This window comes from Molothrus ater, chromosome 1 (assembly GCF_012460135.2).
Source record: "Molothrus ater isolate BHLD 08-10-18 breed brown headed cowbird chromosome 1, BPBGC_Mater_1.1, whole genome shotgun sequence".
Taxonomy (NCBI): domain Eukaryota; kingdom Metazoa; phylum Chordata; class Aves; order Passeriformes; family Icteridae; genus Molothrus; species Molothrus ater.
The window spans coordinates 136,598,119-136,670,207 of record NC_050478.2 but is presented as its reverse complement, the minus strand read 5'-3'; the positions used below and the strand labels follow the sequence as shown (position 1 = coordinate 136,670,207).

At 40.1% G+C, this 72,089-nt stretch overlaps 1 protein-coding gene across 1 annotated transcript; it reads left to right on the top strand.

The window, feature by feature from the left end:
- Positions 1–49,037: 49,037 nt before the first annotated feature.
- On the top strand, positions 49,038–67,330 carry MED30 (mediator complex subunit 30). Its single transcript, XM_036406249.2, has 5 exons — positions 49,038–49,157; positions 49,514–49,719; positions 50,561–50,719; positions 53,769–53,879; positions 64,950–67,330. The coding sequence occupies exons 2-5, from the start codon at positions 49,546–49,548 to the stop codon at positions 65,043–65,045; spliced, it is 540 nt and encodes a 179-aa protein (XP_036262142.1). The 5' UTR covers positions 49,038–49,157; positions 49,514–49,545; the 3' UTR covers positions 65,046–67,330.
- Positions 67,331–72,089: the final 4,759 nt, after the last annotated feature.

Below are 72,089 nucleotides of genomic sequence, written 5' to 3'. Positions count from 1 at the left end.
TAAAATTATTTTCAGCCACTGCACTCTCATCAGTTACAGCATAGGTAGCTTCATTTGCAAACTTCCTGAATGCACCATTCAGAAAGTAATCAAAAATGTCCTGAGCAATGCTGCATGCTGTCACACAGGCCAGACCAAAAATAGAGAGCTGATTTCACAGTTTGAAAATAATTCACTTCAATAAGCAGTTTACACAACCATTTGACAAAGACTAACAAACCTGCTTCCCACAAGCAGGTGGGGCTACTGGTGGCAAGCAGCTGATTACTAGACAATAAACAACCCAGTAACAAACTATAACTTATAGCAACAACCAGCCCTTTACTAGATGTTAGGGACATGAGGAAAAAGCTTAACATCCAGTTGCTGGCTTGTTCTGGGAAAAAACTACAAGTTAAAGAATGTCTTTCAACATCCATATGATGACAGAAGTTAAATTTAATTATCACTCCTCTTCCCCAGAAATATTAGCATCTCTCTCACAAGGACAGGTTGAGAGAGTTGAGCCTGCTCATCCTCAAAAAGAGGAAACTGAGAGGGACCTCATCAATGTATATAAGTATTTGAACAAAGGGTGTGAAGAAGACCTCATCAATGTATATAAGTATTTGAACAAAGGGTGTGAAGAAGATGAAGATATTCAAGAAGTGTCTGGACACAATCCTGTGCAATGTGCCCTAGGATGATCCTTCCTAAACAGGGAGGTTGGACCTGATGACCCACTGTGGTCCCTTTCAACCATCCTGTGATTCTGTGTCTCTGATGTGGCTGAAGGAATACTCTGTACATTGCTTTTATTCTCCAGAGAGATGGTAAGATTTAAAGATGTGCCTGCAGTGTACTGAGGCAGTGCATATTGAGATTACGAGCACAGATTTAAGAAACTGCAGATCTAAAAGTAACAGAACTTTTACCATGTGAGACGTGGCATGAAGCACGTAATGCAAGGAACAGCACTCACAGAGCTCCAGGCAGTAGGTACAAACCAGCTATTCCCCAGCACGACTGAGCACCACACTTGGCTGGAGCACGAGTGTGCAAACAGTGTTAAACAAAACTATGGGCTGTGGGATATTCCCCCTTGAGGAGGGGAATAAGAAAAGTGCCTACCAGCTTTATAGTTTTCTGTGTGGTACTTCCTTCAAATTAGAATTCACCAATTTATTTTCTGTCCATAATCCAATGATACAAAAATCTCATATATTATGTTTTTTTGGCTTCTTACTTATTTTATTTCTTGAACAAGCAAGCAATGGTTAGCCAATTCTTGACCAAATAGGATACCTGCAACTATATTCAAGTCCCATGATTTTTGGTCCTGTTGCTTTTTCTAGAGGTAAAGGAATATTGTCTATGCATGAATGAGTGAGCCAGTCAGAGTTTTAAAATGGAAGCCTTTCACCCAGGCTTCCATACAGTGCTAATTGCTCTTGATGGAAAGCATGAAAACGTGAGACAATTTTCTATTAAGAAATTACTGCAAAAACTACAGTTTTGTCACTCTGAAATTTACTTTAAAAGACTAAAGTGATTGAGAAATATTCATTCTTTTTATCCCACCCTTCAAAACTCTCTATGCTGTACAGCCCAATTTATGTCAAGAGCTATCTTAGAAATTACCCAGGCAGAGCTGTAAGGACCTCCAGAATATGCTACCATGGTATAGTGGACTTTGAAACCACCCTTGGCAGGAACTGGTAAAAGTGATTAAAAACTGGGCTTTGTGATTTCATTTCTCTCTTTTTCTCTTCTATCTCACCATAAGAACACTGAATTAGAGATACATTTGTGCTGCTAATGAGAATGTCTACAGCTATATTTAAAGGGATAATTATTTTTGACAGGAGATAAATGAGCCCCTCTTTGGGGGTGGGGTTGGGGCTAACCTAACCACACTCTGGTTTCCTTATGTGTTGATTCACATGGCATGGTTGAATTCTTTTGACCTGAAGCTCTGCAGTGCAAGCCTGATGAAATTTTACTACTTTGCTTTAATGCATGCAGTTGCAAGTGAGTTTTCTTCTCCTTACAAATTAAAAAAGAGAAAGATTGAATAGCAGTAAGTGAAAATGGTATTGGTGGATATCCATTCCTTGCAGACATGTCTCACTAAGTTATTTTGTATCATGCAGTTATTTGTCTCCTTTATACTATCTGCCAAGTGATGGACAGATGGAAATCCACCTGTGACTTCATTCCTCTGGATTTCAAAATGGAAAATCAAGGAAAAATAATGGAATTATTCCTAAAAAGAAAAGAGATTATTTCAAGTAAAAATATTCCCTATTTCTCATAGTAGAATCAACCATTTCAACTGCACAAAAAATACAAATACGTGATAGACAAGCAACATTTGATTAGCTCTAGACAGGCCCTGCTTCAGCTGTCACTGAATTTAAGGGCAGTATTTTTGCTAGGTGACTTCAAATCAGGCATTGAAGACCTCTCCCCTCACTGAGCCACCTCAGCATACACCTGACCTACAGCAGGAATCTGCAGCTGTACTGAGCACGTTTGTCAACAGGAAAACATTGTCCATGCAGTGAAAAACATGCCAATTCTTTAGAATACAATAAGACAGAATATTTCAATTGAAAAGGACTTAGAAGTACTCTCTAGTACAACTGCCTGACCAATTCAGGGCTCACCAAATTAAAGCCTGTTATTAAGGGCCATGGCCAAATGTCTCTTAAATATTGACAGCTTTGGGGCATCAACCACCTCTCTGCTGAAGTGTTTGACCTCTGAAACACTTCCTCTGAAGTGTTTGACCACACTTTTGGTACAGAAATTATTCCTAAGAGTATTATTATGTGGGTTACCTTAAAATACTAAATAAATAATTAAAATAATTAAATTACTTGACTTTTCCCTGTTTCAATTTTCTTTTCCTGTCCTTCTAAAAAAGTGTGTAGAGTACAGACTAAATGTTAACCAGTCCTGAAGCTTCTTGTGACTGGGCTAATTCAGGATAATCTAGCAAAAAAATTCCATTCTCTAGCCCCACTCTTGCATGTGCAAAGCATTCCCCATCACTTTAAAACCCAGAATTAACATAGGCACTCTGACTGAAGGAAATCAGAGTCATCAATTTTACCAGATCAGCCATCAGGTATCTTGAATCCAATTTTGAACTATTTTCCATTCCCCTGCTCTACATCCAATAATTACACACGCTAACAAATAGCATGACCTTTAAATAACCAAACTTAAAAATGACTCAGCTTGAGCCTTTCTTTTCTTGCTCCCAAAGCAAGCAGCTCATTGATTTTTAAAGCATTTAAAATAGATGAAATTTTGTGAGGTTAATGCAGGATGCAAAAGGAATTGGCTCAGTTGCAGGAGCACTCACAGCCTCCTCTTCATGCTGTCAGTCAAGGCAATTTGATTCCAGTGCACAGGATTTGATTCCAGTTCTCACCTCCTGGATCCCCACAGGTCCCCTCTGTTCTGGCCACCAATGGTGCACCTGCTGTTTCCACAGCTGGAGAGATTTTTGGTGATGTGGACAATCTAGTGGCTTCCCCACACCCCAGCTATTCCTTCAGCCAGATTATCAAACTAGGAGTTTTCTCCCAACTGGGCACGATCCTGTCACCATGTGTATGGGATAGGAGTGTCTGAAATGACCAGCAAAAGGTTCTGTGTGTCCCACCTGGACCTGCCTGTGGCTGGAGCCCTCATTTGAGATGTAGGAAATGAGGGTAGAAGTCCTTATTCTAGTGCCCACACCACAGACTAATGTGAGCCAGAGTTTCAACATGAATCTTCTTTCTCACCCAGTGAACATTTAATTAATTTACAGATTCGCACATTTGCAAGAATAAAGGTTGTTAGTGAGGGCATTTCTCTGAGACATGGGATCAATCAACCAGAACAGAGATTTTAACCTGAATTTCCTGTGTGATTTAAAAACTAGGATGCTGATTGATCTCAGCAGCATTCTCCATCCTTTAACAAACCCCTCTCAGACATGTCTCAGAATTGATTCTTCAGTTCCTAAATAGCCTGGGAATTAGCCATTACAAAACTGCAATTAGGTTTTGACAAGGCCATTTAAAACTAACCTCCGCTGAGAGCAGAGAGCAGGTAAAATGAGAAGAAAACAATGATGCCCCAGTGCTTCAATCAGGTTTAGTTTTAGCTCTAAAAGCTAAATGAATTTGCAGCATGAGGAGTTTTGCTCAAACTGTTGCCCCTAAATTTCTGAGGCTTTTAAGCAATCCCTGTTTCCTACTTCTTTGTCTCTAAATTGTCTCCCATATTTCGCTCCCTTGTGTATATTTCCTCAGGTGAGGGTTTGTTATCCTAGAATATAGTTGAAAACTGAATGCCATAACCAAATATTAATACAGGGAATGTCTGAAAATTGTTGTCACAAGAGCTTTTGTTGACAAACCATAAACAACAGTTTTTCCCTTCTCTGTCATTACAGTTCTGACTCCATGTTGGAATCAGGTGCCACTTATATCACTTCCCATGAGTATTTCAACTATGGTTCAAAACTTCTTTGGCACCCATGTCAGGAATTTTCAAGCAAATTCCATGTAACCCTGCATAAATAACATTCTGTTCCACTTTACTGCAGTTTCTCAAGACTTTTCAGTCTCTAAGAACTAGGACTATTAATAGGTAATAGAATGTGCTACTTTAGTTTGCATAATTTTCCTTTGTTCATTTTTAGCAAAGTCTCAAAGTTTTGTCTGACAAAAGAAGTTTTCTTTTGCCTTTAGTCCACTTGAAATCAGAATGAACAGATGTTCACTCCTGACACATTTTGCTGTTTTATTGAGATTTCTTTTTTTCTTACTGAAAAACATATTCCTTATTTTACAGCCCCAAATTGGGCAGATGAGTCTGTAATTTGTCTGCATTAATCCTTTCCTGCAGTCCCAGTGGGGTGCTGCAGAATCATTCACTACTGTAAACGTGGGGCTGTTCTGCAATCAGTTATTAATAGAGCTCATTAGCCCTGTTTGTGATAGGGCTGCAGAGCACTGGTACAACAGAGGGAAGTTTGGGATGCTGTGTGAAGGAAAGGCATGTGGAGCTACCTAACAAAGTGCTGTGATCAGAGGCAGCAGCTTTTGCAGAAGGGAGCCAGGAGCTCTGCTGAGGGCAGCCTGCATGGGCTGAGGGGTGGTGGTGGTGCCTCACAAGGGATGGTCCCAGCAGTTGCCCGAGCATCTGAGCAGGGTCTTGGCACAGATGAAGCTCCCCAAGGAAGACACAGCCCTACAGGGGTGCCTGGGGATTCTTCCTAGGGCTGGATGGAAGGTGGGCTCATTGCCTGCAGCTGTGTTCTGGTGGAGGGCCTTTCTTCTCACCAAGAGAAGAGCTGTGGGAACAGATCTGTAGACTGTGGAGTGGCAGAGATGATAGAAAGAAATTGTTCAGATCTTCTCCAAAACTTTGCAGGTACAAGAGTCTGAACATTCAGCTGTACTGAAGGAGACACAGGAACAGTCTGAGCTGGAAAATGGAGACAGACACAGGGTTGTCTGGTTGGGAAATGGAGACTCTCACAATGACCGATGCTGGAAGCTTCTGTTTTGAGCCCCATGATTTGAGACTCAAACAGACTGAAGAAATGGGCTGTCAGAGCATTGGCAGACACTCAGGGGAGGTAATCTCTCTCTCAGCAGTGGTGACACACATCTGTATGCTCTGTCTCTCACTGGACTCCCCGGTACAACAGAGACATGACAAACTGGAGTGGGTTCCACACAGACCCATGATGCTCATTAAGGGAGAGTGGGGCATCTGCCACGGGCTGTGAGACTGGGAGGCAGAACTGGTCAGCCTGGAGAAGGGAATGTGCATGGGAGAAGTCTTACCCAAATACCTGATGGGGGAGTAGAGGAGACAAAGTCAAGTTAATCTTGGTGGTGCTCAGTGAGAGGAAAAGAGGCAAAGGGCAAAAAAACTGAAATACAGAAAATTCTGCTTAGAAGTAAGGAAAAGTATTCTACTGTGAGAATGACTGAGCATGAGAGCAAGTGGCCCAGAGATGTTGGGGAGTCTCCATCCTTGGAGACTCAACTGGACATGACCCTGAGAAACCCATTGTAGCTGGCGCTGCTTTGAGCAGGCAATTGGACTAATGATCTCCAGAGCTGCCATCCAGCCTCAGCTGTCTTGAGGAAAACTGTCTCTTGCCAAACATCTCAGAGCTGTTGAGAATGCTGATACACTAGCTTACTCTCCTGCTGAGCATTCCAGACTGGTCAGAGCCCAGGAAAACAGAACAACACACTTAAGCAGCATATTAGAAAAGGACCTCTAATTCGTGGCTTTTATTTATGACTCACCTCAGGGTACTGTAGGGTTGCAAGCACAGTGGAAACTGTTAAAGTTTTCTAGTTTAAAAACTATTTTCTTTTAATAAATTCTGCTTATGTGGCACTCTGAGTACTAGTTTGTTTTTCAGGAGGCTGTTTGCATGCTGTGTACGACTGCCTGCAGCATCCCCAGGTGAAGAACCTCTGAAATTCAGAGACATGCAAATAACTCTGAGGATACAGTAGCCTGCCTAAGAATACAGGAATCACAGATTGCTACCCAGGGTAGGTAATAATGAATTTTGACACATGAGAGAAGGTTATCAGGCAGAATAAGAAGTACTAGGTTGAGAGACCATCCCATCCTATAACAATGAAAAATTTATTGTTGTCGTCAACCACCAGGAGATAATAGGGAACTGAAGTTGTGTCAGACTTACAGATTATGCCAGTTACAGAACTTTTCTTTCCCATTTTTGTGATGAAAAACATCTAAAGAACTTTAAGATACATTCATATCTTTGACTTTATCACAGTCACTCTAATTAGTTTTCAGGGCAATCTTTTCCTGCATAACCTTTAGAAGCAGCACCATAAGATCTTTATTCCACTTCTAATTGATATCTTGAGTCTTTATAGCATCCTGAGTTATGCTCAGGCACGTATATAAATATGGACTGAATTTTGGCTCATGCAGAAGAGAAAAATGTTTTTTCAATCTATCACATTTCTAGCGTGCAATAGAACCATGCTTAATTTATTATAGTTTGGCCAACTTATAGAAAAAGCCGCTATATCACTATATTATTAAAGAAATTTTACAGTAAGCACAGACATGAAAGGTTTTTCATCCTGAACAAAGTTTCTTACCATAACCTCTATAGACACTTGACTAGGTGCCTGGCTAAGGGATACTAGAATGTAAAGATTAACTCAAATTTTGTAACAATGCAGCTTTTCATCAGAAGATGCATATTTACAGAGTAGGAAGGATTAATTGAAACATTTCTGGGTTTACAGACTTTCAGCAAATTAATTCCTACTGGTCCATCCTCAAGTTAGATATCTTAGAAGCTGTAGCATCACTGGTATGAAAATCCTCAATAAAACTAACAATCTTGACATTTTAATTGGAATTCTTGTCTGCCAAATTCAAGCAGAACACCAGCTTCACTAGACAGAGACCTACAAGGTCTGGGAAGGCACCTTTCACAGACATCTTGAGGATTTTATGTTTCTTTTCAAATGCAGCCTTTCAAAAACCAAGATTATTTATAATGCAGAAACACTGTTTTCTGGCAAGCACTAATACTTGACCGTACAGTGCACTGAACAGAGATCCTGTCCAGAAATCATTACCAGAAAACTGCATTTAGTTCCCATTGGTGCTGGGATTTTTGCCTCAGTATAAAACTCAGCATTAAGCTAGGAAAAATATAACATGAATAAATCCAAATTAACACATCTTTCTGAGAACTATATTAACAATATATCTTGCATCCACAGATGTTTTAGGGGAAAAGTGTCTCTGAGCTACAGCTTATCAGGTATTTCCCAGCCCTGGGATCCAAAACACCAAGGCCTAATTTCTAGTTGCAGCTATTGCTACTTTGTGCCTCTGTTTTCCTGCCAGTAAGACAGGATAATGAGCTCTTCTTCCTTTATAAAACATTTTAAGATCTGCTGGGGTTACACTGATTAAGAAACAAAGATATTTGTGTTTGCTATTATTTAAAATAATGAAAATTAACAAGACATTGAATTAATGGGAATTTTCTCAACCTCCCCACATGGATTTCCTGTTTATTACATCCGGCCTCTATAGAATTACTTAATAATGCCATACATAAGCAATATACTTCTATCATGATTTTTTATTTTGGTCAATCCACAATAAATACAAGCCACATCAAAAAAACCCACACTGATGTGCTTAAACTGGACAAGATATAATACTCCTGAAAATACAGAATTGATCACCATGAGTTACAAATATGCCAAAAACTACTCTGACCTACTCAGCAAGTCCATCTCAAAGCATTTCTGCCCACAGACTCCTAGGAATTATATTGCCTATTGCTAATTACAATTTGCTGAGGTATAATTCTGCTTGGAGCTGCTCTAAATTTGGTATGGCCAGCATCCCTGCTAGGATCAAGCCCAGAAGCTTCTCCCTGGTTGTTCCTCCCATTTTTACCATTCATATCCACCTTTTGACCCATAAATTCACATCCTCAAGAAGCTGGCAGGAGGGAAAACAATTTTTTATGAGTTGGCTCACATTTATTTGTTCTAGGCAAGAGGGCATGGAGCATTTTGGCCCACCTGAATTCAGTGTCAGTTTTTCAATTGCAGCCCATCCTTGTATAATTTTCTTTATCACAACTCCAGCCCCTTCTTTATCTTTAAACTATTGCTGTGCACCTCTGCACCATGACAACTTTTATGTCTCTCTCCTCAGAAAGACCTTGAAAATTCTGGGTCCATCAGTGTATCAGAGGCTTAGCCTATTTTTACTAATGTGCATTACCTGAAGGTGCCCAATTATGCTTTAATAGTCCCTTATGAGGGCTCTTATCAAAAAGTCTTTTGAAAATCCAAGTATGCTGTTTCCAGCAGGTCCCCTGCATTAACACTGAAAAGAGCTCAAACAAGGTAGAGAAGCACATTTTTCTCAGAGAACCAGTGCTGCTTTGATCCTGAGGAGCTATACTTATCCAAGCATTGTGCACTGCCACCCCTAATTGAACCCTCAGTCGGGTTCCCTGCTATCATAATAAAGTTTACTGATCTGTAAAGCCTCAGATGCCCAGAGCTTCATTTTGAAGATAAGCATCATGCTAATGGGGTTTATGTTTTCAGGCTCCCTTGCTGTAAAGACTATAATATATCCTTGTCAGTGTTGCTCCTCTTTAATGCTTTGTTTGTTTTCAAATCCTTGGATGAGTATCAGTCAGTCCTTGTGATTTACTGTTCCTGGGTTTCACAAGTTGTACCAGACATTCAGTCTATTAAAGCCTATGATGTGATTTTAAATAAAAGTGCCCTTTAAATAGGATTTTCCCCATGTTCCACCATGAAGATTGATGCACAAATGTGCTTTAATTCCTCTGCTTATTTCTATTATAGCTGATAGAATGAAAAAAAAATCATAGGAGTGAAACTTTACTAAAAAATACTTTTTCAATGTACCACTGTCCTAGCATATTACAAAACTCACTGTGAGAATTTGCTTAGCAGGACTGAAGCCAAAAACATAAAACCATCCAGGTAATTTTCGACACTTTGTTCTACAAAGGATAAAATGCACAGTCTGCCTGAATCCCCTCAGCAAGTGGCTCCACTCTTCTGAGTGTAAGAAAAGCCCAAGGTGACTCCTGATTTTTTTCCTGGTGACAGGTTTCTGTAGAGGGCACCAAACCCACCATTCTGTGTGGCAGCACTCAAGCCCCAGGACACCAATGAGAAATTGCAGAGCCTGAATTCCTTAAAAAAGAGGAGTATGAGAAATGTTAAAAACCCTCCAGAGCTTGAATCAGAGTTTCTCAGTCCACATCTGCTCCAAAGAGCATCTTTGTCTTCTGTAAGAGCCCACAGCTTTCCACCAGCTGTGGACCTGCCCAATGCACCTGTTAGATCAGCTCCCTAAAATACATATTCCTGAATATATGGGAAAATAGTGCTATGTCCCAGTATTCTCCCCAGTTTGTTTTTTTTTTTTCCTGGAAGACTCTTATAATGTTGTTCAATTGTCATTATTTTTGAGCACACCTCAGTTTGTAACACTGTAAATATGAGCTGAACCAGTGACAATGCTTTTGAACACTGAGTGGAAGGAAGACATATTCAATTGTACATAAATAAAAAAAAATAAATTGTTAACTTTCTCTTTGAAAGTCTCTGGACATTCATACCTAGGAGGGAGGATGATGGAAAAACAAGGAGAGGGAGAGAACTGACTGGAGATGGGGAGAGAACTGACTGGAGATGGTAATCCAGGCTGGTGCTTTTTCCTGTCTTAGGAAATATTTACTCAAAAAGGAGGATAAGCCTTTGAGAAGTTATAATTTTTGCATGGTCAGGAAGGAGGTTGCTTGATTTTTTTTTTATATATAATTGCCAAGAAGGCTTGGATGCAGTCTTCAACCTAAGGACACAGACTGCTGAGCCCAGACTCTGAGTACACTGGCTGGATGTGTTCTGGCCATGGATCAAAGTTGTGCAGTGGTAGAAACTGTGATTTGTCATGCCAATACCTCCCAACATCTGCAAATGAAGTGCACTGAACACAAGGGGACAGACTCACAGTCCCAGCACTGTCACCCTCAGAAACCAGATCAGCAGGTGGCACAGCCCAGGTCTCCAGTTGACCACTAAGCAAAAACTGCCCAGACCAGACATTTCAGAGCCAGTAATGGTCTATTCTTCATTTTCTGGCTGGGTTAGCTTGCAGCACTGGGGCACTGATCTGTGTACTTGCTGTGTCAGCTGAAATCAGCCACAGCTCTGATCAGAGCAAATTAACTCCAGAATGTTTTGGCATGATGACACTTTACCCAAGTTAAAATAATGCATAGGTGGCTTTAATGATCTTTACTCTGAGGTAAAACAGAAACTGTAGGTAAAGGCACAAGCACAGCACAGCAGCAGGAGGGTCAAGGCCCCACTCTGCCAGGCTCAGGGCAGTCACACACACATGAGAAGCTTTGCTTTGAAGCAGGAGGCTGGGCAGGGCCACCTGCCTGAGGCTCTGCTACACTGGCACAGGCTGAATCTGTAAAGAAGAACAGCTAGAACTGAGACCAAGGCCCAAATTAAAGGTTTTTCCAGGGTTAATGCCAATCTGGTTTGCTGGCTGAATGTCTATCAGCAGGTTGGAAAGCACCCACTTGTGTCTTCCAAAGCACATCCTTTAGCCAAGTTTCACCCAAAACAAATTTGTTCAATGAGGATGATGAAGTGCCACTTCAATTTATCTCTGACCAAAACTGAAGCATTCACGTGGATATACCCAGAGTCTCCAACATACCAAGTTGTGGTCTGACCAATAAGTATTTTTATTGCTCCAATTTTGCCATAAAATTCAGAGTTTCCAATTCAGTGTAGATCAGAAATGAATTAAAAAGATCAAAAGGCTCTCTGTGACAGAGTTATTGGCAAGGGAGTAGCTCTGCTCAGAACACCATGCTGTTGCACACCATGGAGAAAGAATACTGTGCTGCCTCTCAAGTTGGCATGGAGAGTCATTGACATGTTTGTTGCTGACATTGCTCCTGAGGTTTGCTTATCTGTTAATTAATAAAGGGTTGAAATTTAAGACAGTAGAAAATATTAATCCCTGCACATGTAAATAAGTGGTTTAATTTATGCACCCATTTGTGGGAGCTGATGAGATGCCTCTAACTCTGCATGTCCATGCACTTTAGGGCTCAGCATGTCAGCCCTGCTCTCACTCCAGGAAAGCTCTTGTCCTGCTGCTGCCATGGCCCGCAGCAGCTCTGCGGGTCGTGTTCTCAGAAACAGCCTGTCAATTCCCAGAGCTAATTCCTCAGCAGGATGTCAGTGAGAAAATAGAAAACTCAAACTGGTCTCTGGACTCGGAAAAGAAATTCTGAAAGTACAATACAGCTTTATTCAGGCTGATTTTTTTCCTGGTGACAGGTTTCTGTAGAGGGCATCAAACCTACCATTCTGTGTGGCAGCACTCAAGCCCCAGGACACCAATCAGAAAATGCAGAGCCTGAGTGCAGTTTACAAAGCCTTTTGTGGCTATCTCCAGCCCCAGACTCCCTCCCTCCAACCCCTAACACGCTGCAATGAGCCGATTCAGGAGGAATTTCTGTGGAAATTACCATAATGGTTGTTTGTTCAAACCAGAAAATGAAATCTTGGGAGGCTCAGCCAGGGAAGAGTTGCTTAAGTTAGCAAACAAAGTGTAAGAACAAGGCAATGAACATATTTAAGTGTGAAATTAGGAATCTGTAATCTGAACAGGACTAATCTTGAGGAGTCACAGAAGCTAAATACCAAGCAGAACCCTCAGACCCTAACAACCTTCTGCAGGGCAGCAGCTGCAGGGTGCCCACAAGCAGAGCAGCAGATCAAAGGGGCCATCCTGTCTGTTTGCCAGCCTGGCTCTCACTGTGAGCACCAGGGCTCCCTTCCACAGCCATTGCTGATAGGTAACATGCCCTCCAGCCCTGCTAGGGGTTTGCTCACTCAGCATGTTATGTGCTTTGACAGTTTCTCAGAGGGAAGAGTGTTCTAAAACTATCAAATGCTTCCAAAAAATACAGTATGTGCTTCTTTTCACAAACTCTCAGACTAATTCATGCCTCAAGTAGCAGCTATTCAAGTGTCCTCTAAATGTGAATGGGATTGAGGATTTTACTTTTATCACTACAGAGCACTAGGCATTTTATTAAACATTGGCCAAGCTGTCTGCAATGCAAAAGTTTCCCCAGCAGAAATACAATACAAAGTGCAAACTCCTTGGTCTACCTGTAGCATTATGAGAATCTGAATAAAATATGGAGAATCTACTAAATAAACTAAAATATTTGTGCACCCCACATACTACCCAAAAAAACCCCAAAAAACCCACTCACTTTTCCCTGAAATACAAGGCTGGAAAAAATATCATGGATGCACAACCATGAAGATAAGTCTGTCTGAAACTGGGTAGATACCTTGTGATTACCCAATTTCTAGTCTAATTGGGTCTAAAGTCTGGATCAGTTAAAAAACATGCAAGGACCTTTGGTTTTGATAAAAATACAGCCAAGTTATTGACTCTATTTCTCACTTGAAGAATTGGCTAGCAGCCCTCAAACCTTGTGATGATGCATTGATTTAGTGCTTAGTGTGGTTGAAAAAATGTGAGATGCAATAGATAAACAATTCTGTCCCCTGTCATTAGCACTGGTATCTTGAGTACAAGGACGAGTGCTGTAAAAGCTGCAGAAGCAGGCAAAAAAAGTGACAGAAGCATCCTTCTAGACAGTAATGCTAATAACAGCTCCTTGAGGCACTAGGCTACTTTAAAAATTGTGCTGCCACATCTTCAGTGCTGCCTAGCCAGCTTTATTGGGTATATCTGTCTTTACTGTAGTCACACATCTTATTGCAATACTTTCAGGAGTCTCCAAGTCACGTATTGAGGTCTTTTGCTTGAAATGTGAAATCTGCTGCTTGAAGTACAAATGAGAAATTTAGAGGATTAGAAAGAGATTAGAAAGAGAAGGCCAAGCAAGCAATCAGTCAGCATTCCTTTAAGAAGTAGGGACAAATCCCTGACAGGTTACCAGCATGGCTATGACAGGAGGCCCCAGTGGCTTCAGTCCCACTGAGTGCATGAGAGTGCCCAAGAGCCACCTGTGCCAGAGCTGGCACGCCTCTGAAATCACTCACTCGGTTTTGCTACAAAAGAAAAGGAATCTCTGGAATTTCCTGGGACAACTTATGCTGCTTTTTACACAGCTAAACAGCTCCAGGTAGCTCACTACAGGATTTCCACTGAGACACCACCAAGGCTGGGATCTACAATCAATATTATTGACTGTTGCCTGGTTTCTGGCATATGCCTGGGGTCCATGGAAGGAAGAAAGACCTGGTGGGAAAACACTATAATAAAAAGCCTATCCTTTGTAATTATTGCCAAAAGCAATTGATCTGGAAGAAGCAAAGATTTTTGTATACTTGTTTTCTTGCCACCCCATTGCAGATACCCAAAGCCCAGATGATTCATGCCCATCACAAATGTCTGGAGGCACATGTGGGGCTCCTGCAGTCTTGGGGACTTAATTCAGGGTTCAAGTCCTTGGTTTATGTACCTAATACTAAGCAGAATCTCAAGAAAGACTGTGTTTTATCCCTGCAGCTGCCTCAAGGTTAGCACACGCCTGCCATATGGCGGACTGAAGACCCATCCAAGTATTTTGAGTACTATTTAATTGCTTTTAATCAGCAACCAGAAGCCAACATCAAAAGGCCTTCCTTTGAAACTGAATACTCTGAAATCTCAAATAAATTTCTAACCAGACTGAGGAATAGGACTGCAGAGCTAGAAATTGGACCTTTATCTAAATGTACTTATCTGGCACCATGCAAGCCTAAGCAGTTGGGTTTTCTCTCAAGGTGACTGTGCAGAGAGATCCTGATGAAGCTGTAACAGTATTCACTGGCACAGAAGTTAGCTATGTGTCAGGCATTAATACTGCTTAAACCTCAGATTTACAGAATGATTTTCTTCCATGTGCTTCAATGCCAGAATTTGCTGGGTTCTTGTGTAACTGATTACAATAGGAGCTGCTGACAGTTCTATCAGACAGATAAGGACACTTGAAACTTTTCTGCACTATTTCTAAGTCAAAAATACCTTAAGATGGGTACTGCCCACCTACACAGAAGGTGAGAATTTATTTTTTAAAGGACTGTAGACTGACAATCACCTCCCAAGGGATAGTCACACAGCCTCATAAAGGATGCAGCTCCCTGTGAAGTTTCAGGGGTGGCATTAAATGCTAACAAAAATCATCCCAAACTCCATATATTGCCAGCTGCCAGAGCCTTTCACTTCACCTTTAAAAAAATAGCCGCAGTGTCATTTTGCAGAAAGATAAAAGCTACATCCATGAGGAAACTTGTGCAGACACAGTTTGCCAGCATGTCTGTGTGGCTGTAAAGCACAGATCATCTGGAGCAGCAATTAAAATTGGAGGAGGACGAAGAGGTCAGTGGACCAGTCAATAATCAGAGCACCTTCTCCCCACAGCTGGCACACAACCCCTCTGCAGCTTGTTGCTTAATTAAGGTTTGGAGTTTTCTGCAGTGCACTTCTGCCATCTAGAGGTTTTCCTGCCCTGCTGGAACTCTCTTCCAGGAGGGATTTTTTCCCCTTCTGTATCCCAAACATTTCTAATCGGATATCAAATCTCTGATTAAAGGATGGCAAGGCTAAGACTAATGTCATATATGACTAAAATAGAATTAAGCATAGGTTGGAAATATGAAAGAGGTTTCTTTTGAATCACAGCTTTGGTGGACTGCAGATTTTATCACATAGTTATATTTCATAATAATCCCTCTGAAATAAACCATTTTGAAGCAGAAGGGATAATACAGAAGACCTAAATCAAAATCTAAGATAACATTCCAAATACTCCAGTGCAGGACACCGATATTTTTTACAGTGTCTGAGTCTGGAAAAGCTTTATGTTTATCACCCACAAAATAATTCGACTTATAATGAAGGTTGATCCATGATTAATATAAATCTTTTACAAACTGCATTGCTGAGATACTGAAGTTAAACATCCCTAAGCACATTAAAGTAAGGGGATTTACATAATGAATCCCTCCACTCACCCCATCACACAACAACCCTCCCCAAATGGTTAAATCAGACCCCCAAGGCATACACAGAACATCTTTTAAAATCCCCAGCTATTGATGCAAGCAGGAAGACAGTGCCACTAGCTCAGCTACCTACTATCCTCTAAGCTCTGAGCACCTCTGTTATACACAGCTCTCCTATTTAAAAGCAGGAGTCTTTTCTACCTCTCTCCTTAAGGAACTACCCATAGCTCCATTAGGAGAGAGAATGCACAGGAGAAAATAGAATGGGAGAGGCAAGTGTGGCAGGGTGAAAGCCCCGAGGCAGGGTGCAAATCTGGACTTAGGATCCGTGTTTGCACTGCAACGAGAGGCTCTGCCTCAAGGCTGCCTTTAACACCACTCCCAGTGCTTAATGGCAAATGGGACAGCTGAGCTCCAGGGGCAGCTGAGGGCTCTCCTGGACAGGGTCTGCATTTGGGCCAGGTACATCAGGCAGCATGTTTTCAAGTGTGCAGAGAGCTTGTGTTCAGGCTATGCACCAGGTAGTCTGAAGGCAAGTGGAGCACGAGCCAGAATGATCCTAACTGCTCTTGTGCATCCCTCAAATTCATCTCCCCATCAACTGCAATGTAGTGTACTCACTCAAATGTCAGCGGCCTCAGCCTAAAATAAAACCCCAAAATTCATGTTCAAGACCTGCCTGAAAGTTCACCAGGAAGATATGGATCTGCCTGCAGTGTCTGTAAACTCATGCTTCTCCTGAAGCCCTGCTTGAATATCAAAGCTGCTGTGGAGCAGGGTTCAGGTGCCCTCAGCAACCACAGTTGATGGCCACGTTTGGAAGTACCTAACACACAACAACAGGATCAGCCTGCAAACAATGCATGGCTGCAGATTTTTTTGTTTGGTTGTTTGGTTTTTTATAAAAGGGGTGGAGAAGATTGATTGAACTTTCAATGTAGTGTTGGTTTAATGTAAACTGCATGGTGCAAAGTGAAGGCTTGGGACATTGTCAACCCATTGCATACCTTCCTGAGAGCTTGCTCTGAGTGCTGAAGAACAAAGCCTCTCAGCACCTGCACTTTGAAAGTCATCTCTGTTCTGCTTTTAAAAGAAGAAAAACCCATGTTTGCTCTTAGGAGCATGGTCTGGGTCCTGGACACCAGTGTGCCTCTTCACATGCGTCTGAGAGGGCAGATTTCAGTGACATCCCTGTTACAGATTCCTGCTAGCTTGTTCTGTTTCCTTCCTGCTCTGCAGACACCTCTTTCAATAAATTTTCAATAACTGTACAGGATTTATATACCTTAAACTGAACATTGGCTTCAACTCTGAAAGGTCCCAAATAATCACTTATTATTCAGGACATGTTGACATAAATGAAGTCTTTGGTGACCAGCAGGAGTACTCTGAGCCTTTTGCCTATTTCTGCTGCCCAACAAACCACATACAGTCATCAGGCATAAGCAGTGCCCTAATGCTGGAAAGAACTCAAAAGAAAATATGGGAGGGAGAAAAGGAGCACAAGGCTGTCAGGATCTGAATTACTGGGGTGCTCTTATGCCTCTGTTTACATCGTGTGCCAGTGCCAAGCCAGCTCACATTCGTGAAGAAGCACAAGTGCCTGAGAAAGGCCTCGCTGGTTTTTGTGTGATAGTGGAGGCCAGAAAAGGCTCACCAGCATGAAGTGCATCTGTTCCAGCAGGCACGAGGAATGGAGTCCCTCAGATTTGTCTCTTTTGAAGACAGCAGGGACTACTCCAGTGAGTGGTTAAGCTCATCTACTTCATCAGCTTTTAAAGGATTTGCTGTGGCATGGGGCTGCCTCCCAGTGATCAGGTGTGACCCTACAGAGTGCTTTAAAGTTTTAGGAAAAATTGACTTGCATCTCAACCAGCTAAGCACTTCAGTTCTTCTGCCAAGCAAGAACATACTGGTGTCCCGGGAATAAAGGCCATAAACAAGCAGTAGAAACATCCTGCAGAGTAACCTTTTTGCTCAGTGCTCACAGAGGGGCTTACACAGTGGGATAGCAGCAACACAAATCATCATCATTATCATCCTGAAAGATGGAGGGAAAAATACCTAAAGGAACAAAATTGAAAAGAGAAGCACACTTTCCAGGTCAGCTTTTAAACTAGAGGCTGTGCTCAAGTGAGTTGTGATTTAACTGTGGGAAGTTTTTATCCTCTGTGTGTTATAAAATACAGAGCAAGATGTGACTAAATTGATATAACTCCAATACAAACTCCTCCAGGGAAGCAGGAGAAAGGCACTGTACTAGAAACAGCAGCTGAAGACAATGCATTAAATTTCAAGACCTGTATTCTGGGGTTTTAAGCACTGATTTATGGAATTCCACTATTATCACCAGTATTGATTTGAAACTACTAATTTCCTAAAAGTGATTGATTGGTGACAATGAAATAATTCAAAATTACAATATTAAAAATATTATATATTTAAAAATAGTGAAATCTAAGTCTATGGACTCTTTAGTTATATATATAAACTCAGTGCCTGTCATCTGTGCAAGCAGCACTGACAAAACCCTGCTGGAAGGTCCCTTCTTGTCTGAGTTCAGTCAAGTTTTAGCTGCTTTCCCTGTGTGCTGGCTTCAGGTGCAGTAGAGTTAATTTTCTTAACATTGGCTAGTATGGGGCTATGTTTTGGATTTGTGGACAGGTGACCCAAAGTGACCAGAGAGAAGACATCAGGCTCAGGATATAAACTGGGGGGAAAAAGGAGGAAGAAGGGGACATTTGGGGTGATGGTGTTCATCTTCCCAAGTCACCATCACATGTAATGGGGCCCTGCTCTCTTGGAGATGGCTGACACCTGTCTGCCCCTGGGAAGCAGTGAATGAACTCCTTTTGCTTTCCCTATTAAACTCCTTTTATCTCAACTCATGAGTTTTCTGGCTTTTACCCTTCTGATTCTCTTCCTGATCCCACTGGTGGGGGAGTGAGTGAGTGGCTGCCTGGAGCTAGGCTACTGGCTGGGGTTAAACAGCACAACCTTGTGACTTTCAGTCCAGTTGAAACACCATTTTTCTAGTCAGCCCCTTAGAATGGGTTGCCCTTCATGGCGTCTTCCTCTGTTTTCCTCCATACTGCACCATTTTTAGCTGTGTGAAGCAAAAGTTCTGCCACGTGGGGCCATTTCTCATTCACTGTCATGACGGTAGCTTCAGTCAGGCAGCGTGAGATGTCTATACCTACATCCTACAACCTTTCTTAGCATCTACTGATGTCCCATCTGAGGTCTCATCTAAGGTAAAGTAGATGCCAGGTGCCCACCAGAGCCACTCTATCACTCAGCCTCCTCAGCTGGGCAGGGGACAGACAACATAACTAAAGGCTTTTGGGTACACATAAGGACAGGGTTCTCCAAAGGGTCACAAGTCCCACCAGGAACCTGCTCCAGCGTGGACTTCCCATGGACTCACAGCCTCTTTCAGTACCCCTCTGCCCCAGTGTGGGGTCTGCAGGGGCTGCGAGTGGATCTCTGCTCCACTGGGGACCTCCATGGACTCAGGGGCACAGCTGCCTACACATGGTCTTTACGTGGGCTGCAGGGGAATCTCTTTCCAGCACCTGGAACACCTCCTGGCCCTCCTTCCTCACTGACACTGGACACATCTGCAGGGTTCTTGTTCTCGCATATTCACTCCTCTCTCTGCTGGTGTTTTTCCCTTTCCTGAATACATTATTCCAGAGGCACTATCACTGTTCCTGATGGCTCAGCCTTGGCTAGAGGCAGTTCTGCCTCAGACCCAGCTGGCATTGGCTCTGTTGGATGCGGGGAAGCTTCCAGCAGCTCCTCACAGAAGCCATCCCAGCAGTACTCACCTTCTACCAAAATTTTGTCACACAAGCCCATTCCAGTGTCTTTGTGCTTCATGCCAGGGCCTCCCTAGAACAGTGTTGGAGCTGTAGAGAGGACTTGAACATCCAGGGGCTCTTGGTCTCTGGGGGAAAGCACTGCCAGCAGAGGAGGCAGAACAAAGTTCACATCAAGTGGAGTGGTGCAAAGAATGGTGAGTTTTGTTCAGCACCACTGCTGGTTTTTCACATCCCTCACCTCAGACCCAGTTCTTAGCCCCATGACTGAAACTGGAGGTCCAGGGAAAAGGCCAAGACCATCACTCTCCACGTGGCTGGTGCCATTGGTTGATGCAAATTCAACAGCCAAAGCAGATATTATGATTTAAATGAACCTTGTGATGAGGAACAAATTACACTAGAAAATATACTACGGGTCTTGCTCTTACACTTGATGAACTGTATGTCTATTGATTAAAAAATATATTTTTCTTTCTTATTGTCACTTAAATGTATGGGATAGTAACTGATTCATGAAGCAGTAGGTATTGTTTCTTTTAACTCTGACGATAATTACTTTTATTTAATGAATAAGGTCCAGGTTCAATAAAAGACCCATCTGGCTTCATAAAATAAATTGATTTTATGGGGCTGCTGTGAAGTGGAAGCCAGAGAGAGTTTTTATTGAATCTAGGCCCAAACACAATATATCACAACTCTCATTTTCAGCTTACTTCATCTATTAATAAAACTCCATTTAATATCCTTGGATATTTTTCAAAAGGTTTGTCCTTTATCCTCTTTGTCATAATTAGCACGGAGGGTAATTAGTTTTTACATAGGCGTTTTCCTTCATCTAGATAAAAGTCATCTAAATTGTTTTCATTTGCTTATGGAAATGAGAACACCACATTTTATTTCTCCTTCAATTGCTCCCTGGCGATTACCTTAATTGGAATTGCTATTTCTATAGTCTGTGGTGGAGTTTAACCCTTCAGGAACTGTTGTGGTGGACAAGGAGCCCAGAGCCTTTGGTAAATGAGAAATGAACTGGTTCTGCGTGCACCTGAAGCCTTCAGCTGCCATGTCGATTTCCCACAACAAGATTCTGAAGGTCATGGGACCCCTGTGACCATGGGGTAGTCTCTGGGGAGGGAGCACAGCCCTGTGCATTGCCTCGGGCGAGGCCACTGGGGTAACTTCCACTCTGTGGTGCCAACACTGGCGTCCCAGGATTGCTCTCCTGAATCCAACATGGGAAATCACAAGCCCAGAACAACAGCCACTGCTCTGCCTGCCTCAAATCCACTGCCCCAGAAGCTGCAGACTTTGGGATGCCCCAACTCACAGCACTACACCTGTACACAGAGCTAGAGGGGAAGGTGAGGGGAGGCAGCTGAGGCTTCACCAAGAGAAGGCTCAGCTACACCACGGGGCTCCATTTGCATTCAAGGGACTTTCAAGGAACCTGTCTGAATTGCTGCTGAAATATTCTGTTTGTTTGTTTGTTTGTTTGCTCAGGAAGATTGTTGTAAAAATGAAAAAAAAACCATATACATATATACCTGCAATAAAATTCATAGATTTTGATATAGTCTCACATGTACTACAGTGTCACATAGAACTCTACTTGCATTTAATAAATATCTCTATTGTCTTTAAATATCGCTATAATGTCTTTTATTTGAGACAAAATTTGCATGAAAATATAAGGTAAAGTAAATTAAAATTGAATTATAAATGGCAATAAAAATTATGATAAGATATGATTATTTATTTAGTAACAAGAATATTTAAATTTGCATTCCAGTTTCTGAGTCGAATGGGCTAAAAGGAATTCAGGACACAAATTTATTCCTATCTCTTTCTTTAAATATGAAATGAAAATTTCTATTTTATCAAAAATAATTAAAGAATTTTCAGATTTCAAAAATATTTTTCTTTTATTATGACAATTTTTAATTCAATACTAGTATTTCAGGGACACCAAGTCCTTAGATTGTTGTTAGTAAAATTTTTTGCTCTTTTGTGTTAATCTTCACAGTATTCTGCAAACTGCGATATCAGAGGATCCAAGAGAGCAGAAAGGCATGTGGAAAACAGGAAAGATAAAATTGAAAATATTGAATAAATATTTTTCCCTCTTTAAAATAATAACTTGTTTTAAACAACACAAAATATTATGTGTGTGGGATAAATATAATCTGTCATTTCAGAAAATATATTATTTAATCTTAAATGTTTCCAGAACTTCTTACTCTCACTCTTAATTTTGAGTGCATTGCCTATGATTTATCACAATTATATTTTTCGCTTTTTTAAGTTTTGAACTCACAAGGGATTGGTCAGGGCTTTTTAAAGACTGGTTGCTTATTCAAGTATTTTGTTTAATTACTAAGCAGCAAGTAATTTTCTGTTCTTGTTCAATGAGGCAGACAACAAAACGTTACTTATTATGACTAGATATAACACCTATTTGACATCTTTATGTCATAGACTCAGTGGTATCTTCTTTAAAATTAAGGTCATAAGAAATTCATATTAACCCTTCTCTCATCAGGAAAAACACTTTCAAAGTTAAAGCAGTAAAACCAGGAGTGCAAGAAAAAAACACCCATAAAAATTAGGCGCAGAATTAAAAACTTGGGCAAGAACATTTGCTCAGAAATCAGCCTTGGTGTGTACTTAAGGGCATATCTAAGAAAGGAAAAGATTTCCCAGCTGATAGCTGCTATTAACCCTTCACTATGGGACGAAGCTCACTGTGATGAATCTGCTCCATACTTGCAGGTCCAATGAACAGAAACCAAGTTATAAATTATTGAATCCCATAAACTTTGCTGCTGGGGAAGGACACAGATTTCAGATACTCCAATTTTAGATGTAACACTGAAGGTGAAAATAACACTTCTAAGCAGGTGAAAACTCAATAAGGAAACCCAAGAGATACAAAAATGCGGCATATGGAATAACAGCTCAGTCACCCCTCAGAGCCAAACTTCACTTTGGAGACTTGTCTGCTTATGATTTAAAACAAACAAAACCAAGTCAACCTCCGTAGTCTACCCTGGGTATCAAATATTTAAGCTGTGTGCTCACTGGAATATCCCATTCTGGACTCCTGCACGCTGCTTCAGGGACCAATTAAAGCACATCTTCATTCCAGTCCTGCAGGTTTCATCTGCTGGGAGTCAGGGGGTGCCAGCTGCCCATGGCACATAGCCAAATACTGAATGGGATACCCAGAGCAAGAAGAAGGCAAGAGAAGGAGGAAGCAAAGAAACCTGCTTACTGCAATCATTCACACAAGTAAAGCACTTTAATATCCATCTTCCTAACTAGAATAGCTAGCAACATTCCCAGCAATGGTCCAGTGCAGTAAGAAACGAGGACGGCCAACACACAGGGCTAAAAGTGCTTCATCCCCTTGGGTAGGAATGGGTGCACTTGGAGTCATGGTGTGTAAGGAAGACTTCAACTGAAAACAGCTCCCACCCTGTGATGAGACCTTTCTTTTTTTCATCCCATCTCTGGCTTTGCCACAGGCATTTTAAAGGAGAAGTAGAGTTTGGAGAAGAGAAGCCAGTTGGCAACTAAGCAGGTAGTGACCTTTGTACTGTGGTCACTTGTGGTCACAAGGCAGCTTGCACGAGACAAGGCTAATGAGAAACCAAAGAAAACACTTTTAGTGATAACTAAGGATGAGCAGCTAAAATAGGGTCTTCAACAGAAAGGAGGGATGAAATCTGGAGGTACACTGTAGGCTTGGCACTTTAGAAGAAAGCTGACCTGGGGAAGCTGAAAGTCTTTGAGGCTGGAGAAAGAAGCAGATCTGAGACAGCATCAATAGTGACAGGGAATTTCTAGAGATAAGGAGCTCATCTAGAGGTGATTGTTGGGACAGAGTCTGAAGGAGTTGTTGTTTGAAGGGCAGCTGAGCTGGACATCTCTAAGAGGCCCTATTTGAGATGTCCCAGCAACTTGCATATAAAACTTTTTATTTGTTTTCTAATGGTTTTTGTAATCAAAAAAGTCATAAAAGTACAAGAGCTCTCACTGCCCAACTGTAGGTGCCAGTGGCAATTTCAGTGCTGTTATGTAGCTAATGGAGATGGGCTTCTCCCAAGGGATTCAGCAAAAGCCCACCACAGATAATCTGATTTGTCTCTTCAAGTGCCTCTTTCACTACAGAGGGAAGCTGGATAAATAGCATAGAGTAGGTACCTATCTTTTACATAGGTAATGCAGGCAAGACAAAGCAGAGTTCAGGAAGTAACTTGGGTGTTCAGAACTTACCACCTGATTTTAACACCTTCTATGAGTCTGTCTTCAACATAGATGTTGGACTTTGGGATCCTCAGAGCCCAGTGTTGGAAGACCATGACTGGGGAGATCAAACTCTCTGCTGACTCTTACCTTGTCCAAAACTTGCTGCTCTATCTGGATGTCTATAGGGGGCTCAATGGGATTCAAGCCAGGGCATAGATAAAGCTCCCTACTATCATCATAGGATCTGTCTTCATTATTTTTCAACTGGCCTGGAAGCCTGTAGATGCCCCAGTTGACTGAAAGCTGGAAAATGTCTCAATTTTTAAGAAGGGTAAGAAGGAAAGCCCTGGAAACTACAGTCAGTCTTGCTTCAGTGCCTGGTATAATTATGGACATTATTCTGGGAGTTATTGAAAATCACTTGAGAGAAAATGGAGTCAGTGGTCACAGCCAGCAAGGGGGTGAACAGCCAGGATCAGGAGGGGAAAGTCCTGTTTGACAACTGAATTTTCTTTTATAACAAGGTCACCTTCCTGGTTCACCAAGGGAAGCCAGTAGATGTGATGTTTTTGAACTTTAGCACAATTTTTGGTACTATGTCTTCTGGAAAAACTGCCCATCGCACAGACATGTCCATCATAAGCTGGTGATCACTTGGATGATGGGTCAGGCTCAAAGGTTTACAATAAATGGGGTTACATCATGATAGCAGCCAGTCACCAGTGGGGTTCCACAGGACTCCATTTTAAGGCCAGTTCTCTTTAGGAATTGTTCTTTCTATAATGTTTTTATAAATGATCTGGACAGAGGAATCACATGTACATAATTATATTTGTTGACAGTACTAAACTTGAAGGAGCTGTGGATTCCCTGAAGTGGAGAGTGTTCCTGCAGAGAGATCTGCAGAGAGCTGGGCAATCATCAGTCTTACGAAATTTTGCAAGAGCAACTGCCAGATTCTCCACCTGGGATGCAGTAATCCTATACCTATGGAGAAACTGGTGAATGAGAAATCTGGGAGTCTCAGTCCATGGCAAGTTGAATATGAATTAACAGTGTGTCCTTGCAGCCAAAAGGGTCAAGAGTATCCTGAGGTGCATCAGGTACTGCATGGCCAGCTGGTTGCAGGAGGTGACTGTCCATTCTGCTCTGTGCTGGTGTGGCCTCACCCCGAGCCCTCTGTACAGTTTTGGGAACTGCAATAAAAGAAGTCTATAAAGGTATTGAGCTGTGTCCAGAGGACAGTGACCAAAATGAAGAAATATCTTGAGGTGAACACTTATGAGGAGGGGCTGGGGGGAACTTGTTCTGTTCAGCTCAGAAAAAGAAGGATGAGGGATGATTTAATCACAGTCTTCAACTTTGGAAAAAGAGGCGGACACTGATCTCCTCTTTCTGGTGACCATTCAAAGGACCCAAGGAAATGGAATGGAGCTGCATCAGGTAAAGTCCAGGCTGGACATCAGGAGAAAGTTCACTGGGAGGGTGGTCGGTCACTGGAAAAAACTCCTCAGGAAAATGGTTGCTGCATTAAGCCTGTCAGAGTTCAGAGGGTGTCTGGACAGTGCTTTCAGTCATATGGTTTTATTTCAGGAAGTACTGTGAGGAATAAGGTGTTGGACTCTGTGATACTTATGGGTCCCTCCTAATTTGAGATATTCTATGATTCTGGAAGAATCATGGGTGGAAGAGTAGAGAGACCAACTTGTTACCTATGGCACCTGCCTTGAGTCAGACAATGTGCATAAGGGGTACTGTTACAGATGACAGCAATGGATCATCAATTGTCAAATGTGTCATGTCTCAAACTCATGGGTTACTTCATAACTTTACCTTCAGGCAATTTACTTTCTGATACTTATAAAAAGTCACAAGTTATTTCAATAAATGACAAAAATCAATTTTTCCCAAAGCCCATCCAACATGTACTACTTCCATTTATCTTTATGAAACTCCTTCATGCATCTCCACATGCTTCATAACAAAAATCATTTTCCATGTCAGCATCTACTAATGAATCTCCTTTAATTGCTGACAGCAGAATACACATCAGTTTCTTCTATGAAGCCAAATCCAGCTCATGTTGCTCATTCTTCATAGCTGCTAAAGTAAATGGCAAGCACAGCAGCCACAATGATTTGGTGCATTGAGTTTAAGCTGAAGTTCCAGGTGATTTTTCTGTAGTAGCTAATTTGGTATTTTCATGCTTGTGACTAAAGTCTGCTGTTCCCTAGACTTTTGTATGATAACCTCACTGTGTCAGGGATGTTCTAGATAGTCAGAGAGTGACCAAGACAAGGGGCACTGTGCAGTTTCTATGGCATTTGTGCACATACAGGAATAGCTGGATGTGGAACCTTTAAAGCTTACCTCCGCTCCCAGCCTGCTGCTCGATGCACCTAGCAAAAATACATGTACATAGCAGAAATACAAATGATTGCTGCTGATGAGTCTGTTAAATAATTAAAAAAAAAGAGCAGTACTTGGGTAAATTTAATGTAAAATTCATATACTGTAATGCAGGAACATATTTGAGTTACTACACTGTACAACAGTAATCTCCATGGACTTTCAGAGATGATCTTGTTCCTTCTTCACTCCTTTGCTAGTTCTATTTTTTTATCTCTCTAACCCATCTTTTAATTTCTTGTGATCTCCCCTTCTGTCTTACTGCTTATGCCATTCAGCTTCCAGGTCTCCATGTAATTGCAACAGCTCCCATTCCTACTTCCCCAGTTTTCTGCCATAAAGAATATGGATTTTCCATAGGTAAAGATGTTAAAAAATTTGGAGTACATTTCTTGATTTCATTGTGCCATGCAAGTTTTAGAAATGTAGAAAGAAAATTACTAAGAAGATTTTTCAATCAATTAATTCAATATTGTTGAAGTTTTTGCTCTTTTTTCTTAACTTTTTCTAATATGTAACCATATCGAAAATATACATTTTGGGGAGCTTTGTAAAATATTTTTACTTTGCCAGAACATGATGTTTCAAAATTTTTTCATTAAAAAAATCTAGCAACCAATACATCTAATTAGCATTTTTATTTCCTAAAATTAGCACTTTCTAATAGAAACTATTTGCCACATCCAGTTATGTTTAATATTATCCTGTTGGTGTGTCGTCAATAGCAACAGTAATTTATTCTCTTTTAGAGACTGCACCAGAACCCAAACACCAGGTGTTAAGCCTGGTTAACACCATGACCCAACCAGCACAAGCTGGAAAATACGGATGTTCTGTAATTCTCCAGGCCAAATCAAACCTCTCAGAAGTTTTGTGCTGTACTGGAGGAAGATCACAAAGTTCAGAGCTATTCTTATTTTTCTCAGCTGTTTGCTTGCTAATTGGTGTCAAATCAGCTTTGTTTAAGATAAGATCTTGACATCGGAGAGTGGGAGGCAGGGATTATACCTAGGGATTTTCCTTGTTTTGAGGCTTGTATGCCCGTGTCTCATATGGACTTCAAATTAGTTAGGAAAATGTTTAACTCTTAAAAGCCTTTCATAGCTCTGGTCTGGAAGAAGCAGCTGCTGCTACCGAAAAAAAGAAATTAAACACCGAAGGTTTGGACTTCTGGACAGCAATGGGATTTTTCCTACCTGCTGTTTTAGTGAATATTTTTTCATTAGGCTGCTCTTGGGTTGATTGGTGAGCGTCCCCCGCCATCCCCTCGGTCTCCGGGGGCATCCCCGCCCGTCCCGATGCGGGCAGGGCTGGCACCAGGTGGCACCACCGGCCCGCGCTCCCGCGTCCCAAACAGCGCTTCTGTTCTGGCAATCTCAGCGTGAAGGAATAAAATACACATTGTAGATAACTTGCAAGGACATATCAGCAAATTGGACCTATTTGCTGATATGCTAACAACAAAAACCCTAATTTTGTTGTCGTTATTTCTCTTTTTGCTACTGTTAGAGGTTCAGCCCTAAAGAAGAGAGAAAAGAGACATAGTAAGAGTTTTCATGTACATAAGAAATTCTTACAAGGCACTGTAGGGATACATGACCCTTTGCATTCACTGTGAATAGGACAAAAAGTAACATAAAGGGATAGTTAGGTTAGACAATAAGAAAGTGCTGTTGGAAAGAAGATTAAGGCACTGGAAATGATTGCACAAGGTGACTGTGGAGACCTCATGACACCGGTTTTCAGGAACAAGTGAGACTGGTTTAGGAGGAAGAGCAGTGAAAGAAGGACTGGAGGACTTGTCAGGGGCCCTTCTAGAGCTGTTTTCTATAATTAGGTGAGAAAAATATGATACTCAGATACTCAAACAGCATCTTGCCCTATGGTACCGGTTGCATAGAGTCTGATAAAGTTTTCTCAAACTCTCCTCAGATCCAAAGGCACTGATTGAAAAGCAAACTCTGCTATATCAACATTAATGGCAATCACTCCTTTTGATTGCAACCCATTCTCACCCTTAGATTTGACATTCAAAAGGGAGATTGGGGTAAAGAAGCATCTCCTTCCTCTTGTAAAGAGTTTCTACCTTTCCCTTTGGAGATGTTTCTTTTCAAGATTTGAAAACAAATGTTTTCCTGCTTGTTTCTTCAAGCCTTTCAAGCTTGGAAAAATACTTTGTTGTAAATAAAAAAGAAAATAATCATATTTCATTAACAACATAGTCTGACATTCCTATATACCACACATGGGGATATTTTTCATATATTGACAACATTGGAAATAGATAATTTTCTGAGATTAAGGAGGTAAAAGTGTCTTCATTTTACTACATGAATGTGATGTTTCTGGATTGGATAGAAATTCAAGATTAGCTGATAGATTTTGGCATTATTTAAAAGGGTGGGAGGAAGTGTGCATCTTCTTAAAACTTGGTAGAGCCTTCCAAATTGAGATCCTTCCTAGCTTTTTCACATTGTTAATGACTTTTATTAAACAAGAGTCTGAATTTACTTTTATTGGAGAATCTTCTCTTTTAGCACATTGACTTTCCGGCAGGAGTGTCTTTCCTCATGGAGAAACTCTCAGCCCTGTGATTCCCCTTCTTCTGTGAGAGCTGCTCCATGGTACCCCAGGAATGAACGTCACATTGAGTATTTCTGTTTCTGACTGTCTTCTTAAAAATGATGGAATAGGAGTGAGACAAAATGATAAAATATGAAGTTTCAAATAGCAAAATTGTGTCTAGTTTAAGGCAGTGGGAATTCTGGTACTTCCAAATGCATTCAAGATATTAACTAATCCACAGCAAAGTATATGACACAGGTAGAGATTCTGATTTACAAGTTGTAAGCCCCAGGCTACCTAGAGTAAAATGGTCACCACAGGCTCTGTGTGCTCTGCTTACACTATTTAGAGCTACAGTGAGCCCTAGAAATCATGCCTGGATCATGCCACCTTTCATTTCTGCTGTCATCTTGGCTGTATGTCAAACTCCCCATGACAAAATGGAAATATCTCTGTTCCTCTCATGATTTCTTTCCCTACAAGCATATGCTAAAGATGCCTCAAACACATATGTTTCAGTTCTACACATTGGCTTTCTTGTGTCTCCTTCCAATTTCACCTGAGTAAACTGATCACCACTATGCCTTGCTAGGCTAGGAATCAGCTCCAGGTTGACTGGAAAGCCGCAATAAAATAAAATATAAAAGGCATTTACTTGTATTATGAACAATAAATCTTTCATTAAAATTCCTCCCATGTCTCAGTTCCCTTCTGGATGGATTAACCATGTCATCCATGTAGTTTCCTGCTATGTTGTCTCTGATGTCTGAAGCAGGAAGAAATGGAATCAAGCAGTCCCAGGGAAGCACTTGACTACAATCAAGTGGCAGATTACAGCCCTCAGGAGATTTTCTCATCAAATATAGTAACCAGCCACCTTGACAATAGTTAATAAAACAACTTGACAAGAAACCCACATTACTACTTAGATTTCACAGAAGCAAGCCCATTTGCCAGTATGCCTACAGCCATTTTAGTCTTAATTCCGAAGTCCCCACATTATGGTATACCCTCCTTCATGACCATTCTTGTATCTTTTAAGAAAACCATCTCACTTCCTCACCTTTCTTAACACTAATCATTCCAGTGATCACACAGATAAAACTATAGCAAGTTTATACATTTTTATGTACTGTACAAGAAGATAAAGCTCCTTGGTGCACATTAAAAACATACTGGGAAAACCAGTCTGGGTTATTCCAGGCTCAGGCAGAGGCAAAATCATCCATGGGATTGCTTTTGCTCACAAACTTGGGTGTACTTGGTGGGTAATACCGGAGGATGGGGAAATCTGTTGTGTGCCCAAGGGGAATTCAATTTTGGGTGAAAAACAAAAATTAATTAAATTGCATTATGATAATAATTATCCAACAGTGTGTATCACCACTTCAGTGCTGGCTACGCGTGCATCACCTCACCGAGCACCTCACGACATCAATCTTAACCAGAAGCATTCTGGGCATCCCAGCCTGACTTGCCTCTGACCACTGCACCCACACCAATGAAGAATGAACTTTGATAAAACTGAACAAACACAGCTGCACTGAAATCACAACTGAGTCAAATGTGCAGCATGCCACAATCCAACACCTTACATCATCTTTCCTGCTTGAAAAACAGTCACCAAGGATAAAGGACAAAAGTCATGGACTAAAATAATTCAACAAACTCTGTGTGTGTGTGTGTGTGTACGTCTGTGAACATTTTATGAACATTTGACAGACACCTTCCATAGACTAAGAGAATGATGTTTGTATATCTATCAAAACAGATAAATAGGAAAGGTGATGGGATATTGAGGAATGTGAAACTTGGCATGACATAAATGGCACAGAGTAAAGGGTGGATATTGTCCTGGTTTCAGCAAGGGTAGTACAAATGTCTTCCCAGTAGCTGTTACAGGGCTGTGTTTTGCTTTTGGAATGACAATGGTGTTGACAACACAGCTGATGATTTGGGTTTTCCTACATCATGTTTATCCTAAGTCAAGGACTCTTTTTTCCCTTGTCTCATTCTCTGCCAGTGAGGAGGTACACAGAGAAACCGGGAGGGAGCACAGGCAGGACAGGTGATCCAAACTGACCGAAGGGATATTCCACACTACAGAACATCATGCCTGGGATATAAACTGGGGGAACTTAACCAGAACTGTGGCAGATCTGGGCTGGGGAAAGGGGGTCAGGCATCGGTCAGCTGATGGTGAGCAATTGCATTGTGCTTCACTTGATTATTTCCTTATCATTATTTAACATAATTATTGAATTTTACTTAAATTTCAATTATTAAACTGCTCTTAACATATGAGTTTTGTTTTAATTCTCCTCTCTGTTCCACCAGGGTGGGGGAGGAGAGGGGAGGGAGTTGAACAAGGGGCTGAGTAGTGTATAATTTCCACCTGGGCTTAAGCCATGACAACAGCACACCAGTGAAGATTTTTAAATAAGTTACCCATATCCATCACAGAATCAGTTTGCAAGGAGATGTAACAAGCTTTATTAGAGCAGACAGTGCAATTAATGAAAAAGAAGCCTGGGTACAATGTAAAAATTGAACAGTTCTCATTTGGGGCAATAAATACATTAGTTTAACTTGTCAAATTACATTGACCCTTAAACAAATTCTGGAAAATTAGGATTGTCAAAACTGACAATAAATTTCTGATTTCACTGAAAAGAAAAGTGTTAGTGGACCAGAATAAAATATTTTCATTAATGGAAACTTTTTAATTTGCCATTTTTATTCTGATTCGGAATGGAAAAATAAAATGCCTGGTAAATCAATTCCTGTACAACTCTTCCTATCCTAATTCAACAATGTCAGGAAATTTATATACAAAACCCACTAAAACTGAAAGGAAAATTATTTTGCTTTTTATTCTTAAACAATAAATCATATTTCAGTTCACCTTGAAACAGAGTGATAGGTTGTTACTGCTTTTAAATGAAAGCATGAAAATTTAAGAAAATAATCAGTAAGAAAACTAAGGCCTGACAAATAGATTTTCAAACCTGTTTCTTGCACAAGGGCAGGAGAAGCTGCAGAGGGGGAGTAACAGTAATAATAAAGTGATAAGCCACATTCTAAGATCCAAAAGGTGAATCGCTTTTGCTGTCAGTCAGCAAAGTGGTAAGGACAAACAAGACATTCAGTAGCACCAAACTTCTCTGAAAAGTTTGAAAGATCTGAAAATTGATGGTGTTCTGAGATTCAGGCTATAGGAAACTGAGAATATTAAAAACAAACAAGAATAGAAGGTGGAGGAGTTTTGGCTGACATTTTCAGAAATGCATTTAGTATGGGAAAGAGTCTCTTTGGAGTAGAAAATAACTAACATAACCTTTTAGAAAAAGAGTCAAGGGACTCAACAGGAAAATACAGAGCAATCATATTCACAATCTACTTTCGGAGATCAAAAGGAAGAATAGTTAAAATAGCCAGACTTCTCCTGCTTCAAATGCATCCTTTGTTAAGACTTCTTTGAAGATCCCTCTGACATGCTGCTCATGAGAGATTCAGCCCTTAGCTAAGATGTCCTAGTGCACTTGATAACAGCCCACCAGCAACAAATGTCTAATGTGAAGAAAGAAGCATCAACAGATAAGGCAGAAAGTGGAACAATGGGATAAGAATAGCAAGTAGTCATAAACAAATCCTTTGCCTGCTAAAAAGAATGTCTGCATACCTTAGAGATCAGCGTTAGAACTGGCTCATTGCTTCGTCAACAAGTAAAGAGAAAAATAAAGATTGAAATAGTTTATATGTCTTGTACAATAGCAGCAGAAAATGCACATTAAGACTGAAAAAAGTATGTTAACAGTGATTTAGTCTCTGTTGTACCTGCCCTGGAAATTGTATGCAAGGCATATTTCACCTTCTTCTGCCAGATAAGTTACAAATAAACCCTAGTGGCATCACATAAAACAGCACAAATGTTTGCAGATATCTCTTCAGAACTCAGCTAAGGTAGGCAGTTCGTGGGCCTCTAATTTTTGACAGATCCCCAGGTGATATAAGCTGCCTCAGGTCTATTGAAGTCAAGATGCCAAAAGTTAAAGCTAAGCACATGTTAAGACCCTGCTCTGCAGCACAGCAGCAATACACACTATGCGCTGCTAAGGCTTGAGCAGAAGATCTGTTGAGGACACAGTGTTAAATCCAGCTCTCTGGGGCTGCAGTGCAATGACTACCCCCATACAATAATCCCTGGTTCTCTGGGCTTTATATAAGTCTGACCCAGCTAGTTCAAACCCTTAGCCCACATGGACCTGCATGGACTAGGATAAAAGACGAGGAGCGCTCTTCCACCACGTGGGGATGAGTATCCTGTTTATTGGCTTGGGATGGGACACTGCTGGCCACAGCGACCACCCAGGTGGCAAAAGAGACCAAACCTTTACTGCAGTGGGGTTTTATCCCCAGGGGAAAGGGGGCAGGGAAAGAGGACCATGACCAATGGGATGCCATTGGGGAGGGGTGAGGGGAGGGGTATCCATGGGGCAGACCACCAGGGGTGTAGAAAGGGGTGCGTGGGGAGAGGGGGAATAATCTACATGACATACCACAATTTAGTATTGTTCTTCCTGTTACCCAGTGCAGAACAATACTAAATAAACTATTTAGTGCAATACAACATCCCAGTCACCAAAAAGGACATCCTTAAAGCCAGCAGCATTGTATCTTTGCTGCTTCCATGATTCAGTTCCTCTTCAGTGTTATTTGCCCCTACACTCGCATGCGTCCACTAATTTTTTATACATCACAGCAAAACAAACTAGCCACTATAAGTGTTCAATGGAGGGCCCTAATCTACTAATTTGTTGGTTAAGTGGTATGTATATCTTTAGTACTATATAAATAATTAATAAGGCTAACAAGACTCTATATATGGATACTTAAAAGTCAGACAATCTCAACCTTAACATCAATCTGACACTTTATTAGCAGCCAGTGAAGCTTGCAGATTCCTGGCCTAATGTGCATATGCCAACCAGCTTCAGTCAGCAGCTTAGCTGCAGGTGACAAAACATTTTTTCTGACTTGCATAAAAATATGTGTGGAAGCAAAGAAAAACCCAAGGAAATAATATCCACTATAGAAAACTGATACAGAACAACAAAGACATTTAGAAACTGGGAGGGGGGGTGGTTTATAAAGTCCATGGTGATTCAAAAGCGCAGAAAGATGTTGGATTCAGTGGTGCTAATAGTGATAGATTGGGCATTTGGCAACATGTATCTCCTGCTGTTCCAAGTTGCTTGTCTGAATTCCTGTTGCCTTTGCTCTGTCTCTTTCATCTGAAATGATCTGTCAATACAGGGAGCATGGGAATGGAAACTGAGTCCCTGACATGAACAGGACTGAAAGTGCATTGCCAGGAGAGGGAAGGGGCAGGACATGCAAGGGGTGTGCAGGCTTTGGCCAGGTGTATCAGTTAAATAATGAAAACATGTTAAAAAACACAACCTGTGTCCTTTGTTTAATACCACATGAACTACAATCAGGGATCCTGTTTCAAACTTCAAAACTCATCAGACTCTTAGAGCTCGCTTTTAGAATGACTGGATTTGAGGGCTTCCAGCCACTCGTATACAAAAAGTCAGTACATATAGAGGGGAGCATTTGGCACCTCCTGAAAGAGATTTGAGTCTAGGTGTATGATCAGTGAATCCAATCACACCTTTAGACCCCTTAAGACATTCTTAAGACAAAGCATTTTATGATACAAGACAGGGGAAGTGAAACAAAGGCTGGACAAGGTACTGGTGATGACACTGATACAAAGGAAATCCTCGTGAAAAAAAACAGTTCCACGGAAAACAAAATTGAATGTAAGGACATGGCAAGGCAGACAGTACCAGAAAACAAATACAATTGTATCAAAGAAACTGCTCCTGTATAAAAATCAAATCTTACTCTGCTATAAATCCCATTAACCTCAGCTTGTGCAGGATTTTATGGATTTTCAGATGAAGGAAGGCTGCTGTAGACATTTCTGTAAATAGGTTCAATATTATCACAGATGAACTTAAAATGCTTTTACAATTCTTTTCCTTTTGTTACTCTTATATTGACATTTTTATTTTTTTATATCTTCACTCTCCTTTGTCCTGCCTACAGTTCATTCTGAAAACAGAGACTAAGTAGCAAAGTGCCATTTTTCCTTTGGTATGAGAGCCTTTCACCTTTGCAATCCTTTGAAGGACACCAAGTCCTATGTTTAAATTACTAATCCTCTTTGGATGAAGTCTCAGTTTCTGGGTGGTTTCATCAGTCAGACCCACAAAGCAACTGCTTCTCAATTTATATTTTTCCAAATGACGTTCCCCTTATCTGTCATTGTCATATGGCACAGTAGGACATCTTTGGAACATGAGGTGGACTGTCTGTTTTGTCACATTCAGCTCTCTACTGCAATTAAAACCTGCTTGTCTGCTAACTAATCACACTTCTTCTGCCTCACAGCCACATTTTCACTTCTTCACTTTCCATACAGCCTTCATATTAATTTCAAACTTTGAAACAGATATGATTTCTCAAGATTAAGCTCCAGACCTAACTGATGACCCCAGTTTTTCCTTAGCAGAAATCTTCCACTTTGATCCTTCTTTGTCATCAAACATTCATCTTTAAACATAAAGAACAGCACTGCACACAAGACACAGGATTCTGGATACCTGCTCCCATTTTTTAGCTATGACAGAGCTGTCTCCAGGAGGTTTGCCTCTGGCACTGGGAATGGGGCTTGCCCTCCCTGACTCAGCTGCTCAGTCTAAGCTCTCTACAGGCAAGACAGATGAATGACCAGCAGTCCTAGGGACTTCATTTGCTGTAAGGTACCTTTCACCCTCCTTTGAAAAGTGGGACAACAGGGTCAGCCTCCACACCACAGCTTTCAGATGGCCAATATTTACAAAGAAATGCTATCCTTACCTGCTCTCCTCCCCAGATCTCTACTATGGTAACAAAAACTATGACCTTCCTCCACCTGTTACCAGCCATCCCTCTTCAGGATGCTATATAATGTTGTAACTCTCATATTCTGTGTTCAAAGAGTGCCCAGTTAGATGACAGAGGGACTATGCATGCTTCCATTGAAGGAAAGTTTGCAGCACCACTCTAGGTGCTGTCAGACATCAGGCCAAGAGAGGAGGACACATCCACCCTCCAAGGGCAGCTGGAGAGATCTGCCAGTAGTTGGCCACATCCAGCTTTCTTCTGTCAGCCTTGAGAATGATTGTCAATGTCCTTTTGATTTCTCTATATTCAGCTTCTATTCTGCAAATCTTTCATATTTGCTATATTTGTTAGTATCACAGCACAGATCCAGCATTCCAAATATGGTTGGAATTCCACTCTCACCACCTTCACCTTCTAACCTCATATTTCATCATCTTGACATAAAGATCTTGAGCAGAAATCCACAAAGCTCTGAACGTTCAGAGACACTTGTAATTGAGCTTTTTAATTCCAACAATTATGAAAATCGAGGTTAAAAATGAAATTCATATCCACAACAGATATGTGATTGTAAATATCCAAAATTCAGAAAAGCCCAACGAACACATTATTGAGTTATTCAAGAGTTAGTTCCTAAGAAGAGATCCAAAATACTTTGGATTTATCCACCATAGCTTAGACTTTCCCACTAGCTCCTGATTCACCCTTTCAATCAGAGGGTAAGAAGGTAGGGTGGTCTAGTTCAGATCTTGTGACCTGTTAATGTCACAAGGATCAGGAGCCTTGGGCAGTTTGGCCTGAGCTGATCTCCACTCTTGGTCCAGTGTTGAGAAGATTCAGGAATCCAGAAAAAAGCAATTATCACTGTAACAAAGTTTATGGCATCAGGAACAACATAATAAGGAGAGGCTGCTGAAGCAATGCACTCACTTTCTGCCAGAAAGACAATCTGTTCCTGGCTCATATGAAGGTTGTGCTCAAATTTAGGTCTAGCCTTATATGGTCAAATAAGGATTCTGTCTGTGCCTAAGGAACATTTCATCTGAAGCTATTTTCTACTCTTCCTTTCTCCTTTAGCTAAGGAACACTTAAATTCATTTTGAAAGTGTTCTCCCCATTATAAACACAACCAATATGCACTGGCATCTTCTCATGGGCCTCACCAGAAGTAGCACAATTCCTACAAACTAATTATCCTTCTGACATTTAATAAATAACCACCAGACAAGACAAGAGCTGCCATCATTATCCTAGTCTGAAGACAAATGGACAATTCTCAGAATTTCAGTCAAGCAATTGAAATACATGAGGTGTCAGAAAGCATTATTTATTTCATCTACATTTTTAATACAATGGTTTACACACAGAGCAGATGTACACATTTCATATGGATACAGTTACATACAAACAGATACAGATACACACATATTCACATTTAACATGCTATGCAAGAACGTGAAATATTAGTTTATATGGTTAATATGCTTTTATAAACATATTCTCCTAAATGTAAAATTTTGTACTGTAATATTATTAAAATATGGCATTCAAATACGTAGAACTCTTTTTACATTTATTTATGTTGTCAGTTTGCTCAGTTTTTTCAGAAATCACTTCTGTCCTGAATGACTTTATAACATACCTTATTTAGTAGGTCAATACTAATCAAAATTTTATATCAACCTCGTATGGCAATTTCAATAAGAAATTCAGTTATTATTTTTACAACTCTCCAAAGTGTGATGTTAGTCTGAGTTTGGAATGCCAATAAACCCAAAGCTAAGTATATACTTAAATACTTGCCTGGACCAGAACCAAAAAAACCAGCTGAGATGGGGGTTTCATTAAAGGTAGACCCATGAAACGTTAGCATGGAAATGGCCACTGCACATTTTTAAGTAGATTACACAGAGAGACTGGACACAAATAAAGAGAAGTCTTTTAAAAACTGCCCCTGTTGGACATGGCAGGAAGCTGAGGTCAGCAGACAGATCTGCTAAAGGCATCCCAGTAAGAACCTGTCTCTGTTCTGTCAGACCACATGTAATAGTAAGACTGTCACTGGTTTCTGCTGACCTTAATATGGCCCTATCAATGGGGAAAGGGCCAAGTGGGAGATTCAGATGCAGTCTTGCAGTTTTGGAGACTGCATACATGTTCCCACCACTTCTGTCCGTATTAAGGGACTGCAAAACATTAGAATGTTAACAGAAACCAAGCCTGGTGTTCTCTCAAAAAACAAAAACCCACTGCAGATGTGCAGCTGGAGTGATGCAACAGCATCATCTATTAGTCAATATAAACAGTTTTGTAAATACATGGTGATAAATTATCAACTGTGTTCTTTAAACTGGTTTACCACATTAATTTTCTGATTGCATGCAGCATTATTTCAGTGTTTTCAGTACAATAGCTGCCAGCACTGCCCTTAGTCTGGAATACTGCTTTATGCTTAGAGCTCCCATGCTCCTCCTGTTCTAAATTTACTGCAACATTAAAAAGTTCAGTGTTAGGGATATGCAGATTTTAAAAATGTTGAAAGTGATGGCAAATTGGGTGAACTAAAACATGCTCTTCCCATAAGATCTGTTCATATGAAACACAACTTCTTGATATTTAAATTCTAAGGCTAAAGACTGAGGCATAGCAAACTACTGGCTCCTATTATATTTACTCTATAAGGATGAAAGATTGTTGGTCCCTGTGGGATTATGAGTCTGAGAAATGCTGTTATTTCAGACCTGATGTTTAGGCCATTAGTGATTTAATGCAGTCTTTTCCTTTTCTTCAGTAGTGGCAGTTCTATCCCTAATGTCTTATTTTTTTCCCATTTAGCCTGAGGATTTGATGTGATTAACATCTGAAATGTATTACTTGGGTTGGTGTTAATTAATTTAGCTGAAACATTGCAACTTTTAAACTCTATTGGTCATGGAAGGCTGAATGATAAGGTTAATTAATTCTGAACAATTTTAACCATAAACAAAAGTATTTTAAAAATAAAAGAATGTAAAATCAGAGAAAGACTTTTCTCTGACATTCTTTATTAGGATCCTACCAGTGGCTGTAAAGAATTATTTTCCCACTAACTTTGTGTTAGCTGAATAATATAGGAAGAATGTGCTCACAGTCTGAGATTCAAATAATTATCCCAGCAATGATATGTCTCTTAGAAACAGCCCTGTATTTACTGGAACTGGACCAAGTTCATCAATCCCATATTCCAAAATCTTCCACACTTAGCCTTAAATTCTGCAGCTCACATTTTGAGTCTGTGTGAATCAAATCTTTTTAAGTTTCTCCCTCATTAGTTTTCAGTCAGGATTGCCAGTTAATAAAATACAGGATGGCACAGATGCTCAACTCATGTAAATTTTCTCAACTCCTGCCACTTGATAGCTGTCTCTTTGACGTCAGTGGAACCATGACAATTGCCATCAACCCAATATTCATTTTTTTTCCCTCCTGTTACCCACTTCCCTGAAGACATGAATCACTAGATGCTGCCACTACTGTCATATAGTGCCATACAGACAAAAGATAAGTCACCTAGAAAACTTCACATTTCATGCTATCAGAGGATATGGATTTGAAAAACTTGTTTCACTCAAATGACAAATGATGAAATGCTGAACTGACCTTTTCTTCTTTTCATGCTTGAGTATAAGCTTTTAATTCTCATGCCTGCAGCTATTACTCAGCTGCTGAAAGGACCTCTCCCCACGCCCTCAATATGTATGTTTGCTCTGTCATTTCTGGTACTAATGGAAGCAGCACTCTTAAATACATTTTTATCATTAAATATTAAGATTAAGAAGAAAGGATGGCAGTGTTGCATCTCCAGTGGGAAGATGTGCACAGGTTAACAGAAGGAGAAAGAACATTTCAAAGATATATATTTACAGATCCTAGGAAAGGGACTGTCCTATAGTGTGTAGAACACATACTGCTAAATTACAGTCTTTCTACATAAAACTAAAAATTCCTTAATCTCAGCTGTAGCAGTGGCAACAGGTCACAGATTTTATCTGTAAGCATTCTTTCTAGACCCAGACTTTCATTCTCTAAGGGCTGAAGAAAGGATTTCAGAGATTTTTTCTGAATAAAAAAAAATATTCCTTTCTGCGTTATGTAACCCTTCTTTCTATACAGTAATTTGGCACTTGTACATGAAAAATAAAGACATTTGGGTCTGAAGATCCTCAGCTCAAACAATGAGAGCTAAGGATAATACCTCTAGAAATTAAAATAGGAAAAGAAGTCTACAAAGTCTACAATAACATTACTTTCATATTTTCTCTTTTACAGTGATGCATGGATTGTTATTATTGTTACCAGCCTCACATCAGGGGAGCATATTGAGTCCTTCTTCTGTTGATGACACTTGGATGATATGTGCTTTCTAAAAGGGCATCTTCTAAAGAGCTAGTAGTAGTTAAAATAATACATTTAAAAGTCACATTTTTTACCCCCCAAAGCCACAATACTCTCACCATTAATGCCCTTATAGCATTAAAATGGAATAATTTTCAGATTTTTAATTGAACAATAAATACTAAGCTTGGGGAGTTTGGTTATCTTAGTTTGTTGTGTTTTCTTTGCTTGAACAATCAAACTAATAAGTGATGTCCTCCTTTTCAGGTTACTACTTTCTCGTCTGTTTCACTTTTTTTCTTATTATTATCACAGAGCCATGTGACATATCATTCAGATAGTGCTGGCCAGAAATTTTCTATCAAAAACATTCATTTAATTTAAAAGCTTCTATTCAGTTAAATTAAAACATCTGTAGCTACTCCTCATGTTACATATTAAAAGATGAGCACTTCCAAAAAGAAACATCCCTCTTTCACTTTCAGAAGTAAAAAAAAAAAAAAATTCATTGAAAAACACACAAAAATAATTTTACCCATTTTTCTGGAGTAACTGGGAATCACGTGGAAAGAGCTGAGAATGAGGAAAATATGGCTTTTTAACAAATCCTGTTTCTATCACATGTGCAGTTCTCTCTAAATAGTGAAAATACCTGGTGAAAACATTTTCATTGGCTTTTGGCATAGTTTGTTTTCTTAAGGCCCACATTTAGGGCCTTTGTAATTGTTTTGATGGGGTTTTTTTCAATGGGGTCTTTCAAAATCCAGATCAAACCTTCCCATATTCCAGGAAGCAGGTAACTGCAAGAGCCCCACAATGGCTGTTTTCAGTTTGATGAGGGAGGCACAGGAGGGTAGCACCCTGCTGCAACAGTCACAGTATACAGTGATGAAGCCAAGGTGATTTGTCAGCACTGCCAGGGCAAATAAAAACCGTGTCATGCCACCTGCTAATGCAGCAAAATTCCAGGGAGTTCTGCAGAGGAGCTGAAGACCCATTTGAAGGATTCAGTAGTAAGGCTTTACATGAGAGGGCAGTTGTGCTTTTCTGTTTCTCCTTTTTTTTGGCAATTCATTGCATTGGTTTAAAACAGTTGGATTTTCTCAGAATCCTTCACTACAGTACCCATGTAATTTTAACATATTCTGCCTGCACTCTTGCTTTCCACATATCTGCAAAGACAGATGCAGCCATTAGAGTTTTCTTAGGTTTGAGGCAGCTCCTCTGCTGTGCCTGTCAAAGCAGCATAACCCACAAGTCTGTGGCAGCTCCTTTCAAGTAGCATCACTGTACTTCTCATCTGTAACAGCCTGATACAGCAGCAGAGACTGATATGGGAGCTCTGTGGGCCTGACACGCCTTTCTTTCTCTTGTTGACATTATTTTCAGTAAAAGCATTGCTACTAGCTATGGCCAAGTCTCTACTTACAGATGACTGGAAGTAAGCCATCCAAAGCAGGAATTCTCCAAATTCTCCAAGCATTTCCATCTTTGGAGATCCTCATGCTGTCACATGGCATCTCAGTATGTTCACTCTGCTAATAAGCCTTTTTGAGTTGTAACCTCAGAACACACTTAGATCTCAGATCACTAATTATCATTTTCATTCCAGGAAAAGCCTTGTTCCAGATACTGACAAACCTGTGAAACTGAAATAACACCAGACTTCTCACTCACTTCACACAGTTCATGGAGAAAGCACTTGCTCATGTCACATTTCGTATTAAAAAAGCCCCTATAACAATTAAAAAAACAAACAAGTTAACCAAATTCCATTATCCTCTTAAAAATGACATGGATTACAAGATTGTGAAGTTTCTTCTTTAGTAGCTTGCTTTTCCTCCATCTCATTTTGCATTTCAAAGTTACTGGTCTTTAAAGCAAATTAAAAAATGCATTTTTTATGGTGTACACACTGGAAAGACTGCATTGCAAAAAGAAAACTAGACTACCGTGGTCAGTAGCACTCTACACCAACCATCTGGGAGGTACCAGGAGACAGCAATCCTTTCCAGCAGGCAGTGTGTGTGTGTTGCTACACTTTTCCAAAGCTTAATGGAGTCAAACATTATTCATATAGACTGTTCAAGGCCAACTGGCCTTGCACCCAGAGAACAGCCTGATGAGGATTTAATTTATTAGTATAGTTGCAGTCATACAGAGTCTATTGAACATCTGCTTCACTACATACCATACCCTACAAGCTACAAAAAGTTTCCAACATGCAGTAATGAAATTAGGATACATGATGTTTAAGAAAAAAAGTCTAAAAGCTAATGTGCAATCAGTACAGATCCAGCAAGATGATGAGTTTTGCCATCATCCAAGTCTGCACTAGATGGGAATGTGGTCAGTAAAAATGTCCAGATGTTGTGTATAGACTCAGGTTATAATGAGAAATATACTGCTTCTGGTAATTGTGATATACATCTGTAAGGTTATATAGGAACAGGATGGAAAACTCTGGGGAAATAGAGGACATCCTCCATTCTGTAATATATTGCTTGTAATATTGCACAGAGGGAATGTGGCCAGAAGTTTTGCATAAATAATGTCAGTGAGTCAGTCCAGGAACCCCGCAATAATGCATCAGCCTAGAAGGATGATTTGTGCTCAAACATCTGCCTCCAGCTATGCTTTTTCCCTGTCTATTATTCCATTCTCTATTTCACATAGTCTTATATCACTGGGAAGACACAAGTGGCATTTGACTTGCATCGAGTGATGATGGCTTTTGTGGACACGACCTGCACTATACATCTTTCATGCCCTTATAATTTTTTCTGCATTGCCATCTATACTGTTGATGCCTTTCATGGTAAATTAGGACACTCCAACCTCCTTATCCAGGAGCTATTAGGTCCCTTTTTAATCTATCTACTTCTTTACTGTGAAATATACAATCTCTGAATCATAAGCCATCAAGGACAAGGACTGTTTTCTTCTGTACTCACACAGCAGAATGAGGTTATACTCTTACCTGAAGTCTTCAGCTGCTACATAATGCATCTGACACGATCACATAACATATGTCTGTGTTTGTTTAAATCATTCTAAATCTACTAAGAAGAAAACAAGAAGAGCAAAATGTATCTTGGGGTGAATATATTGTGTGCATGAATGTCCAATGAGGGAGTGAAGGACACAGAATGAGTCTATAGATGGTCACACATGCAGGTGAGCTACTGACCAGGATGTGAAAATTCCCAGGACCAGATTTGTAACACCAGAATGGCTGATTTTGTTAGAACCTATTTTACATGCCATCCATGTTTACATTCAATATCTGATTCATATGCAGAAAGGGTTGTGGAACCTGTGAATAAGAAACGAGGCTAAAGAATCTAGCTTGATTGACACTGAATAAATCACAATTTTGCTCATAAGAAGGAAGTTAAGGTGAAAGCAAACATCTTGTACCACAGATACAAGAAACAAAAATGAGCCTTATTATACTTCAAGAATACAAATGTTCTTTGCAATCCACTGATGGGTGCTCAATGCTCCCCCAAATGACAGTGGGTGAGGTGGGTTTCTTTCTGAAAAGTCACAGAGAAAGTTTTCACCTACTGCTAGGGGTTTACAGTCAGAGAGAGAAATAAAACATCAGTTGAGGCAGATGAAGAGAGAAACTCTGGGCTGCTGAACCTTTTAGGGTCTCCGACAAAATCCATGTACCACAGAGCACAGCAAGGATCCCCTCACACACTAGGACATGTTTTAGGAACAAAACAAGCACAGGACCTCTCTGTCTGTCCTACTATGTGGTGAGTCACAGGAATATCATCTGTCAACACCTTAATGAGAACTATGCCTCCAACTGTGGAGCAACAATGGGAAACTGCATACTGGCTTTGATGCCTGAAGGGAAAAAGCACCCTTGCGCTCCTGATTATAATGTTAATAGCACATAAGCAGTCAAACGATAGGGCAGACTAGCTTTTCTCCTGTTTTAACCACTGTGAAGTCCACCACAAAGTCATTTGTCATCAACATACTTCCAGCACTGGTGTAACAGCTGTGAAAATATAATTAGTCCCTCCATCTCTATCCCACTGGGTACCAGTCACTGCTTCAGTGGTCTCTTTGGATATGTTTCTGTCCTCTACTGGCCAGAGGTCAAGTTTTCCAGAAGCTAGTTGCCTGTATAAATTACGGTGCACATATTTTACATCTCATTGTAATGCTTTCTTTTGCCAGGATCCACTTCTTTGCAAATGTTCCATTTCCAAGCCATTTTTCTGCAAGCCCCAAGAGAAGTCGTCAAACAAGCATACTGAAAATTTATCCACAGGCATCACAAATGCACATTTAGCTGATGAAGACATAGAGTTCATATAAACTTTGATTTGGAATGCCTCTTCTTCCAAACAGCTAGTCCCATATGAGACCATTTGCTCAGGAAAAATAGGACTGGGGGGGGAAATGTCCGAAAGCCCAGTACAAAAAGGCACAGGTTGCCCACAGCTATTTTGAGGCAAGAAGAGAAACTTAGTACTGTTCTGTTTAAATAATTTTCAGTGTCAGCACTTGGAGTACCAATACAATTGAAGGATGCAGAAGAGGTGCTGGGTAGTGAGAGACCAAAGGAGACATGATACATCTGCTTCTGTGTTTGGGTCTGAAGCCACAATGTCAAGATTATGCTGAGACTTCCACATGTCTCTTTGGAGACAAGCAAAGGAACAACTGCAAAAGCAGAAAAATTATCAGGATGATGTTTCTGCACTGTGATACCCTGGAATAAGTCCTGCTGCTCCTTTTTCTTCTGTCACAGTTACAGGGAGAGTACCAGCTGCTGGGCATAACAGCCCATCACATAAAACATGGGGAAGGATAACAATCTTCATGCCAGAAACAACTGACTGCAAAACTAGTTCTTTGGTGTTTAAAGGAATATGAAATGGGCCAAGGGCAACATTCCTGAGCTGAATGTCAAGAAGAAAACTTCAGAGAAGTAGAGAACTGATGTTACAACATGCCTGTCAAGATCAAGAAATGGTGTGTAGGACCCACTGCAGAGTGAGAACCAAAAGCCACATCCCGTTTTAAACAGGCTGGACTGTCACACTGCATCTGACTTCCCCATATTTTGTTAATGCTTATTTTTATCCTATGGGAAGTAGTAAACCCATATAGTAAATATAGTAACCCACACTGACCCTGGCTTATGGAGTCAATGTGAGCCCAACAGTGTGTAAGCCACTGCAGTGCCATTCAGACCAGTCTGTGGGAGGATGTGCATCCACATGCAGACCTCAGCCCATGAGGTTTTCTTCCTGTTTTCTCCCCCTGTACTGCTGAAGAGGGAGAGGGGAGAATGAGGGAGTGTGATGGTGGAGTGGTGTGGTGGGCACCTGGCAGCCACCCCAGCACATAAAGCCATTTTGAAAGCAGTGGTTTCCTGAGCATTTTTTCTGATCACTCTATGAACATTGAGAGGCTGGGCTGTGGCAAACCACTGAAGTTGGTTACTACCTCTATGAAAGCCAGTCAGCATGACTCTGCTTCTCAGTGGCCCAGCAGACTGTCCATTAACACACACAAACTATAGACACCTTTGCTTATGGATACACAGATGGCAGAAGCAAGAGGCAAGCAGCAAGCCTGAGCCCCTTCCATCTCGCTCTCCTTGCTGTCCTTCTATCACCTACAGCACTAAGGGCTGTGCAAGAGAATCCTGTAAAGGCAGAGAGCTCTTCATTGCTCAACTCCAGCTTGCCCTTGGTCCAGAAAACAGCTGTGTTCACCCCCTGGTGAACACAGGGCATGGAGGAGCATCATTCTCTGCTCTGATGCTTTGGGCTCTGAGCCTGTCTAATTTATCCCATCTTCTATAGCACTACCACAGATGGCCCTGCTTCTCTCTAAATGGATGCTTTCATAGTTCATGAAAATACCTGCCTGGATGTGGAAAAAGCCGTTGCAAAACACCCCCTGTCACACAAAAAAACTCCTCAAGCACCCAGAACTCCTCATCTAATCACAGACATTAACTGTTTCCTCTGGTCTATAAATATAATCTCTGCTGAATTAAACTCCACCTACCTTAAGTGTTGGCCACATACTAAAAAAAAAGTTATGTGCCATATTGTTATCTACCACAGCTTGGTAACAGTAAAACTGTGCCTGTTTATTGTTGGCAAAGGTTCCACAAAGTCCCATTATTTCTCCTTGAATGAACACATAAACACTGAATGGGACAGGGTGGAGAATGAAAGTCCTTCTGTGGTTAACACATTTCCCCTAAGCCCATCTGTCACCCTCAGAGCAGTAACAAAGCACTACTGCTTAAGGAATAGTGTGAGGAGACTTGTGAGGGAGTAAACTCTTCTTTCTTAGAGGAAAAGAGATGATAATCCTCTAAGGAATTTCAGCAGTTCTGTTTATTTTTAAACAGAATGATTCACATCATCTTGCAAGTGCTATCAACCGATTTGGAGAAAATTATTTGAACAAAAGCAACAATTATCCTTTTCCCTCACTTCTGAGGATTTTTACTCTCCTAATAGAGCACAGCAAAACCATCTTTGGAGTTGCTCAGGGTATATTGTAAAATACAAAAAATTTCAAAAGCCATTATTATGGTGAAAATGATAATCACTGAAGTAGTTACTCTTTAAAGGGTCCTAATTTCAAATTTGGGTTAAAGTTGATTGGACTAAAGTATTACATGCAGACATAGGCTCTTTGTTAGGTTTTTTGGTAGCTTCTCTACAACCCAACAACAAAGGCAGCAGAATCCTAAGACACTGGTTTGAACTGATGCCACAGAAACTGAAATGGATTTAAAAGATGATCTCTGATTTGGACACCTTCCAGATGAAAGCACTTGGCCCAAACTGAACACAGAGAGTGGTTGCTTAATAGATTGCTTTTAAAAGCAAATTCATCTTTATCTCTTTCGACCAGAAAAACATTCGTATCTAAAAGATGATTCCTTTGTCTGGGAATGAAATCCCAGACTCAGACAGTTCCAGAGAGTGGCAATGAAGAATATTAGGCCTCCCAGGAACATTCTCCAGCACTGTCCACGTGCAGACTTGGCTCTGTATTTCAGCTGTACTGTACATGGCAGTCCTATACTGCAGGATATCACTCTGTATGGAGTCTGCCAGCAGCCCTGAACAGTAGGTGGTCAGAATCCCTCATTCCCTCATCCCATCACTCTTATGCCATCGGATTTGAGGCAGCAGGTTAAGCATTGTGAGCAGAGCTCTTGGGCATGCAATCAGAAGATGAAAACCATATCCTTTGTGCTCAACACTTGAACAGTTCTTGTATCATTTTCTTAGTGTACAGTGAAATGAGAAGCAAAACTTCAAACAGGCCCTTTGAAGTTCTCCAGAGGCTGCTCTTCCCAAGCATTGTCTAGCTAGACACCATGGGATGTTCTTTTGCTTTCTGAAAATATCCTCCTCTTATTTCTATAAACCATTTTTCCTCTCTGCTTAAGAAACCATTTGTATCCTTTATGCTAAGATCTTTGCTAAAATATAGTTATTTATATTGCAGCTTGAGTAAGGCAGAGTACTAGGGAGAACTCAGTCAGGCAGAAAAAAGCTCCAGTTTAGGAAAGGGGGTGTTCTTTCTCCTCAGTAGTCTATTTCTGAAGTAAAAAATGTTTTATGAAGCAAAATGCCTCTGACAGCAAGTTTATATGGTTCTGTTCCTGAATGTTCATTGACTGCTTTCTTCTTTCTTTGCTGTGTACCATGCATCAAACTTCTGATTTATTTTTACAGCATTACAAATGTAAAACATTTCACACAAAAAATCATTTGTAAGATCAGTTTTAATACAGCACAACTACCTTTACTGTGCTAAGAATTCATTAGAAGTTGCAGGTACATAAATGTCCTCTTCTGCATATTTAGATACTTACTGCCACAATCACTCAAATACAGAGTCCTAGATATGATGTCAATTGGAAAAGACAGAGAAACTTGGGTAATTACTGATTGATTTTTGCATATGAAGAATTGGTTTTGTAAGGCAGAGAGTTAGCATTAGCTATTCTAGAAACAGCTCATTCCTGTCAGGCCTAACAGAACCTGCCTGGCTTCTTTTTGAGGATGCTCCCTCTCCCTCACATAGGAGGCCTTGTCTGTGCTTCAAAAATGCCTCAATGGTACTAGTGTGGTACAAGTACAAACTCAGAGCTGGTTTATATCCATGCAAACACTGTGACACAGGAAGGCCAAGTGTTGAAGCTTTTCTGTATTAGCAATAATGTATCTATGCGGGAAGGAATAGCAGTACCCCCATAAAGTTATAAAATTAGCACAGGTTTTAAAGTGTAGACTGGCAATACATACTCATCCCACAAAACAGATATTCAGCCATTCATCAGTGTGACTGGGAATGGAGCATCTCTCCTACAAAGACAGGCTGAGAGAGTAGGGGCTGTTCAGCCTGGAGGAGAGGAGACCTCATAGCAGCCTTCCAGTATGTGAAAGGGCCTGCAGGGAAGGTGGAGAGGGACTCTTCATCCTGAACTTCAGTGATAAGAAAGGGTGAATGGCTTCAGACCGAAAACCAGTAGGTTTAGATGTTAGGAAGGAATCCTTAGCTGCGAGGGTGGCGGTACACTGAGCAGGTTGCCCGAGAAGCTGGGGCTGCCCCGCTCCCGTCAGCGTTCAAGGCCAGGGCGGACGGAGCTCAGAGCAACCCGGTCCGGTGGAAGGCGCCCCTGCCCCTGGCAGGGGGGCTGGAATTAATTGATCTTTAAGTCACTTCCAACCCAAACTGTTCTATGATCTGACAGAGGGGTGGTAGGAATGTGTGAATCTGCCTGGGGATTCTGACCAAACTTTTCAACCTCAAGAGCCCGCATGCTGGCTGACCTGCCCGCAAACCCGCACTGGACACGGCAAGCCAGGAAAACGCCCCGGCTCCCGAGCGAGATATTCGACGGAGAGCAGCGGTACAGGGGCGGTCCCAAGCCGGCCCCGCCTGCCGCTGCCGCCCCCCGGCTGTGACGGCGCCGGGCGCTGGGAAGCGCTTCCGCCGGCAGATCCGGGGCGCGGCCCGTGCGGCGGGACCCGGAGTGCGGCGGGACCGACGCGTCTGGAGCGGCTGCAGCGCACAGCGGGGCCGGGGAACGCTGCGGGGCCGGGGCAGCGCTTCGCCCCGGGAGCCGGTGGGTCAGCGGAGGGAGGGGTGGTCGGGCGGGTACCGGAGCCCAGGGCTGCGGTTCTGCCTGGTGGAGCTGGGCAAAAACCTCTGTCGTGTTCCCCTTGGGACGGATCGGAGCAGGAGCGAGCGCAGTGACCGCTCTGAGGGGAGGGAGGTGCGTGAGGGACACCCCCAGTTCCACCGCCCGGCAAAGCTGTGGTGCCTCAGGGAGCCGCGTCCAAGGGGTGCTGCCCTGAGCCGGCCTCAGCTGTTGGACAGAACAGCGTATGGGGAAAGGGAGTGGGATTGCCACCCTACAGAAGTTTGCTGGGATAGAGTCAAACAAGCATTTGATCGTTCCATCATCACCTCTTTGTGCAGCTTGCCCTGGTGTGACGGGTCAAGGCCGGGAGATGTCGACCCCCCCCCTGGCCGGGGCAGGGATGCCGCCGGGCGCTTTCTCCGGGACCCAGGCTCAGGCTGCCAGGGAGGTGAACACGGCTTCGCTCTGCCGCATCGGCCAGGAGACCGTGCAGGACATTGTCTTTCGAACCATGGAAATCTTCCAGTTACTGAGGAACATGCAGGTGAGAAACAACTATTGATACACTCGGCTTCCGTGTTTTTATCACCAGCTGCCAGTATATATAGACTGAAGAGACACCTTAGGACGTTTAGAAAACTCGGTCAAACTGCTCTGAAAAGGAGAATTGGTTGAAGAAGTGAGTGCTACTTTTAATATATTTGTTTAATCCTGTACACTAAGTGAAATTCAGAAATGCTGAATTGTCATTGCCCTCCCAATAAAAAAACCTCTCAATATGCTTAGTAACTATGTTTGCTTTTATGTACAATGAAGTCTGTTCATATGTCAGTTATGTTTCTCTGCTTATGTTAACATATGGGGAGAAAATTTAGAGGAATTTTCATTGATCTTTTTCTGTAATATTTTTCACCTAAAACTTTTTTTTGTTAGGAAAAACAACATAATCCTTATTTATGTCTACTTACTGAGAAAACATACAAATTTCTGTTGTGTTTTCTCTGTGAAGAATACAAGATAAATAATCATTCCCACTCCTTCTGTATTTTCACAACTCTTGTGTCACTGGATTGAATCGCGTGCGGTTGAGACACAAAATCTCAACCCCAGTCACCACAGTGTCATATTTAAGCATTGTGAAGACACTCACTGAAAAGTCAGAGGGATTGATGATGACAAAAAGTGTAGAATACATGAGGGTGTTTGACAGCAGTGATTGAGCACATAAAATATGTAATTTTCCTAGTAAAGAAAATAAAAATTTCAGTGATTGCTATAAGAAAAGTGTGATTGTCTTATTCTAAAATATACAAAAACCTGTCTGATACCTTTATTCATTTCATGTGACAGAAACTTTAATATTTTTAATGTTTTGGTTCTCTAAGTTACCAAATGGTGTTACTTATCATACTGCAACATATCAAGACAGACTGGCAAAGCTGCAGGAACATCTCCGTCAGCTATCAATACTCTTCAGAAAACTGAGATTAGTCTATGACAAATGCAATGAAAACTGTGCTGGGCTCGATCCTGTTCCCATAGAAGTAAGTATCTTCATTTATGTATAAATTGTAAATCAGAATAACCAGTCTGGATAGCAAATGATCCATTTTCCTCAGTTGCAGGAAACTCATAACAAGTTTTAATGTTACTGGAATTATTCAGTGGACTGAATTCTGTTTATTAATTAGAGCTTGTTGAAAGATTGTGAAACTTAGTGTCTAGTTGACACGGTGTTCTGTCATAAGTTGGACTTGGTCTCAGAGGTCTTTTCCAGCCTCACTGATTCTGTGATTCTGTGAAAGCAAACTTAATTTAAAATTTTAACCTTTTTTCCTCTGGCTTCTTGGTATCTTCACCTAATTTGTTTCTCCTAGGTAAAAAAAAAAAGAGGATCAGGGCAAATTTTTACAAGAAGTGGGAAAAAGCCTGCTTCAAGCTCTCACCTGTCAGCCTGGCTCCTGAGTAATAAGTATTATTTACTTTCTCTAGCCAATAATCTGTGCCTCCATAGTTCCCTCACTCAGCCATTCCTAACCTGCTGGGCAGTGTGAACCAAACTTAAATGTGCAGTGGTGATAGAAAAGTTACAACATAAAACTTCCAGGAAGGAGAATTTGCCAAAGCTTTTCTTAACAACACTGCTGTCATTTGTTAAATCTTAAATGCCATCTTCCCCATAAGTTGTTTCTAATTTCTAGTAATGCTCGTAAACCCTGGGTTTTGTTACAATTTGAGTTGTTCCTGCTCTATATTAGCCAGAACTTTGAAATTCTTTAATTACTGACATCTGGATTCTGAGGCAACTTTATTAATGGACTTCTGATTGTCCATTGAATTTTAATCATACAGGCATTATATTTGAAGTTTGAGTCTCTTAACTGAATAGGAGTAAAGAAATGAAGAAGTCCATTCTGTACAGTCCATTCTAGACTGCTATTTCAGTGTACAGTTGCTGACTTTTGACAAGGGTTTCAGAAAAATTTATCTGGAAACCTGACAGCAAGCAGGGGAATAAGTTAATTTTCCCATTTAAGAAAATAAAACCTGTTTTCACAGTGTGTTGAACTTGTGTCTTCTTAAAAGCTTTTAATGTGTCTTATTTTCCCTTATAACAGTGGAATGATGTGGCATTTGCTTGGTTTTTTCTATAACTTTTCACATTTTTTTCCCATTATCAGGATGGAAAAGAATCTCCATAGAGAAAATAAGTAGTCACTTCAGGCTTTCTTTAGTGCAAGGTTTCACTGATAACTTAGTCACAGCAGAGTTTTTTATTGATAGTTGGGCTTTTTTTTTATCTTCTTAGTCTTTTCTTCTCTGAACTTAGTAGATTCCTGCCTCCTTATGTTTTTATTGGTTAGAGTGAATGAGAGTGACACACCATTCCTCCTGGATCAGTTTTCTTAAATTCTTCTTCCAGTAGTTCAACAATAATCTCAATTGTATTATTTAGTGGCTGATATTCTAACCATGTCTTTACAGAATATCAACAAATCTATGTTTTTGAACAGTCAAGAGACATCTATACCTACTAGTAATACTTATTCCATTTTTATCGATACAAATGTTTTCATAATTTTTGGTAATGTGTACTGATGTGTAATAAGTATTGTTAACTTTTTGTTAACCAACGTAGCAAGGCATGAGATAATTGTGAAGGAGATCTGCCTACAAAGATTAAATTTCCTGCTTTTTCTGTGTATTAGGTATAGTTCAGCTTTTCTTGGTAGGTTTGTTTTTTGTTTAGTTTTTTTTATCTATCATCTTTTCTGAAATATAGGGAGGCTTTAAAGAAATGTTCTTCTTTGAGTGCTACTTTATTTTTCCATCAGAGAGTTTTTTCCAAAAGCATATAGCAGCCCTACTACTTCTTCTTTATGGTCTGCAAATGTAGTAAGTGGTGAATATTTGCCACTTTTTCACGGCATTGTTTAGTGTGGTAGCTTTTGTCCATTTTGCTAAGCTTAATAAGAATGGCTGCAAAAATTTTTGGTTAGAAGGAAATTACATTTTTAGTGGTATAAATCAAACTAAGTTTTCCATCAGAAGCTGGAGGCAGTGAACACTTTGTAATATTGCACCCCAACCTAAGTAAGAAGTTTGTATGCACTTGATGAGCAACTTGCTCCCGGGCTTTTAAACTAATGTCACTTTTATCAATATCAGTTTTCCATTTGTCTGTAATATGTTTGTGAACATGGATGTACTTTTGCATAGTACAGGACAGAAAAAACAATGTCAGAGTATGGACTTTGTGGAGGTATTATCCTTTAAGAAATTGTTAGTAGCTTGGGAGTGTTCTGACACAGAAACAAGTGTTTGTTTTGTATCTAGTATGTTTCTTTTCGATCTATTTTTTTAGGAAGGAAACATATAGTAATATTCATTTACAAATTTTACGTCAAGGAGTTTTGGCTTTGTCCAAGCTTTCCAAAAAAGACAGTGCAGTATGGTCCTCTCCAGCCTAAACCAAACTGTGATTCTGTGTGTCTGAGGAGACCATGGTGAGAAATACTTACAGAAAAACTCATTTATGTAACTGTGGGCCTGGTCTTAAGAGTAGCCAAACAGAGGCTCATTAAAACAGCAAATCATAACTAGAGTATTAGCCAAGTAGCTATGTAAAGCCAGTCATATTTGTGTTCAGTATATCACTAAAATGACTTATGATAATGAGAACTTTGTGGTTTTATTTCTTAGTGTGGAATAGTAAATTTTAAAACCTCAATCTGCAGAATTCAACTACAAGGATTATCTATGACGAATGTCTTAAAATGGAAAGACTGACTTCTGCCTGCAATTACAAAATTTCTTTGGACTAGGCTTGTTAATGTGTGAGATTGTGTCTTTTGGAAGCACATTGTTTACCTGGAGAGCCAACTGAGGTCATTGCAAGGCCTTGAGGTTTGAGGTGGCAGGCAGGCTTGTCTCCACTTTCCCTTGGGTAGTTAGAACCTGTGGAGAAAATGGTAGTACCCTATGTATGTCCTGGATTTGAGTATTTTGAGTTTTTTCTTTTTTTATTTTCCTTTTTTTTTCTTTTTTCTTTTTTTTTTTTTTAACTAAAGCTGATGTTTCTTGTCTTCACAGCAACTTATTCCATATGTTGAAGAAGATGGCTCCAAGCATGATGATCGTGGTGCTGCAAGTCAGCTTCGTTTTGCTAGTGAAGAGAGAAGGGAAATCATGGAAGTTAATAAGGTAACAAAGTTGAAATTCATTTGCATAAACTGAGAAATGTCATTTTCACGTTACAAAGCCTAAATTTCCAGATTGCTGTACTAAATACAGAATGTGTGATGACTGCCATCAAAACTGGAAATAACTGGTTTTTATTTATGAATATTTCAGTATTGACCTTTTAGTTAAACAACTATTTTTAGCCGTACCTCTGGCAGTAGAGTTTCCTAACAATTGGGCTTCCTGACAATTCTAACTTGTGTCTCTTTTAAAACCAACCTTTATTTTTATGAATACAGTGTGTTGTGTTTATGTGCTACCCACTAGATATTGACAGTACAAACTGAACTAAGGTGCCCATTGCACTAATTTATCTTCAAAACTTACCTTAGGTGTAAAAATAATTGATATTGAACACCAGATGTAAATATTTTTACAATTATGTGAATTGGTAAAGAATTTTCAGGGCTACCTTCTGGATTTTGACAGTTTGAGGAAGACTGTTCCTTTTGTAAAGAGGAGCATTTACTGAATCTTGGCACATTCAGAAAAAATGTACTATGAATTATAAATGTTTAATGAATTAAAATGTTAAATTTTCAGTTTGAGTGGCATTGTGCAACTGGGTACAATTAGTGTAGAGGGTTTCAAATCTAAAAATAATTATGCTGTAGTAAAAGATAATGTAATACAGAGATTAAAAATACATAGTTTTACCAGACCACAATTTTGAACATTGTTTCTTCAATCTGTAAAATAGAAAGATAGGATTAAATACATATTTCTATAGCTGTAATATCTGCAAATGCTCAGTAAGAAGGAGTTATAATCTACAAAAATAACTGAACAAAAGAAATAAATGGATAAAATGTTTATTTATGGAATGAATAATTGATGGATTTTCAGCTTTTAAAATATTTCCAATGCTTTAATTTGTCTTCCACAATCATACATGTATTGAATTTTTCATAACCCATTTATTTAGAAAAATGCATGTGTATTGTACAGGGAGAAATGAGGACTGTGTGAATTTAGAGAAATGCAGTTGTCAGCTCTCCTGTTGTAATCTTTCTCTTCACTGCTGATGTAGCAGTGTTGAATATATTATATTGTATGTAACGTTGTACTATGAATTAATGCACATTTATTTGCAATCTTTACGTGTTAATAAGCTTAACTGTCCATATTTGCTGTGGTTCTAATAGTTCTGTGACATGGTTTTGCCCTTGTTGTTGTACTTGTATGCTAATATGGTTTTAAACCTCCTTGGTGTGACCTTGTGAAAATAATTTCATAAATTTTTATGAAGAGTTCTGAACCTTAAAAAGGTTGATGGTGTTGCAGGACCATTGGTAGCAAACTGGTAATTAAGAAAACATTGAAATCTTCACGTAAATATAGGGTGAAATCCTGTATACTTAAATGCCTAGACCTAATTTCCAGATTTTCCACAGGAAATCTTCACAAGGTAGTTGAACTTTCTCTAGAATTCTTGTGGACAAATACTTAGTAACTGCAGGAAAAGAAAGTTAAACTTCGTGTTTTTTGAAAGTTCACTGATTTTTTCTTTGGTCTCCCTCCAGTTGTATAAGCACATCTACTACCGTTTTCAAAGTTCAAATTTTAATACATTACAGACTAGGTAATGCTTTTATGATTAGAAATATATAAATTCTTTTTTTTTTTTTCAAAGAAAAAGCACTAGAATCAGATAATTGGCCTAATTTCTAACACTGGCTGCTGGGTTCAAGGAGGGCTTGCTCTTGGTCTTAGCTGGCACATCTGACAGGTCTTCAGGCCTCTCTAATGTGTAATGTCCTCCTCCAACTCAATTTGATTAATTAATTTTAGGAAAATTTCAGTAATACAAAATGTTGATGAGAATACTGTGACAGGGAAACCAACATGGTAGTTAAATAAGTTTTTTATATTTTTGACCAAATCTTCCTTCTGCTCCTTGTTCTGTTCTCACCTAATCCTTTTTGCTTTGATAGGCATTATTTTTTCAGTCTTACATGTTATTGGTATTAAAAAAATCATTGTTGCAATAACCCAAGACTTTGACACTATTGTGATATTTGAATTAGTTCTTACACCTGCCTTGTATCTCTAAATTTTGCCCTTCTTGCCATGATACCCCAGCCAGTGTGATTTCTTTAGTGGCTCTGGATGTGTCAACGACACTCACTGCCCCCCTGTGTGGAGCACTGCCAAAACTAGTAGTAGCTCTTATAAGCCTTGTGGATCATATATTCTCACATCAAAATGTCCTCATTCCATGAACCACTGACTTGAAAAACAGCAGCTTTCCTTTGCTACTGCAGGTGTCTGGGAAGGGAGCATCCTCAGGAGGAGGCGGGGGGGGGAGCATCAGGTGCTTCCTGTGCTCACCATCCCGTTCATGGAGCAGGAGAACCTGTTGATGTAACAGAGTTCCTAAAAACTGCAGGAGTTTTTCATATTAGTTTATTGTGACACCTTTTTTACTTAGTTATTCTGCTATTTTGGAGTTACCTTTGAGGTCAGAAAGTCTAATGGCTGTGTAAGTACTTGTCTGTTAATTTAAAATATAGATTAGTTTACAAGGCAATGAATTTCTGTCCTAGCAATCCAGTAATAATTAGCAACTGTAGGTTTAAATAAAGCCTATTAAGCTTTATAGCATAAGGGAGTTTTGACCACAATAAGAAGCTTCTACCATTATTATAAAACAAACCATTTCGTGAGCCCTAGCTACCTCTATCTCTTGTCTTAAACAATTCTCTCCTGCAGTTCCCAAAAATGTAGCTTATTCTTTTTTATCTGTATATGTTTTATGAGCTCATAAATTGTTGAGGTGGTTGAATTTTTTGGAATAAATTACTGTTCCAGAATCAATTTAGCACTTGAATTTGTCTTTTAGTACGTCTTGATCCAGTTTTCATTGAAATGAATCTATTTGCAGCAAGTGGAAGATGTTACCAAGATTTCCTCTCCTCTGCTCATGTTTTTCAAGTGTTTAATGTTCTGTCTATTAAGTTTTTTATCTTTAAAGTATAGAATCATCAGTATTATTTTCAAGATGTCAGGCTCACCTTCAGTCTGTGGTCTTGTAGTATATTTGACAGGACTTGAAACAGAAATACCAAATCAAAAATTGAGAATTATTTAATCTGTTTTGCTGCCCTATCAATGGTTTTCTTTATTGCTCACTTTTAGAAATGGAGCAAGTACAGCTTAGGTTTCATTCATGCTGTAGGTCTGGTTTCAATGAAGCACTTAGGAAAACCATCACATAATGTGTAGGTACATTTGGGTGAAAACAAAGCAAAATAGCATTTGGGCATTCCAGATAGCCCTTAGAAAACAATTTTATTTGCTGTTCTTAACTAATGTTTGTTAAGTGTTTAACAGTGATCTTGCTAAGAGAGAAAAAGACAATCTACGTGACAGACTCTTAAGTTAAGTAACAAGTTTAGCTCTGGGCTTTTTTTTTGGTAGCACAAACATTGTGCCTTGCAGCTGATGCTGTTTAGGACTATGCAGAAAACCTAAATTCCTTTTAAACTACATTTTTCAGTATTTGAATGTATTTTAATTGGTTTGATATGTGCAGAGTCCTTTTTCACCCAAAATATGAGTGTGCACGAAAGAGCGCTTTGGGGAGAGGGGAAGAATTAGTTACTTGGACACCTTCTGGGCAGCTTAATCTGCACTGGAGACAATTCCATGAATTTTTGAGTACCAAACTGACTCTCTGCAATGGTAGAATCAGAGGAATTTAGGCTCAGTGGGAGGTCTGGAGATTATCTCGTTCAGTCCCCAGCCCAAGACAGGGTCAACCAGCAAAGTTAGATCCAGCTGCTCCAACTCATGTCCATGCTCCAGCATTTCAAATACCTGTAAAGATTGAAATTCTGTCTTTTCTGGGCCCTTCTTAATGGTTGCCTTTTATTGTGAAAATTTTCCTAATGTTACATTGGAAATTTTTTTGTCATAACTTGTATATTCACTGCCTCTCATCCTTTTGCTGTGTATACTCAAGAGGAGTCCAGCTTTCTCTTTTCTGTGAGCTTCATTAGGTGGCTGAAGAAATCACTGAGATCCTTCCCTCTGGCCTTCTCTGCTTGAGATTGAACAAACACAGCTTTAATCATTGTGGTAGCCCTCCACTGGGCATTATCCAGTATGAAAGAGCTTTTTGTTGATCCCTAAATTGGTCAGTCATTCTCCAGAGCCAAATAGAGGAGAGTATGAGAGGTACTCACCTGACCTGAGAGGTACACTCTTACTAATACAGGGCAGAGGGCAGTTTGTCTTCCTTGTTGCAAAAAAAGATCTGCTGATGACTCCTGTTAAACTCATTAGAAAGTATCTAAAAGGACCTCAGATCCTTTTCTGCAAATTTCATTTCTATTCAGTCAGCCCTCTGCCTGTGCTGTTGTATGAGTTTATTCTGTGTGCAGATGTAGGATGTTGCTTTAATTGAAGTTCCTGAGATAGGTGTTGGCCTGCCTTCCCCACCTGTTGAGGTTTCTCTGGCTCCAGTATCCCACCACTGAGTATATTTTCCATTTTCCCCAGTTTGGCATTGTCCACCAATTTGATAACTTTGATATGGTGATTAGGTCATTAAGTGTGATTGATCATTAATGAGGATATTAAGAATATTCACCTTAGTATCAATCTGAGAAGCTTCAAGGGTGACCAACTAGCACTTGATCTTAATACTGATGATCCCAGCATTTAGAATCCCATAGTCCAGCCAGTTTTCCATCAGCCCAGTAATTCACCTGTCCAAATCACATCTCTCCAATTTGCTCAAAGGCAATGAGAGGCTGTGTCAAAAGCCTGACTAATGAATGATTTTACTTTATGGAAGTGAAGAAAATCTCCTGCTCCCTCCTTGCCACACAGCCAGTCATTTCTCTGTAGAAGGCTGTCATGTTGGTCAGGCACAAGGCATCTGTAGGAAATCCAGTGTGGCTGTTCCCAGTCACCTTATTATATGTGTCTGGATATGACTTTCTGAAGGATTTGCTGCACAGTCCTTCTGGAGTTGAGTTAGGCTGAGTGGCCTGTAGTTTTCTGGATCTCCCTCCTTGTCTTTCTTGGAAATGAGCTGAAATGTTTCCTTTTTCATCAGGAGCATATCCCCCCTCTCCAACAGAAAATTAAGTAGGGTGGTCTTGTTATGTCATAAACCAGCTTTCTCAGCATTCGGATGTATTTTTATTCCAGATCATATATTATTTCCTTTTCAGTTTTGTATAAAATGTTGCACACAATTTTTTTCACATTGCATCCATATCAAAACCATATCACATTTACAAAGTTGAAAAAAGTTAGGAAAAGGTGAGCATAAAGCTGCCTGTAAAATCCCAACGTCCCCTTTTATCCTCTTACAGATGTATATTATACAACCTTTATTGCATTACCACATTTGGTTCCTCTTCCCCCCTTCCCACTTTCTATTCTGGAAGAGTTCTTTGTGCTATTCTGCTTTTGTGGCAGACTAGGCAATATTTAAAGTGAATCAGTATTGTAGTAAATAAGATTATAAAAATCCTGGTTTGTGACTTGCCTGACTGGCATTAGACTATGGAGTAAGCAGGGAATTTGGGAATGAGAAGGAAGGATTTATTGTGTGTAGTGAGTAACTAACTAAGGCAGCTCTTGGGAGCTGAATTTTTTTTTCTCTGCCACAAATTATCTGTGGTAGTTGTTCATTCTTCCCCTTATGGCTCATGGTAGCTTTGAATATGTGGGAAGCTGTTAAAATACAAAATTTAGAGATGAACATGAATCTTAAATATCTTTGGACAAAGTTGGCAGCACTGCAGTTTTATCTGTAGTGTTCATGTGACTGAGTTTGCCATCTGTAGCTGAGGATCATAGATCTGTGGGATTTTCATATAAAGAATTGGGATGTAACACTGAGAAGTGTGGTGGAGAAGCACCTTGGGGAATGAATAATTCCATTACAAGCTACAGAGCTTAGATGGTACTCAGTAAATAAGACCTCAGACCTCATTGTCAAATGATAAATAATTGGTATGAAGCAAACATCCATCTATTTGAATGAAGGTGCTTATTCCTCTCAGAACAACAGATCAGTGCATAAATACAATCCTGTCTGGGTCAATAGGTGAAAAGTATTGAGCTTGCAGCAGAGCACAGGCTGTCACTGGTGTTTCTGTTTGTTTCAGGAACACAGGGTTACACATGCAGAAGGAGCAGTTTTCCTTTCAGCTGTCAGGTGAGGTGCAAGGCAGAAAATTCAGTCTCTCATTTCTGCTAAATGTAGAACAGTCATGCCTGTGGATGACATCAGGAAAAGCTGTAGATACTGGACAGTGAGTGTGTTAATGTTTAATTGCACAGCAGTTACTGTATTAATGATGAATATTTTTTATTCCTTTGGAAAAAAAATATAAGTAGATTGATATTTGCATTTATTATGATGCAAAATGAGCCTTGGTATCAGTTGAGCAGCCATAAGTTAAGACACTACTTGGCAGCTCTAAGAGAGTTCGAGCAAACTGTTGAGGGCACTTTTTCCATCACATTTTTTCCCAGCTATGTGCATATAACATAAGCTATATGCATATAGCATTGTAATAGTCTCTTAACTACCAAAGGGAAAAAGCAGGTTTTTCCACCTTCATACTTCAGAGATTTCATTATGAAGGATTCATTTAAAAAAAGAACAATATAAATGTCACCTTCCTATTACAAACATCGTGTTTCTGTAGGAATTTCTTGGGCTTGGCTTACCTGGAAACACGGAGGCCACTGTCACTTTCATAAGGCTTTCAAGAATCACTTCCTACAGCAGTTCAATGGTCAGAAGGAGTAGCATGAGTATTGTGTCCACTCTGGGCTCCTCAGCACAGGAAAGACAGGGAACTGTTGGAGTGGGCTCAGAGGAGAGCTACAAAAATTACCAGAGGGATGGAACACTTCTCCTATGAAGAAAGGCTGAGAGTTGAGGCTGTTCAGTCTGAAGGAGAGAAGACACCAGGGAGACCTTACAGAAGCTTTTCAGTACCGAAAGGGGGCGTATAAGAAAGATGGGAACACACTTTTTAGCAGAGCCTGGTGTGACAGGACAAGGGGTAATGGCTTTGAACTAAAAGAAGGCCAATTTTGATGAAATATAAGGGAGACATTTTTTAGGCTGAGGGTGATGAAACACTTGTCCTGAGAGGTGATAGATGCCCCATCCCTGGGAACATTCACAGTCAGGTTGTACTGGGCTGTGAGCAACCTGATTTAGTTGAAGATGTCCCTGCTGATTGCAGGGTTGGACTAGATGACCTTTAAAAGTCCCTTCCAACCCAAACAGTTCCATGATTCTATACTCCTGGGAGAGCATATGATCCAAGTTCTCTATAGACTCTTAATCAACAAAGTAAACATAATTTTTAAAAATTTTGCTAAGATTTATGGAAGTAAAAGTACTGTGGTTATTAATATTTAATGTTAATATTAATATGGACACTGAGATGTCCTTCTGGCCTGTACTGTTGTAGATCTTGAATAGAGCAGGTAAAAACCACAGCTGGCACAGCATTCAGGAGAATGGTCTTCAATACAAGATTTTCAAGATAGAAATAGATATTTTCTTGGTTTTTTTCCTTAAGCAGAAGAGCCTGCGCAACTTAGACAGTACTATTGATGTTTTTACAAGCACCACTTGGAATATGATCTTACCATGGTGTTTACATTATTTCCTTTGCCCGAATAAGGGATTTCTAACAAATGGATTGAGTGCAGCATAGTGACTCACAGGGATGTTTTAGTTTTAAAATTTGAAGGATACATGAGCTTTAAATGAGGAGAGAGTCAAGAACACTGTGCAAAGGAAGGATCTGATACATCTCTGGTTGTAAGTTGTGAATTGGTCTAGACAGCACTGATTTCTAATGAAATGCCAGTGAAGCAAAAATGACTTTTGGTAAAAAATGTATTTCAGTCAAAGTTGAAATTACTGTGTCCTAGTGAACCCAAATCTGTATGAAACATGGCAGGTTCTTTATGGCAGCTTTTCTTCCTTGAAAGACAGCTATTTTCTGGATGTTTGTTATGGTTCTCCCACCTCGTTTCATTTTTGTGGGTTTTGTGCTTCAGTAAATGTTTTCGTAAGTGACCTACCCCACCTAAGCCAGCTAAGGTCTTCTTGGTTACTGGAGGGTGCAGTCCTTGCCAGCCCCATCATGATGGCCATAATACTTACAAGCTCAGTCAAAATGGTCCCCACTGAAAATTAATATCACCAAAGAAGACCCCCTAGGGTAGGTTTTCAGTCAGATCACTTTTCTGACAGGGAGGAACTAAGAGAAACAGGCCTGACAGATGTAACTTGAATTTAGGTCTCTTAAACTCATTATAAACTGCCTCATAGATTTTCCCTGTGCTATCTAAAAACAGATAAAATCAGAAGCTGTAGCATGTATGTAGGATGAAGTACTTTTTCTTGTTTCATACAACTGTTAATCCTGAGAAGCAGTCTAGAGTTCAACTAAGTCATTTCAACAGAAGGAGGAAAGAGTGGGAGACAACTTGCAAGCAATCTGTTCAAATGAAAATTTGTCACTGCTGCAAAAGCTGCTTAAAGATTTTGCCCATTTCCCAAGAAGGCCATTTCACCTATCTTTTCAAGGTTAGGCTTGAGTTGAGATGTTCTTACTGGCTCAGCAAAGTCTTAAGCAGAGGCCAGCACTCCAGTGGTGCAGAACATATTAATTATGTAGTACTTTGAGGTGTGGACCACTGCCTGTCAAAGATCAGTAACAAAGATCACTGTATGCATTTCAATTAGGAGACTGTGCTCTCTGAAGTAGATTTTTTTTCTCCTCTCTTTATTCTTTCAGCAGCCTAGCAACCCAGGGATGGTGCTTCATCTTAGATGTTTTTTCTGGCTCCAGAATAAGTAGAAGAGCTAAGAAATTAGCTCCTCACTAAAGATGAGGATCTAAAATTATCTTCAGATAAATAAACAAATTTATACTTCTTGTCCTTACAGATGCTTTGAAAACAAATGAAATCCTGTCTAAATGTTCCCCTGTCTAGCAGCATCAAATAAAGATCAAACAATTTACAGTGTCATAATGCTTTCACAAGAAAGGAAAACAGTATTACAGAATGAGCCTTTTGGGCATCACTTACACAAAGTTCATGCGAGTAGCAGTATTCAACAGTACAATTAGACATGGATGGAGAGAGAAAACAGCCTACTTCTCAGAGGTCAATGGGTCTGTCTTCTGTCTGTGACTTCAGTTACCATCACCAACTGTTCAGCCTTCATTTCCATTGATGCAGGTTTTGAAATCCCTTGAAATGGCATGGCCTCAGTATGAGGGAGTTACAGCTGCATTGAACTGGTAGTTTTGATGTAACAGTCACTGATTTCTCTAGGATTGGATGTTGAGGATGGCAAACAGAATTATGTTTAAAAATGCCACAGGTATGAACATGCTTGTTTATCTCATCCCTCTTGTGCTTTCTCAAGGATTTCTTGTGCTTATCAGGATTTTGCATTTATGACCTTTGGTAGGAAGACCCTTGCAATTCTGTCATTTCAGTGCTGTGGTAATTACATGCTGCTTAGCTTTCTCTCTTGTCTTTAGTAAGGAGATGAATCTCTGCTGTATATTGTGAAGTCTTGGATCAGCAAATGGAAAAGAAAGAAGCATTAGATAAATGCCCACATTTTTCTTTAAAACACTTTTCAGCCTGTCAAATGCTTGGTTAGGAATTCCATGTTAGTGTAATCTAGATCTGAGTGTTATCTCTTCCAGTGTCCTGCAAAGTCTGTATTTAGGGATATTTCCCTTACTACGGTCCCCATGTAATCTAAGCCTAATTACCATATTACTGCAGACTGTTTTTTACAGGTCTGAAATGAATAGGCTTCCTTTTTTTCCTCTGGACTTCTCTCCCAGCTGACCAGCTGGCAATTTAAAAATATTGTTGTGTGGACTGCATCAAAATTCAGGAGGCTAATTTTCAGGGTATTGCTTCATTTTCTCTCTGTTCCAGTAACTTCAGTTGTGTTACTGATTTGAGTCATGCTTTTAATGTATTGTCTTTTGTGTAGTGCAAATAACAAAGTTACATCAAACCTGAAAGATTTTGTTCTGTTTTGATGGAAGCAAGTCTTTCCTGGCCTTTTACTTTACTTGGAACTCCGGACTTCCCTAATGAATAAATAGTTTGATCTCTAATGTTGGAAGGCTGCCATCTTATCAAATCAGAATGAATGAATGAAATGAAATGAATGAATGAAATGAAATGAATGAAGGACAAACTGGGTACTGTTATCAACAAACTAACTTAGTTCTTAACAGCTTTGATTTGAGCAGGAAAAGGAATAAATGAAACAATAAATATGGGTATTATTGTGAAACATGAAAGGTTAGGGAAATTGTGTGATGTCTTGATGCCCTGATCTTTCTTCTGTAGAGACGTGATTTCTAAGTTTTGGCTATGCAACCAAATAAAAGCTAGTTTTCTGTTCTCCTATTCCTCCAAATGCTTCTGTAGTTTGCAAAAACAAATACGTAATTTTTAAAAATTCAAATGCTTGGGAAAACCTTTTTCAAGACAGGACTTTTAAAACATTACAGTTGACCTACACAGCAGAAGGGCTGCAAAAGCTTGATTTGCTTCACCTATACCCTGTGCTTTGTTCAAACTTGTACTGTTAATGCCTCATTTTTCTTGAAACCAAATTTATAAAACATATATTCACATAAATTTACCTACTCCCTATATTTTTTCTTCCAGCTTAGGATGCTCTCTTTTAGACTTTTCAAAGTGAGGACTGATCCCCACAGGCCTCCAGCTTTTGAAGGTGTCAGTTGTTTTGATAAAAGGCTGCTGTGAAACAAAACAGCATTCCCCCTCTAAGCAATGGTCCTTAACTTTTGAGGCTTTCTTGTATTTTTAGAATGTGCTTTAAAGAGGATGTATTATCCCACTAATAGTGCTCACTGACAACTGAGAAAAAGATTTATATAGCCTTTCATAGCACTGTAACTTTTGTTGAATTTTTGAGTGCACTATTTGAACTGTTCACAAAAAAATTCTAATAAACTCTTCCCACAGAAACTGAAACAGAAGAATCAGCAGCTGAAGCAGATCATGGATCAGTTACGAAATCTTATTTGGGACATAAATGCCATGTTGGCAATGAGGAACTGAACAAGGAAAATCAATCTTTGTAATTGAAGAAGATACAAACCTGTTTGGATATACTTAACTTCTTCTAAGAAGTGACATGTTTTTCCACAATTATATTGCAGTAATGTTTGAAAAGTGTGAAAGATTAAAATGTTGGGTCATTTTCCAGTAATGTAAATGGTTTGGGGTTTGTTTTTATAGAAGATTCGTTGTGTAAGTTTTACCTCTGTGATTCTGCTGTACTGCCTCAGTAATTTACAGTAGCAGTTTGGATTCCTATGCAGAAAGGGGTTTTATAAATTAAGTGTTTCTGTATTTTCTTTATAATACAATTAAAAATTATAAAAACATATGTTAATATGCAGTTAATTTTGCAGTGCAAATAGTCTCTACAGAGAGTAAAAGTTGCAAGACAGGAAAGGTACTCCAGAAAACTAGAGGGCTGAAATCAGCAACCAGATACTGCAAATCAGTCTGCAGTATTTCTTATATTATCTGCAGTGCAGAGCAGAGCAGGACAATCCCCTGCCTTACCTGGCTGGCAATGCTGGGCCTGATGCCCCCAGGACAGGGTTGGCCCTCCTGGCTGCCAGGGCACTGCTGAACCATGTTCAGCTTGCCATTGACCAGGACCCCCAGGTCCCTTTCCACAGCTCTGCTCTGGAGCCTCTCATTCCCCAGTCTGTACACACAGCCAGGGCTGCTCCATCCCAGGTGCAGAATGCAGCACTTGCCCTTGTTAAACTTCACACAATTGGAGATTGCCCGACCCTTTAATTTGTGGAGGTCTCTCTAGGGCCTTTCTGACCCCAAGGGAGTTGATAGCTCCTCCCAATTCAGTGTCATCCACAAACTTACTCAGTATTCCTTCCAGTCCCATGTTGAAGAGCACAGGGCCAAGGATGGAGCCCTGCAGAACCCCACTGGTGACAGTCACCACTCTGATGTGCCCCATTCACTGTAAGGGACAGTCACCACTCTGATGTGCCCCATTCACTGTGACAGTCACCACTCTGATGTGCCCCATTCACTGTAAGGGACAGTCACCACTCTGATGTGCCCCATTCACTGTAACCCTTTGTGCCCAGCCCATCAGCCAGTTGCTTACCTGTCATGTGACTCAGTTATCCAGCTGTGTGCTGGACATTTTGTCCAGAAGGCTTCTGTGAGAGACAGTATCCAAAAGCTTTGCTGAAGTCCCAAAAGATCACATCTGCTGGCTTTCCTAGATCACCTAGGTGGGTTACCCTGAACCTGGAAATCAGGTTCATCAAGCAGGACCTCCCCCTCATGAAGCCATGCTGACTCTGAGCAACTGTGACTGGTGGTGTATTTCTGTATGGTTGGTATAGTTTGGTTTTGTTTATCAGAATGCACTGAATAGAGACCTCATTAATCTTCTCCCTGTGACTATCAGTCGTAGTAAACTTTGGAGTACATGAACAGTTCATTATTTTGAGTTAATCATAAACCTTCATCTTTCTTTGTTCTAACTTTGTTACTCCTCACAATTTTCATTTGCCCTGAAAATAATCTTGAAATTTTTACTATCCACAGTTGCTGGCAGTGTGACTATGTGTCTCTTTCTTCAGATTAAAAGATACATAAAACAACAGTTTCAGTATAAATCCATAGGGCACTTTTAGTATTTGTCAGGTTGAAAACTAGCCATCCTCAGTACTTGCTTCTTGTGTATCACTTTTTACTCTTATTCCATGCCCAGCCAGACTCCATAGTAGTTTTGTGTGAAAAACTTGTTCAGAACGTCCTGAAGTGTCCAGCTTAATGGTATCCTTTTAAAAGCTACCTTTTTTGCAGTCTAATGGTTTGATACTGAATGCTTACTGATTTGAGATTCATGGATTTTAAAAGGTTACACTGATTTTCATAGAGTCATAGGATGGTTTGTGTTGGAAGGGACCCTGAGGATCATCTTGTTCCAACACCTCTGCCAGAGACGGGGATGCTCAGAGCCCCCTCCAGCCTCACCTTGAGCACTGCCATGGATGGGACATCTGCAGCTTCTCTGGGCAACCTGTTCAGTGTCTCACCATGCTCACAGGTGTTTCATTGTTCTTCATCCATCTCTTTAATTCTGTTTTTTAATAGTTTCAAACCATTTGTCTACTCCTTGAGGTAAAAATCACTCGTAACAGATCCAATCATACCTGGTTAACATTCTGTGACTTTCCCCTGAAAATAGGTACAATATAGTTGTCCTGTTTCTCTTTTCAAAGGCTGTAAATATTAACAGATGAATGGGCGTCCAGTCTTACAGTTGAAAATAAAGTGGTAAAAAATCTTGATTTTGATTAGTGTACCTGGTGTTGAAAGTGGTCTGTATGTATGACAATACTCAGATGTGAGTAGATGTCAAAACACCTTACAAACAAGATCTCTCTCTTTTCTCCCATGTGGCAAATGCAAGAGTAGATCTCTTACTCCGTGGCAAAGGCTGCAGCAGAATTGTTTGTTCCCTGTTTGGATTCACCACTATGGCAGATTTGCTGGTCAGAAATAATAATTTTTTCTGCAGCTGTGAGTCATAACTAGTTCATATGCAAAACTTTTCAAAAAGAGATGACTGCAAGTAGAGATTTTAGTTTGTTGTTGGTTTAAAATGCAAATGCATTTATCTATTTGCAAGCTGTAGTGGCAGCTTTCTGTTCAGTGCATGCATAAGCATGCAAGTAGCCTAGAAGAAGTATTTGAAGTGGATTCTGAAATGACACCATCATCTTAATTATGTAAAATTCTCAGTTCTTCATATTTTTGTTCTATTTTTGGAACAATTATGGAAAATGGAGATTAGACTTAACTGTACAGCTCAGATGGCATCTAGGTCCTACCAAATGTGTTTAAAGTTGGGTGACTTTTTTATTACACACAAACAATACAGAAGTTACCTAAAATGTGAGTAAGAGTGCAGCTATTGCAAGTAGATGTCTGGGTGATAAAATATTCAGCTTTCTCTGTGCAGCTGCTAGCAGTAGCCAAGGTCTGTACTATAGTTTTTCATCTGGGAGAGAGGAGACACACTTCAAACCACTACCAGAATAGATGGGCAGTAGCTAAATTGCAAAGTGCAGAAATAGACAGAATTGTAAATTATCACAGTAAATACTGTCAAAGCAGGACTGTGCAAGGTGCTGGACCAAAACCATACACTTTGACTTACACAGATGAAAGTAAGGGTAGTGAATATAATTCAAATGCTATCAGATCCATGAATTAGTATAGGATTTGGCCAAGAAGATGACAGTTTGAAGAAAAGTGGTGATTCCTCAGCTGTGAAACACTTGAATGAATTACTGGGTGTCAACATGTTCTGAAATTTAATATTTTATTAATGCTAACTGAACTTTAACTGCTGCTTAATGAAATGGCACCAGATGAGGTATTTACAAATACCAGTAAAGCAATACAAACACAGATGTTTCAGTGTTTGGTTTATGTATCATTGACTGTTATATCATTATATATCATTGAAATTATCTTCATGCTTCTGGCACTCCCCTGCTTTCCTCATGAGGCTGGTGGCTCTCAGAATTGCTGCCTGCAACAGTGCTGGGCTTGCTGTCCCTCCTGAACACACAGAGCTCTGACTGGCTCTGGAAGTGCCCCCTCTTCACTTGGAGCATCATTTTCCTGTGACTGGTAATAAATTTAGCAGCTTACTGATGGTTGGACTCAATGGTCATAAAGGTCTTTTCCATCTTAAATTATTCTATGATTCTGTGGCTATTTTTGATATTTTTGATAAGGCCTAAGCAGGATAAACATACACTTCCAAAAGCAGATACCTGAACGTACGATCATTACATTTTTGGACTACAAAAATATTTGAGGGGTTTGGATTTTCTGGGGCTTTGTTTTGCCCAGATAGAACCTGGGAGCGTAGAGCTACAATGCAGAATAATTTAAAGCATATTTGTGGAAAATAGTCCAAGTTAACACACACTCTAAAATACCACCATTAATCCAACACCTTTGTAGACAAAGTACCGGCTATTGAGCGTGTGGTGCAGTGTCACAGCACAGAAGATGCCTGCTAGGCACTATGCTAAGTCCAAGGTTTTTCTTACATAAAAAGACAGAAGTTCAGAGCAGATTTATGCCTTGCTCAGGAAAGATGCAAGGAGCTTACCTTGCCTCTTGTCTTCCATAGAGGCAGCAAGGACAAATCCATGACTATGCTTGTTGTCCCAGAGAAAAACCCTGCTCTGTATGTGGTATTTCTTACTGATGGAGAAGCTGGAACTTTTGCACAAATGCTACTCAAATTAATCACTAAAGAATGGATTTAGAGGGAGGAGGACAAGGATTCTGGTCTCACAGGAACCAAGATTTCATTGGTGTGCAGGATGGTTGCATAAACCAAAAGCACTACAGCTGAAGGGTAGCTGACTATTGCTGTGGAATAGCAGATACAGGTTTGAAGACCTGAAGTTGAAAAAAACTTTAAAAAATGTACAGTGGCACCCAAAGGCACTATGAGTTGGCTGGAGTTGACAGAGGATGGATTAGTTTAATTGCTTCATGCTAGCAGAGGAAATGGGGGATTATAAAGGAATTTACAAATACATCAGTGCAGAAATAATATTTGGGGAAGGAAGTGAGTAGTTTTCTCATTCCCCTTATGTAATAGTAACGAAGTCTGATGTGGTAGAGCATCAGGGCTTTAAAAGAGAAGGGCCTTTTCCTGACTTGGAAGGTTATTCCATAGGTAAAAAGAACAAGCTGACTGATACATACTGCAGGATATTCATTAAAGTGACAGAAAATATGTACCAATGCCAGTTTTTATTTAACACAATGTAATGGATAAGTGGAATGTAAGAGCTAAATAAATACAATATAGTAAAACTTTTGTTAAGTCTAACGTCTGTGTAAATTCTAAGGATTTTTTTTTGCTCATGTTGCATAAGGGCATTCTGGCATCTGTTACAACACTACAGAACAAATAACACTGTGAAGAATCATTCACAACAGTGTTTGTATTGGTTGAATTTAGTCAGAAGCAGAATCTGTGTTTTCCAGCACTTCTGACCAGACTAGGCCTAGTAAAGACCATCAGTGTGTTTGAGGTAAACAAACAGAGGCAAGTTTCCATGTGTCTCCTTAACTCTGGGAGCATCACAGTTCATTGAGTGCCTCCATGTTGAGCTTGTTTGGAGTTCTGCTTCTGCACGTGTTCCCAGCAGCTGATGGCATCTGATAATCACTGCTGAAGTTGTAGAAACTCTGATTTTTTTGCCTAAATCCTATAAAAGACCTGATGTGCTTGGGCCCTTCTTGGCCCCTTCTTGGCCCCTTGGGCTCTCACTTTCAGCTGACTGCCCCTGCTCCAAAGCTACAGAGCAATGTTCAGAATGAAGTTGAAATTGAGTGGATAAATGGAATGAATTACATACATGTCTGTGCTAAAATTTTCTCCTGTGCCTTTGTGTGCTTATCATGAAATCTTGCTTGAAAAATAAAGTCAGATTTGCCTAAATACAAAGAAAGATTTGTGATTTTAAAGTTGTCTGAGTAGCAATGGATAGAAATGCAGTTGTTCTAATAGCCATATAGTGGGTTTAGTGGTATTTACAGTCCTGGAGAAGGGGGAGGAAGTTCATGAAGACAGTCTGTTACTGAAATACATTGTTGGAATGGGAACACTTTCAAAAATTAATGGGAAATATAAAGAAATTCAACAGCAACAATCAAAACTTGAGTGGGTACCCCCTGGCCATAACATATAGGCAATGAAAGGGGATTTGGGAAAGCATATTTTAAACCTGCATTAAAGAGATTAATTTGGATACAGTGAGAGGGAAAAAGCCACTGCAGTTTTCGGATGCATGTCCAAATACTGCATAGTAGGGAGTGTGAGAGCTCTTGCTCTGAAACCATTGATTCTGATACTGTAATTCTGGATGAAATACTGAATTAGTTTTGGGGTCAGCATGATACTAACACAGTAGAAGAGAAGAATACTGATGTGGTCCCATATGAATAATGATTAGAATAACTTGTGAAAGCAAAGACAAGGCTCAAATACAGAAATTCTTGGGTAGATGCAAAGGGGAGGTAATGAGTGATTTGCAGTGGCTCTACTATAGAACAGTGAAAGAAGGTAAACAATAACTTTCACCAAACAGCAGTGAAGAGGGAAACCTCTTAGCATCAAGATATGAAATACTAATTTCCCTTGCAGTTTAAAAGATACCTCTTGGGTTACCTGGAAATTTTAAAGCTAAACAGCACAACAAGGCTAAACAAAATGTTGGGAAAAGGAAAAAAAAGAATCCTGTCGTGGATTGGCAGAGCAAGAGGTGGACTGAGCTGACCTGACTGGTTTTTCCACCTTTAGACTGTACAGTTGTAAAGCATGTTTATCAGATGACTGTCAGATAATGAGCTCCTGAGAGCACCTGGACTGGATGGCACCTGCAAGTATTAAAGAGGCTTTCCTGTCTTCTTTGTGATGATTTGCTGCTGAAATTCCTCTTCAGGTTAACATGCCCTCATGGAATTTCTATTAGAGGAATGAAATTGGAGCAGACAAAGAAATGAACCTTGTTTCTCACTCTTTGCTTCCCCACCTCACATCCCAAGCCTCCCACTCCTAGTTTTGATGCATTTCCTAGTGAAGTAGCTGATACCTGATTACTGTCTGTTGACTCAGTAGAACTTAGAAAGCCTTTTACTAACGGGACACGTGTTGCTATTTATCCACCCTTCCCCATCTTATAACAAAACCAGCTGTAGTGCTTGCATGCCTTGCAGCATGAGCTGGTGTCACAGTCTGCACCAGGAGAGCAGACACAGAGGGCAGACAGCACAGCACAGACACAGACACACATGATCTAAGCATGTAAAATATCTGATCACATACTGCCTCAGATATGAAGCAGCATTACAAAATTGTTATGTAAACCACATATTACTTTTATAGCATTGACATGCATTACATATATTTTTGTTTGATTTGGAAGTTTTCAACTACTTTCTAGAGACAAGAACTTTTTTTAAAGATTGCGAATAGTCTGAGCAACCACATCTTAAATACCCTCCAGC

Bases quoted from the DNA above. Each gene is read 5' to 3' on its own strand.
- MED30 (XM_036406249.2), top strand. From the start codon at position 49,546: ATGTCGACCCCCCCCCTGGCCGGGGCAGGGATGCCGCCGGGCGCTTTC. The intron at 49,720-50,560 runs GTGAGAAACAAC...TGGTTCTCTAAG, and splicing joins AGTTACTGAGGAACATGCAG to TTACCAAATGGTGTTACTTA. The intron at 50,720-53,768 runs GTAAGTATCTTC...TTGTCTTCACAG, and splicing joins TCGATCCTGTTCCCATAGAA to CAACTTATTCCATATGTTGA.